At 45.9% G+C, this 70000-nt stretch overlaps 5 protein-coding genes across 5 annotated transcripts; 4 read left to right on the top strand and 1 right to left on the bottom strand.

Moving 5' to 3' along the window:
- The first annotated feature begins 12800 nt into the window (after positions 1-12800).
- LOC138369173 (thrombospondin-related anonymous protein-like) lies at positions 12801-13361 on the top strand. The gene has a single exon (XM_069332109.1). The coding sequence runs from the start codon at positions 12801-12803 to the stop codon at positions 13359-13361; it is 561 nt and encodes a 186-aa protein (XP_069188210.1).
- Positions 13362-15956: 2595 nt separating this feature from the next.
- LOC138369171 (streptococcal hemagglutinin-like) lies at positions 15957-17300 on the top strand. The gene has a single exon (XM_069332108.1). The coding sequence runs from the start codon at positions 15957-15959 to the stop codon at positions 17298-17300; it is 1344 nt and encodes a 447-aa protein (XP_069188209.1).
- A 188-nt stretch (positions 17301-17488) lies between these two features.
- Positions 17489-22141, bottom strand: LOC138369170 (uncharacterized). Its single transcript, XM_069332107.1, has 2 exons — positions 21308-22141; positions 17489-17545 (listed from the first exon to the last, which is right to left on the bottom strand). Exons 1-2 carry the CDS (start codon positions 22139-22141, stop codon positions 17489-17491), a joined length of 891 nt encoding a protein of 296 aa, XP_069188208.1.
- Positions 22142-27573: 5432 nt separating this feature from the next.
- Positions 27574-28572, top strand: LOC123762796 (mucin-13-like). The gene has a single exon (XM_045749556.2). The coding sequence runs from the start codon at positions 27574-27576 to the stop codon at positions 28570-28572; it is 999 nt and encodes a 332-aa protein (XP_045605512.2).
- A 634-nt stretch (positions 28573-29206) lies between these two features.
- LOC123762795 (polysialoglycoprotein-like) lies at positions 29207-67120 on the top strand. The gene is made up of 3 exons (XM_069332106.1): positions 29207-29325; positions 65815-66355; positions 66863-67120. The coding sequence occupies exons 1-3, from the start codon at positions 29207-29209 to the stop codon at positions 67118-67120; spliced, it is 918 nt and encodes a 305-aa protein (XP_069188207.1).
- Positions 67121-70000: the final 2880 nt, after the last annotated feature.

The following is a 70000-nucleotide window of genomic DNA, read 5'->3' as shown; positions in this document are numbered from 1 at the left end:
CGTAGCTCATACCTCTCAGCTCGGGTACTAGTCTGGTGGCAAACCTTTGAACCTTTCCAGTTTAGTCTTATGCTTGAATAGATATGGACTCCATGCTGGAGCCACATACTCCAGAACTGGTCTGACAAATGTGGTATACAATGTTCTGAAAGATTTCTTACACAAGTTTCTAAAGGCCGTTCTTATGTTAGCCAACCTGGCATATGCCGCTGATGTTATCCTCTTGATTTGAGCTTTAGGGGACAGGTCTGGCGTGATATTAACCCCTAGGTGTTTCTCTCTCTCTGGCTCTCGAAGTATTTCATCTCCCAAATGATATCTTGTATCTGATCTCCTGCTCCCTACACCTATCTTCATTGCATTACATTTGCTTGGGTTAAACTCTAACAACCATTTGTTCGACCATTTGTTGTGTGTGTGTGTTTATTATTTACGCCTGCAGGATCGAGCTGTCAGCTCTTGGACCACCTCTTGTGAGTGTGTGCTTTTATCTGTGTTTACTTGTGTGCGTGTTTGTGTATATTAAATGGTTAATTTCCTTATAGAACACAAATTTAAATATATTTATAACATCAGACATGAACAAACTAGGAAAATTAGCAGTACACTAAAAATATAAATGCTGAAGGCGTGTTCAGAGTAACATATAAAAAAACCTTTGTATTCCATAAGGAAATTAACCCTTCAATAATCCCTTTTTTTGAGATCTCGAGGATCTAATGACAATGAACTTGCTCATTTGCATGTAAATCAGGATTTTTGCTAAACTTTGGTGATTAACCTTCGAGCAGGAAAGGACTTTTTTTTTTTAAAGGATAATATGTGTCTGTGCGTGTAGTAACATATTTGTATTCAATTATTTATGTCTGCCGGATCGAGATTTTAGCTCTTGGACCCCCACCTTTTATTGTTTAATGTATTGACCCCCGATGGCCAAAGCACATATATGAGAAAGTGAGGAAATGTCGACGATTCGGTCCGTCCTGGACACGGTCGTGTGATTACACGGTTTGATAATGGTCCAGCACGGTCTGAATGATTGTACACTTTATGATGTGTGGTTTGGTCACCATATCTTCAGTCACGTTATTGTGTCTCTTCGTCTGCATATTGACTACCGAGCTATATATATATATATATATATATATATATATATATATATATATATATATATATATATATATATATATATATATATATATATATATATATATATATATGTATATATATTATTAAATATGACCGAAAAAGTAAGATTAATAATTCTAACACGAATTTTCTCAATCTTTCGTACATTACGCTTCACTGTTGGAGGTAAATCAAAAATTAATTCTCCAAAATTCATTTTTATTTCTAGTCTGACGCGACACGGGCGCGTTTCGTAAAACTTATTACATTTTCAAAGACTTTTGTTCACAAATACACAACTGAATAGAACTTACGTATCTCTGATTTTATATCTACATTTGAGTGAGGTGGGAGGGGTGATGTGGCATTAACACAAGACAGAACAAGAGGGGATATTAATATGGTATTAAAAGTATCAACACAAGACAGAACCCAAACAATGGGTATTGAATAGAAGTGTTTGTAGAAAGCCTATTGGTCCATATTTCTTGATGCTTCTATATTGGAGCGGAGTCTTGAGGTGGGTAGAATATAGTTGTGCAATAATTGGCTGTTGATTGCTGGTGTTGACTTCTTGATGTGTAGTGCCTCGCAAACGTCAAGCCGCCTGCTATCGCTGTATCTATCGATGATTTCTGTGTTGTTTACTAGGATTTCTCTGGCGATGGTTTGGTTGTGGGAAGAGATTATATGTTCCTTAATGGAGCCCTGTTGCTTATGCATCGTTAAACGCCTAGAAAGAGATGTTGTTGTCTTGCCTATATACTGGGTTTTTTGGAGCTTACAGTCCCCAAGTGGGCATTTGAAGGCATAGACAACGTTAGTCTCTTTTAAAGCGTTCTGTTTTGTGTCTGGAGAGTTTCTCATGAGTAGGCTGGCCGTTTTTCTGGTTTTATAGTAAATCGTCAGTTGTATCCTCTGATTTTTGTCTGTAGGGATAACGTTTCTATTAACAATATCTTTCAGGACCCTTTCCTCCGTTTTATGAGCTGTGGAAAAGAAGTTCCTGTAAAATAGTCTAATAGGGGGTATAGGTGTTGTGTTAGTTGTCTCTTCAGAGGTTGCATGGCTTTTCACTTTCCTTCTTATGATGTCTTCGACGAAACCATTGGAGAAGCCGTTATTGACTAGGACCTGCCTTACTCTACAGAGTTCTTCGTCGACTTGCTTCCATTCTGAGCTGTGGCTGAGAGCACGGTCGACATATGCGTTAACAACACTCCTCTTGTACCTGTCAGGGCAGTCGCTGTTGGCATTTAGGCACATTCCTATGTTTCCTTAGTGTAGACTGCAGTGTGGAAACCTCCGCCCTTTTCCATGACTGTTACATCTAGAAAGGGCAGCTTCCCATCCTTTTCCATCTCGTAAGTGAAACGCAGCACGGAACTCTGCTCAAATGCCTCCTTCAGCTTCTGCAGATGTCTGACATCAGGTACCTGTGTAAAAATGTCGTCAACATACCTGCAGTATATGGCCGGTTTCAAGTTCATGTCGACTAAGACTTTTTGCTCGATGGTACCCATATAGAAGTTTGCAAACAGGACACCTAGGGGAGAACCCATGGCGACCCCATCTACTTGCTTATACATGTGCCCATCCGGGCTCAAGAAGGGTGCCTCTTTAGTACAAGCTTGGAGTAGTTTCCTCAGAATATTTTCTGGTATGTCAAGAGGAGTACAGGCTGGATCACGATACACTCTGTCGGCTATCATTCCGATTGTCTCGTCCACAGGTACGTTGGTAAACAGCGATTCTACGTCCAACGAGGCTCTTATCCCTGTGGCCCGTGTGCCCCGCAGTAAGTCAACAAATTCCTTTGGAGACTTCAGGCTGAAGGCGCAAGGAACATAAGGAGTCAGCAGGCCGTTGAGTCGCTTCGCCAGTCTGTACGTGGGTGTGGGTATCTGGCTAATGATTGGCCGAAGTGGGTTTCCAGGCTTGTGCGTCTTGACATTTCCATACGCATATCCAGGTTTATATTTCCCAATGATCTTTGGCAGGTGGAGTCCGGATTTCTTGGCGTTCACAGTTTCGATCAGTTTGTTGACCTTTGCTTTTAATTCGGCTGTAGTGTCCTTCGTTACCCTTTGGAACTTAGTTTGGTCAGAGAGTATGATGTTCATTTTCGCCAGATATTCGTCTTTTTTAAGAATGACATATATTGGCGACTTGTCACCTCTCCTGACAACTATCTCCTTGTTCTCACGAAGGCTTTTAGCTGCCGCTTTAAGCTCGGGGGACAGTATGGTGCTTCTGTAGTTGCCTCGATTCTTTCCTCCTTCTGCAAAAAAGGAGGAAAAATTCGTCTCCTCTGAATACTTTTTATTTTCTTCTCCGAGGCTATGGGTCCCCACATTGGCACCAGAGGTGGTACCCTCACAAACTTTATATATATATATATATATATATATATATATATATATATATATATATATATATATATATATATAACTGAAAACTCCACACCCCAGAAGTAACTCGGACCCATACTGCCAGGAGCACAATGCAACTGATGTACAGGAGACCTTAACCACTCGACCATCACGACCGGACAAAAGATAATGGTAGTTGAGGTTATTAGCCCATCATCCCGCCGGCGCTCTGATGGTTATCTTGGGCATGGTATTTTATTAAATCACCTCATTTTTTGGGGCCACGTGAGCAACACAAATGCGAACAAGCCTGAATGGCCCCCAGGAGTGACTCGAACCCATACAACAACAACAACTGTGTTGTTGTTGTTGTTGCTGTGGTTGTTATTGTTGATGTTTCTGCTGATCTTGTTTTTGTGAGTCATCCTGACGATGTTATTGTTGTTGATGAGGTTGTTGCTGTTTTTTGTTGTTGCTAGGGAACTGAAGCTAGGTGTGTAAGGGCTTATAATAACTTACACGTCGAGGCATAAAGTGCATGACACACAGCCTACAGGGCTGGTGAGGTCTACGATGATCAAACATGGCCACAGGCTCGTTAATCCGGCCGCCAAACCTCCTTCTGTTTGACTTTAAACATGAAGAACAACTTTAACCACCATGAAGAACAACAATAACCACCACGAAGAACAACAATAACCACCACGAAGAACAACCACCACGAAGAACAACAATAACCACCACGAAGAACAACCACCACGAAGAACAACAATAACCACCACGAAGAACAACCACCACGAAGAACAACCACCACGAAGAACAACCACCACGAAGAACAACAATAACCACCACGAAGAACAACAATAACCACCACGAAGAACAACAATAACCACCACGAAGAGCAACAATAACCACCACGAAGAACAACAATAACCACCACGAAGAGCAACAATAACCACCACGAAGAACAACAATAACCACCACGAAGAGCAACAATAACCACCACGAAGAGCAACAATAACCACCACGAAGAACAACAATAACCACCACGAAGAACAACAATAACCACCACGAAGAGCAACAATAACCACCACGAAGAACAACAATAACCACCACGAAGAACAACCACCACGAAGAACAACCACCACGAAGAACAACAATAACCACCACGAAGAGCAACAATAACCACCACGAAGAACAACAATAACCACCACGAAGAGCAACAATAACCACCACGAAGAACAACCACCACGAAGAACAACCACCACGAAGAACAACCACCACGAAGAACAACAATAACCACCACGAAGAACAACAATAACCACCACGAAGAACAACAATAACCACCACGAAGAGCAACAATAACCACCACGAAGAACAACAATAACCACCACGAAGAACAACCACCACGAAGAACAACCACCACGAAGAACAACAATAACCACCACGAAGAGCAACAATAACCACCACGAAGAGCAACAATAACCACCACGAAGAACAACCACCACGAAGAACAACAATAACCACCACGAAGAGCAACAATAACCACCACGAAGAGCAACAATAACCACCACGAAGAACAACCACCACGAAGAACAACAATAACCACCACGAAGAGCAACAATAACCACCACGAAGAACAACAATAACCACCACGAAGAACAACCACCACGAAGAACAACCACCACGAAGAACAACAATAACCACCACGAAGAACAACCACCACGAAGAACAACAATAACCACCACGAAGAACAACAATAACCACCACGAAGAACAACCACCACGAAGAACAACAATAACCACCACGAAGAGCAACAATAACCACCACGAAGAACAACAATAACCACCACGAAGAACAACCACCACGAAGAACAACCACCACGAAGAACAACAATAACCACCACGAAGAACAACCACCACGAAGAACAACAATAACCACCACGAAGAACAACAATAACCACCACGAAGAACAACCACCACGAAGAACAACCACCACGAAGAACAACCACCACGAAGAACAACAGTAACCACCACGAAGAGCAACAATAACCACCACGAAGAACAACAATAACCACCACGAAGAACAACCACCACGAAGAACAACAATAACCACCACGAAGAACAACCACCACGAAGAACAACAATAACCACCACGAAGAACAACCACCACGAAGAACAACAATAACCACCACGAAGAACAACCACCACGAAGAACAACAATAACCACCACGAAGAACAACAATAACCACCACGAAGAACAACCACCACGAAGAACAACCACCACGAAGAACAACCACCACGAAGAACAACAGTAACCACCACGAAGAGCAACAATAACCACCACGAAGAACAACAATAACCACCACGAAGAACAACCACCACGAAGAACAACAATAACCACCACGAAGAACAACAATAACCACCACGAAGAGCAACAATAACCACCACGAAGAACAACAATAACCACCACGAAGAACAACAATAACCACCACGAAGAACAACCACCACGAAGAACAACAATAACCACCACGAAGAACAACAATAACCACCACGAAGAACAACAATAACCACCACGAAGAACAACAATAACCACCACGAAGAACAACAATAACCACCACGAAGAACAACAATAACCACCACGAAGAACAACAATAACCACCACGAAGAACAACAATAACTACCACGAAGAACAACAATAACCACCACGAAGAACAACAATAACCACCACGAAGAACAACAATAACCACCACGAAGAACAACAATAACCACCACGAAGAACAACAATAACTACCACGAAGAACAACAATAACCACCACGAAGAACAACAATAACCACCACGAAGAACAACCACCACGAAGAACAACAATAACCACCACGAAGAACAACCACCACGAAGAACAACAATAACCACCACGAAGAACAACAATAACCACCACGAAGAACAACAATAACCACCACGAAGAACAACAATAACCACCACGAAGAACAACCACCACGAAGAACAACAATAACCACCACGAAGAACAACCACCACGAAGAACAACAATAACCACCACGAAGAACAACCACCACGAAGAACAACAATAACCACCACGAAGAACAACAATAACCACCACGAAGAACAACAATAACCACCACGAAGAACAACAATAACCACCACGAAGAACAACAATAACCACCACGAAGAACAACCACCATGAACCACTTCTCAACCACACTGAAGACCATTAACTAATCTCTCAGCATTAATTCCAAGTGAAAATATTGTTTCTAATATCTGTGCCATTTAAGCGAGCTGCCAGGCACGCGCTCAAACCACACACACTAATTCCGGCATGCACTGAGTTGGCTCAAGCTGGCTGAAGCTGGCTGAAGCTGGCTGAAGTTGGCTGCAGCTGGCTGAAGTTGGCTGCAACTGGCTGAAGCTGGCTGAAGCAGGCTGAAGTTGGCTGAAGCTGGCTGAAGCTGGCTGGTCCAAGTTAAGGCTTGGTGGAGCTAGATGACGCTGGCTCGAGTTGGCTGAAGCTTTTTGGGAGCTGTCTGAAGCGAACTAGAGCTTACTGGAACTGGTCTGTAGCTATCTGAAGCTCGTTGGAATTGGTTGGAGGTGGCTGGAGGTGGCTGGAGGTGGCTGGAGGTGGTTGGAGGTGGCTGGAGGTGGCTGGAGGTGGCTGGAGGTAGCTGGAGGTGGCTGGAGGTGGCTGGAGGTGGCTGGAGGTGACTGGAGGCGGCTGGAGGCGGCTGGAGGCGGCTGGAGGCGGCTGGAGGTGACTGGAGGTGGCTGGAGGTGGCTGGAGGTGACTGGAGGTGGCTGGAGGTGGCTGGAGGTGGCTGGAGGTGGCTGGAGGTGGCTGGAGGCGGCTGGAGGTGGCTGGAGAACTGTGATTACATTGTTAGTACCGCGGTGACCAATAACTGTGATGAAAAGTGCTGCCTTCTCTCTCTCTCTTCTCATAATGGGAATTGCCAGACATATATAGTATATCGAGCGATAATGTGCGTTTAATTGCGTGTGTGAGGGTGTACTCATCTAGTTGTGCTTGCGGGGGATGTGCTCTGGCTCTTTGGTCCCGCCTCTCAACTGTCAATCAACTGGTATACAGATTCCTGAGCCTACTATCATATCTACATTTAAAACTGTGTATGAAGTCAGCCTCTACCACATCACTGTCTAATGCATTCCATCCGTTAACTACTTTGACACTGAAAAAGTTCCTTCTAACGTCCCTGTGGCTCATGTGGGTACTCAGTTTCCACCTGTGTCCCCTTGTTCGCGTCCCACCAGTGTTGAATAGTTCATCCTTGTTTACCCGGTCGATTCCTCTGAGGATTTTGTAGGTTGTGATCATGTCTCCCCTTACTCTTCTGTCTTCCAGTGTCGTAAGGTGAATTTCCCGCATGTGTGTGTGTGTTTGTGTGTGTGTCTGTGTGTGTGTGTGTGTGTGTGTGTGTGTGTGTGTGTGTGTGTGTGTGTGTGTGTGTGTGTGTGTGTGTGTGTGTGTGTGTGTGTGTGTGTGTATGTGTGTGTACTCACCTAGTTGTACTCACCTAGTTGTGTTTGCGGGGGTTGAGCTCTGGCTCTTTGGTCCCGCCTCTCAACCGTCAATCAACAGGTGTACAGATTCCTGAGCCTATCGGGCTCTGTCATATCTACACTTGAAACTGTGTATGGAGTGAGCCTCCACCACATCACCCCCTAATGCATTCCATTTGTCAACCACTCTGACACTAAAAAAGTTCTTTCTAATATCTCTGTGGCTCATTTGGGCACTCAGTTTCCACCTGTGTCCCCTTGTGCGTGTTCCCCTTGTGTTAAATAGACTGTCTTTATCTACCCTATCAATCCCCTTCAGAATCTTGAATGTGGTGATCATGTCCCCCCTAACTCTTCTGTCTTCCAGCGAAGTGAGGTTTAATTCCCGTAGTCTCTCCTCGTAGCTCATACCTCTCAGCTCGGGTACTAGTCTGGTGGCAAACCTTTGAACCTTTTCCAGTTTAGTCTTATCCTTGACTAGATATGGACTCCATGCTGGGGCTGCATACTCCAGGATTGGCCTGACATATGTGGTATACAAAGTTCTGAATGATTCTTTACACAAGTTTCTGAATGCCGTTCGTATGTTGGCCAGCCTGGCATATGCCGCTGATGTTATCCGCTTGATATGTGCTGCAGGAGACAGGTCTGGCGTGATATCAACCCCCAAGTCTTTTTCCTTCTCTGACTCCTGAAGAATTTCCTCTCCCAGATGATACCTTGTATCTGGCCTCCTGCTCCCTACACCTATCTTCATTACATTACATTTGGTTGGGTTAAACTCTAACAACCATTTGTTCGACCATTCCTTCAGCTTGTCTAGGTCTTCTTGAAGCCTCAAACAGTCCTCTTCTGTTTTAATCCTTCTCATAATTTTAGCATCGTCCGCAAACATTGAGAGAAATGAATCGATACCCTCCGGGAGATCATTTACATATATCAGAAACAAGATAGGACCGAGTACAGAGCCCTGTGGGACTCCACTGGTGACTTCACGCCAATCGGAGGTCTCACCCCTCACCGTAACTCTCTGCTTCCTATCGCTTAGATACTCCCTTATCCACTGGAGCACCTTACCAGCTACACCTGCCTGTTTCTCCAGCTTATGTACCAGCCTCTTATGCGGTACTGTGTCAAAGGCTTTCCGACAATCCAAGAAAATGCAGTCCGCCCAGCCCTCTCTTTCTTGCTTAATCTGTGTCACCTGATCGTAGAATTCTATCAAGCCTGTAAGGCAAGATTTACCCTCCCTGAATCCATGTTGGCGATTTGTCACGAAGTCCCTTCTCTCTAGATGTGTTACCAGGTTTTTTCTCACGATCTTCTCCATCACCTTGCATGGTATACAAGTCAAGGACACTGGCCTGTAGTTCAGTGCCTCTTGTCTGTCGCCCTTTTTGTATGTTGGGACCACATTCGCCGTCTTCCATATTTCTGGTAGGTCTCCCGTCTCTAGTGATTTACTATACACTATGGAGAGTGGCAAGCAAAGTGCCTCTGCACACTCTTTCAGTACCCATGGTGAGATCCCATCTGGACCAACCGCCTTTCTAACATCCAGATCCAGCAGGTGTCTCTTGACCTCCTCTCTCGTAATTTCGAACTCCTCCAAGGCCGCCTGGTTTACCTCCCTTTCTCCTAGCACAGTGACCTCACCCTGTTCTATTGTGAAGACCTCCTGGAACCTCTTGTTGAGTTCCTCACACACCTCTCTGTTATTCTCTGTATACCTGTCCTCGCCTGTTCTAAGTTTCAATACCTGTTCTTTCACTGTTGTTTTCCTTCTGATGTGACTGTGGAGTAGCTTTGGTTCGGTCTTGGCTTTGTTTGCTATATCATTTTCAAAATTTTTCTCTGCTTCTCTTCTCACCCTGACGTACTCATTCCTGGTTCTCTGGTATCTCTCTCTGCTTTCTGGTGTTCTGTTATTCCGGAAGTTCCTCCACGCCTTTTTGTTCAGTTTCTTCGCTTCCATACATGCCCTATTATACCATGGATTCTTCTGTTGCTTCTCGGATTTTTCCCTTTGGGCCGGGATGAACCTGTTTACTGCCTCCTGACACTTTTGGGTAACATAGTCCATCATACCCTGTACAGACTTGTCTCTGAGGTCTGTGTCCCAAGGTATTTCACTTAGGAAACTTCTCATCTGTTCATAATTCCCCTTTCGGTATGCCAGCCTTTTGATTCCTAGTTCTTTTTTGGGGGAGATAAGTCCTAGCTCTACCAGGTACTCAAAGTTCAATACACTGTGGTCACTCATTCCCAAGGGCGCTTCCATCTTGACTTCCCTTATATCCCATTCATTTAGGGTAAATATCAAATCAAGCATTGCTTGTTCATCTTCTCCTCTCATTCTTGTTGGCTCTTTGGTATGCTGGCTTAGAAAGTTTCTTGTTGCCACGTCCAGCAGCTTAGCTCTCCATGTTTCTGGTCCTCCATGCGGGTCTCTGTTCTTCCAATCTATCTTCCCATGGTTGAAGTCTCCCATAATTAGTAGTCCAGATCCATTCCTGCTAGCAACAGAAGCTGCTCTTTCTATTATGTTAATGGTGGCCATGTTGTTTCTATCATATTCCTGTCTAGGTCTTCTGTCATTTGGTGGTGGATTATATATGACTGCGACTATAATTTTTTTCCCTCCATTTGTTACAGTACCTGCTATGTAGTCACTGAAACCTTCACAGCCCTGAATATCCATCTCCTCAAAATCCCAGCCTTTTCTTACCAGCAGAGCTACACCACCCCCACCTCTTCCTTCCCTCTCTTTCCGCATAACATAATAGTCCTGTGGAAACACTGCATTTGTTATTGTTTTCGTGATCTTATGTGTATGTGTATGTATGTGTGTGTGTGTGTGTGTGTGTGTGTGTGTGTGTGTGTGTGTGTGTGTGTGTGTGTGTGTGTGTGTGTGTGTGTCTGCCTGCCTTCCCGTGTCTAAAATAATTGTCTTCACTTGTGCCCTCACCTAATTGTGTTACCACTTGTGTCCACTTGTATGAGTACCACCCGTGCCTAAATACTCTCATTTTACCTACCCTGTCATGCCTCCTTTGACTCTTGCATGTCAAGATCATGTCTCTCCCAACGCTTCTGTGTCTTCTAGCGACGGGAGGTTCAGTTCATGTAACCTTTCCTCATTGGTCTGGGACTAGTCTGGTGGCATTCCTTCCAACCTTCTCAAACGTGGATTTGTGCTTGAATGGAGTCTCTCTCCAGTGTGGAGTCTCTCTCTAGTGTGGAGTCTCTCACTCTAGTGTGGAGTCTCTCTCCAGTGTGGAGTCTCTCTCCAGTGTGGAGTCTCTCTCTCTCCAGTGTAGAGTCTCTCTCTCTCTAGTGTGGAGTCTCTCTCTCTCTCTCTAGTGTGGAGTCTCTCTCCAGTGTGGAGTCTCTCTCTCCAGTGTGGAGTCTCTCTCCAGTGTGGAGTCTCTCTCCAGTGTGGAGTCTCTCTCTCCAGTGTGGAGTCTCTCTCTCCAGTGTGGAGTCTCTCTCCAGTGTGGAGTCTCTCTCTAGTGTGGAGTCTCTCACTCTAGTGTGGAGTCTCTCTCCAGTGTGGAGTCTCTCTCCAGTGTGGAGTCTCTCTCTCCAGTGTGGAGTCTCTCTCCAGTGTGGAGTCTCTCTCTCCAGTGTGGAGTCTCTCTCTCCAGTGTGGAGTCTCTCTCTCCAGTGTGGAGTCTCTCTCCAGTGTGGAGTCTCTCTCCAGTGTGGAGTCTCTCTCTCCAGTGTGGAGTCTCTCTCTCCAGTGTGGAGTCTCTCTCTCCAGTGTGGAGTCTCTCTCTCCAGTGTGGAGTCTCTCTCTCCAGTGTGGAGTCTCTCTCCAGTGTGGAGTCTCTCTCCAGTGTGGAGTCTCTCTCTCCAGTGTGGAGTCTCTCTCTCCAGTGTGGAGTCTCTTTCCAGTGTGGAGTCTCTCTCCAGTGTGGAGTCTCTCTCTCCAGTGTGGAGTCTCTCTCTCTCCACTGGAGCCTGTGTGAGAAAGTCAGCCTGCATGCAAGTTATTGCGTCTCTGAATGTGAAAATATATGTACCATGCTTTATGTCAACGTTAATGAATGAATTTCTAAAATTACGCCCAAGCGGAAATTCTATTAATTTAGCTCTGCAATCATATTTAAGCGACTATAAGTCAATGAAGAAAACTCTAATTAAATCTCCTCAATCACATAATTAATTCCAACACAATCAGGACTGGTGGGCCGTAGGAATTATTCCTTCAGTAATACTAGATGCTGCTAGAGATCACTTCTTGTAATATTATCCTGATAAGCCGTTAGGAATATACACCGCAGTGTTTGGGTCAAAACCTATTTTAATGCAATTTGTGACGAGAGCTCAAACGCTTGTGAAACATTTAATATAATTTGTGCTCCATACGACGTCGCTGAGAGGTGATGTCGAGATGTCGATCATTACGTGACTTTTAGAGAGAGAGAGAGAGAGAGAGAGAGAGAGAGAGAGAGAGAGAGAGAGAGAGAGAGAGAGAGAGAGAGAGAGAGAGAGAGAGAGAGAGAGAGAGAGAGACACAGACAGAAAGACAGAGAGAGAGAGACAGATCCCTGACGAGGCGTAGTCTCCGTCAATATTGAGAAACCAACCCGCAGCCTTAAAAGTATCAAAGATATTCGATACAGAGACTCACGAGGAACCATTTGAGATGCAGGCAGAGCCGACAACGACAGTCAGTGGCCTGAAACTCAGACGGATCAGAACCAGGCCAAACACGGGATGGGGATTCTTAGCCTACGCAGCTCAAGAACACTAAAAAATATGTCGCCATTTCATTTCGTAGTTGATAATTCAATATGGCCCATAGCGACACGGCTGGATAGGTATTTGGAAAATATTTATACAGTATTAAACACATGTTTTAACACTTTACGCATAACCCTGGGTGATAAACTGCTAGAACCAGTAGAACCGGTTAAACCAGTAGAACCGGTTAAACCAGTAGAACCGGTTAAACCAGTAGAACCGGTTAAACCAGTAGAACCGGTTAAACCAGTGGAACCGGTTAAACCAGTAGAACCGGTTAAACCAGTAGAACCGGTTAAACCAGTAGAACCTTTAAAACAAGTAGAACCGTTAAAACCAGTAGAACCGTTAACAGCAGTAGAACCGTTAAAACCAGTAGAACCGTTAAAACCAGTAGAACCGTTAACAGCAGTAGAACCGTTAAAACCAGTAGAACCGTTAAAACCAGTAGAACCGGTAAAACCAGTAGAACCGTTAAAACCAGTAGAACCGGTAAAACCAGTAGAACCGGTAAAACCAGTAGAACCGGTCAAACCAGTAGAACCGGTTGAGATAGTTACAGCATTTCAATTTTAAGTTGAATTATTACTCATAGTAATATTATTGTTGCACAAAGACATCACATTAAAGTGACGTATCAAGTCGAAAATCAATAAAAGCCATGGCGAGGATTCGAACCTGGCCACTGGGTACACCCAAGCCTACGCCCTAAACAACTGGGCCACGACATGCTCAACAGCAATGCAACTTGAAATTCCTCAGGATCCCTCTTGGGGGAGTCAATTGCATCCCAGGTAAAATGTTGAGCCTTCTTTCTGACTTTCCTGAGCGGTTGGGCAGTCTTTGCCTCTTTTCCCCCAGCAGGAGACTGTATCAGTAGATGAGTGGGGTCTTTTCTATGCTCTCCTTCCCTATATCTCCATTCCTCTTTCTCAGTCTGTATATACTTACGACACCTCTTTTATCTCTTTCTTTTTCTTTATATCTTTGTTGTGTTTTCGTTTCAATCTCTATTTACTTTTCTCTTTCTTTTCTATATCTTGAATTTTTCTTTGTTTTTTCCCTTTCTTCCTTTCATCTTTTTCTCTCTCATTCACTCTTTTTCTCTCATAGTAAGCGGCGACTTTCTGACGTTATGAGGAGTTGAACTAAGAGCCACGAAGTCACACAACAGTAAGAATAAAATTGTTTAAAACTTTATCAATTAATTGATTAAATAATAAATACAAATACACAACTCTCGGTTAAAACTTTAATATATATATATATATATATATATATATATATATATATATATATATATATATATATATATATATATATATATATATATATTGATATATATGTATATTATAGGATATCTTTCTGGTAGCAAATGCACAATATTTTTGAACTTGAATTGTCAAGCCAACATGGTCTGTATAGGACTTGCGAAGTTGTTTTCATTCACCTTCGCCCCATTGAAGGCGAACGCTCGTTGGCTCGTTATCGTGCATCACGCACTGACGTGTTCAATCTGTTCTAAGGCTAGGCTCGTCCAAGCTGCGGCCGAACCCTAAAGACGCATTCACCCATTTTAAGGTCATGTTCGCTCAAAATTGTTTTATTTCTCCAATATAAATTGATAATGAGTTTTGTCTAACAGTACTTACTAACCTACTTAGATGTAGGTTGGGTATGTAGGTACTTAGATGTAGGTTGGGTATTTAGGTTCTGTTGGCACTCATTTGTATATGCAACCTGTCCTTGGGCCAGGATCGTTAAAGCAGCGGCAGACCCCCCCCCCCCCCCCCCAAGACGCATTCACATAGTTTAACGTATTGTGTATTAATAAAAACAGGTTTGTTCTCACATATAAATTAATATTATTATACATTAAAGTTCTATATATATAGTTAGGTTCAGGCGAAGTGTTTTGGTTCTGTTGACGATTGTGTCTGAAGTACGTGGGTGAAACATTTACAACGTCATGGTTCGAACAGAGGTCCTCAACGAAGCACTGTTCGAAACAATATTCGAGCGTCATCAGTTGTGAGTCGCGTGTAATATTTTTTCATTCATAAACAGGAGGGGGGGGGGGGGGGGGCAGTCGAAATGACGAGCATTTGACGTGGCTGAATGGCAACAGGCTTGAGACACGAGTTTCTCTCCCGCTCATTAATGAGAACCCACTTTACACAAGCCTCGCAGCTGACGACGGTCGAACAACTCTCGAACACTGCTTCGGTCAATTCCTGCGTTCGAATTGCACCTCTCGGCTAAATGCTTCAGCCACATACTACAAACATATATATATATATATATACAATTACCAACATAACATAAATATGTAACCTAACCCGTGGCTAACTATATACACACTATTCGAATTGACAATAATATAGTTTTTAATTCAGAAAATATCGATTGTGAATACAATGGTGAGATATGGTAACGAGGCTGTGTGAGTCAGCCGCAGTTTGGACCAAGCGTTCTGCTGGCTCACATGTGTATGTGTGTCCGTGTGCACATTGTGTATGTGTGTCCGTGTCCACATTGTGTTTGTGTGTCCGTGTCCTCATTGTGTATGTGTGTCCGTGTCCACATTGTGTATGTGTGTCCGTGTCCACATTGTGTATGTGTGTCCGTGTCCACATTGTGTATGTGTGTCCGTGTCCACATTGTGTATGTGTGTCCGTGTCCACATTGTGTATGTGTGTCCGTGTCCACATTGTGTATGTGTGTCCGTGTCCACATTGTGTATGTGTGTCCGTGTCCACATTGTGTATGTGTGTCCGTGTCCACATTGTGTATGTGTGTCCGTGTCCACATTGTGTATGTGTGTCCGTGTCCACATTGTGTATGTGTGTCCGTGTCCACATTGTGTATGTGTGTCCGTGTCCACATTGTGTATGTGTGTCCGTGTCCACATTGTGTATGTGTGTCCGTGTCCACATTGTGTATGTGTGGCCGTGTCCACATTGTGTATGTGTGTCCGTGTCCACATTGTGTATGTGTGTCCGTGTCCACATTGTGTATGTGTGTCCGTGTCCACATTGTGTATGTGTGTCCGTACCCAGTGTTGCCAACGTGTCCGTGTCCAGTGTTGCGAGCGTGTCCGTGTCCAGTGTTACCAGCGTGTCCGTGCTCACTGTTGCGAGCGTGTCCGTGCTCACTGTTGCCAGCGTGTCCATGCCCACTGTTGCGAGCGTGTCCGTGCCCACTGTTGCGAGCGTGTCCGTGCCCACTGTTGCGAGCGTGTCCGTTCTCAGTGTTGCCAGCGTGTCCGTGCCCACTGTTGCGAGCGTGTCCGTGCCCACTGTTGCGAGCGTGTCCGTGCTCACTGTTGCGAGCGTGTCCGTGCCCACTGTTGCCAGCGTGTCCGTGCCCACTGTTGCGAGCGTGTCCGTTCTCAGTGTTGCGAGCGTGTCCGTGCTCAGTGTTGCCAGCGTGTCCGTGCTCAGTGTTGCCAGCGTGTCCGTGCCCACTGTTGCGAGCGTGTCCGTGCCCACTGTTGCGAGCGTGTCCGTGCCCACTGTTGCGAGCGTGTCCGTGCTCAGTGTTGCCAGCGTGTCCGTGCTCAGTGTTGCCAGCGTGTCCGTGCTCAGTGTTGCCAGCGTGTCCGTGCCCACTGTTGCCAGCGTGTCCGTGCCCGGTGTTGCCAGCGTGTCCGTGCTCAGTGTTGCCAGCGTGTCCGTGCTCAGTGTTGCCAGCGTGTCCGTGCTCAGTGTTGCCAGCGTGTCCGTGCTCAGTGTTGCCAGCGTGTCCGTGCTCAGTGTTGCCAGCGTGTCCGTGCCCACTGTTGCGAGCGTGTCCGTGCTCAGTGTTGCCAGCGTGTCCGTGCCCACTGTTGCGAGCGTGTCCGTGCTCAGTGTTGCGAGCGTGTCCGTGCCCACTGTTGCGAGCGTGTCCGTGCTCACTGTTGCGAGCGTGTCCGTGCCCACTGTTGCGAGCGTGTCCGTGCCCACTGTTGCCAGCGTGTCCGTGCCCACTGTTGCCAGCGTGTCCGTGCCCACTGTTGCCAGCGTGTCCGTGCCCACTGTTGCGAGCGTGTCCGTTCTCAGTGTTGCGAGCGTGTCCGTGCCCACTGTTGCCAGCGTGTCCGTGCTCAGTGTTGCCAGCGTTGCCGTGCTCAGTGTTACCAGCGTGTCCGTGCTCAGTGTTGCCAGCGTGTCCGTGCTCAGTGTTGCGAGCGTGTCCGTTCCCACTGTTGCCAGCGTGTCCGTGCTCAGTGTTGCCAGCGTGTCCGTGCCCACTGTTGCCAGCGTGTCCGTGCCCACTGTTGGGAGCGTGTCCGTGCTCAGTGTTGCGAGCGTGTCCGTGCCCACTGTTGCGAGCGTGTCCGTGCCCACTGTTGCCAGCGTGTCCGTGCTCAGTGTTGCCAGCGTTGCCGTGCTCAGTGTTACCAGCGTGTCCGTGCTCAGTGTTGCCAGCGTGTCCGTGCCGGTATGGAACACAGGAACGAAGCCAAAACAGTGTTGCAACCTTCTAGTGAAGGAGCTAAGTCTGGCGTCGTGGAAAGAACTCCTCAGGTGAGTCAACATTGTGTATCAGTAGTTGTTTGGTAGTTAAGAGGGCGCTGGCTCTATTGGCTGGCCTGCAGAGGTCTCTATACCCCCCTTGTTCCTATAGAGTGTCTCGTTATCATTGAACATTATTGAACGGCTTGGCAAAGCACATCACAATATTAGCTTTAGGAGGCACTTACCACTTAATACTTTGAACTAAATGACTGTAGAGGGACATTTTATCTCTACAAATGCATTGCAGTCTTTAAATAGCTGTGAAGTAAGGTAATAGTTAACGAAATGTGAGTGATATAGCAACTTTTTATAAATTGTGTGGATTCCCTCTCGCGTTGAAGTTGGAAACCCTAATTTTTGTAGTAGGCTTGCAAGAAAGAAAATTCCTACAGTTGGAATTTCTAATGCAGTTATTAATTAGCGTGCTAATTTAAATACATTATAGAGGTTAGGGTCAACTAATAAATTCCCGAAGAGCTGAAAGCTGCAGTATTAATAGCTATGGATAATTTGGTAATAATAGGTATGTGTATGGATACTGTAATCAAACCCGACAATGGTATGTAGTGAGTCCATATATCTTCCTACAATGAAAGTACTTATAATAATGATGAGGTCGAGAGGACAAGTCGTGATGGACCATCAGTAGAGTACACTTTCGTACTCATCTATTTGGTTTACCCATTGTTTTTTATAATTTGGACAAAGAGGAAAAGTTTGGCATCCTAGGCGTAATGTACGCTATCTGAGGCCTAATATAGTACATATATGTGCTATACTAGGCCTAGGGATATTTAAGTTTGGTTTTAACTTAATATTTTCCCCGGACTCTGTAGAGAAGTAGTACCAAAAATGTCTTACTGAGGCTCCATTACTATATATTGCAACTTTCGATTACATAGATACAAATAATACTAATGTTTTCAGAAGGATGGGATGACGTAGTTGTCTGAGCAACCCCTCGGGGGTTGGCAGATCTGGAAAGTTCCAGAACTGAGGCTAATATCCCGCCAAACACAGACCGAAACTACGACGTTGGCACAACGTTCGAAAAAGTTTTAGCACTTCCTAACTAGTTATAATAACCAATATAGCAAGTTGTAACAACGTTCTAATACGTCATAAACACGTTAAGCCAAGATGTAACAATTTTATTACAAGTTGTAACAAGTGGAAAATAGAGACAGTTTGGGTTTGTGTTTCCAGGGTTAAGCCACTATCAAAATATTCAACCAGTTAACACAAACAGGTTGAACATCACTTGAACGCTATTCAACGTGGGAACTGTGAAAGATTTGTTACTGTCTGACCTACTAGACAATTAACTATATATCATTTAAACTGTACTATAAGAGAAAAGTTCCATCTGTCGGGACAAAGTTGGAGGCCGGGTGCTTAAGGACTATCCTCAACCGAATTTGCAGAGGGAATGGTCTAGGGTATGGGACGAACATAGGCTGGAGGGGGGGGGGGGAGATGGGCCAAAGTTCAATGTTTTAAAAATATTTGTATTTAAAGACACCCCGGAAGTGATTTTCGTGCAGTCCGGCGTGACATGTCTTGTGTGAGCTCCTAGAGTTAGTTGGTAGCGGTCGTAGTAATATATTTTCTGAGACCCATAGAGTGGTTTCAGGTGTTGATACATTTTCAGAGAAAGGGGGGGGGGGAGAGGGGGTTATAGCAGGGTTGGGGGGGGGGTGGGTTCCCTCCCAGTACATTTTCTCGTAGTTTGGAGTTCCTTCCTGCCTGACTTTCCTCCCTCAGTTCTTTCCTTGGCTAAAATTCCTTTACACTCAGATTTTAAATACCTCCCCGGGGAGGTATTTAAAAGGTATTTAGGTAATACCACTAAAGGAGGTATTTAATGCCTCCTCCTGAGAATCACTGTTCAAGACTGAAGTCACATGAGGAGTCTTCTTAGAACATGTCCTAAACAACAGTCAGGCGACAGCAACACGATGAAAATGGAACGTGATAAGATAAAATGAACTAGCATTAGGATTGAGAAAACGAGGAGGTTCCAGTTGGTCTCGCAAGGAATAAGGGAGGCGGTAAATCCCAGCGGATATTTTTATCCCTGTCAAGACAAGGACTTAGCCAACTGAATCTGAAAGAAGCGAGAGAAAGGAAAAATATTAGGAACGGGAAAAATAAAAGAGGGAGATAAAGAAGAAAGGAAAGGAGATGAGCAAATAGAAGAAATAAATGATGAACTTGGAATTAACTTCACAAAGGAAACACAGAGGAGGAGAAGGAGGAGGAGGAAAAAGAACTGTGTTCTGTGCAGGCGATGAGTCACAATAACGTGGCTGAAGTATGTTGACCAGACCACACACTAGAAAGTGAAGGGACGACGACGACGGTTCGGTCCGTCCTGGACCATTCTCAAGTCGATGTGTGGTCTGGTCAACAACTGTTTTCCATCTTACAATTCTAGTAAATTATATTCTTATTGAAAATACATTTATGATGGCATAAAAGAAGTGAACAAATACTAATTTCCGAACCAAAATATTAACCGATTTGAAGGATTTTGTAAGTAACAGTTTGGTTGACCAATCCAGCAACCAGGAGGCCTGGTTAGAGACCGGGCCTCGGGCACGTTCATCTCTGAAATCAACGCCAGGCAAGATAACCGTCGTGAGAAACATGTGGTGGTCGTGGGAAACATGTGGTGGTCGTGAGAAACATGTGGTGGTCGTGGGAAACATGTGGTGGTCGTGGGAAACATGTGGTGGTCGTGGGAAACATGTGGTGGTCGTGAGAAACATGTGGTGGTCGTGGGAAACATGTGGTGGTCGTGGGAAACATGTGGTGGCCGTGGGAAACATGTGGTGGCCGTGGGAAACATGTGGTGGTCGTGGGAAACATGTGGTGGTCGTGAGAAACATGTGGTGGTCGTGGGAAACATGTGGTGGTCGTGGGAAACATGTGGTGGTCGTGGGAAACATGTGGTGGTCGTGGGAAACATGTGGTGGTCGTGGGAAACATGTGGTGGTCGTGAGAAACATGTGGTGGTCGTGGGAAACATGTGGTGGTCGTGGGAAACATGTGGTGGCCGTGGGAAACATGTGGTGGCCGTGGGAAACATGTGGTGGTCGTGGGAAACATGTGGTGGTCGTGAGAAACATGTGGTGGTCGTGGGAAACATGTGGTGGTCGTGGGAAACATGTGGTGGTCGTGGGAAACATGTGGTGGTCGTGGGAAACATGTGGTGGTCGTGGGAAACATGTGGTGGTCGTGGGAAACATGTGGTGGTCGTGGGAAACATGTGGTGGTCGTGGGAAACATGTGGTGGTCGTGGGAAACATGTGGTGGTCGTGAGAAACATGTGGTGGTCGTGGGAAACATGTGGTGGTCGTGGGAAACATGTGGTGGTCGTGGGAAACATGTGGTGGCCGTGGGAAACATGTGGTGGTCGTGGGAAACATGTGGTGGCCGTGGGAAACATGTGGTGGTCGTGGGAAACATGTGGTGGTCGTGAGAAACATGTGGTGGTCGTGGGAAACATGTGGTGGTCGTGGGAAACATGTGGTGGTCGTGGGAAACATGTGGTGGTCGTGGGAAACATGTGGTGGTCGTGGGAAACATGTGGTGGTCGTGAGAAACATGTGGTGGCCGTAGGAAACATGTGGTCGTGGGAAACATGTGGCGGCCGTGAGAAACATGTGGTGGCCGTGGGAAACATGTGGTGGTCGTGGGAAACATGTGGTGGCCGTAGGAAACATGTGGTCGTGGGAAACATGTGGCGGCCGTGAGAAACATGTGGTGGCCGTGGGAAACATGTGGCGGCCGTACGAAACATGTGGTCGTGGGAAACATGTGGCGGCCGTGAGAAACATGTGGTGGCCGTGGGAAACATGTGGCGGCCGTGAGAAACATGTGGTGGTCGTGGGAAACATGTGGCGGCCGTGAGAAACATGTGGTGGCCGTGAGAAACATGTGGTGGCCGTGGGAAACATGTGGTCGTTGTGGGAAACATGTGGCGGCCGTGAGAAACATGTGGCGGCCGTGGGAAACCTGAGGCGGCCGTGGGAAACCTGAGGCGGCCGTGGGAAACATGTGGCGGCCGTGGGAAACATGTGGCGGCCGTGGGAAACATGTGGCGGCCATGGGAAACATGTGGCGGCCGTGGGAAACATGTGGCGGCCGTGGGAAACCTGAGGCGGCCGTGGGAAACATGTGGCGGCCGTGGGAAACATGTGGCGGCCGTGGGAAACATGTGGCGGCCGTGGGAAACCTGAGGCGGCCGTGGGAAACCTGAGGCGGCCGTGGGAAACAGGTGGTGGTCGTGGGAAACAGGTGGTGGTCGTGGGAAACAGGTGGTGGTCGTGGGAAACATGTGGCGGCCGTGGGAAACATGTGGCGGCCGTGGGAAACATGTGGCGGCCGTGGGAAACCTGAGGCGGCCGTGGGAAACCTGAGGCGGCCGTGGGAAACCTGAGGCGGCCGTGGGAAACATGTGGCGGCCGTGGGAAACATGTGGCGGCCGTGGGAAACATGTGGCGGCCGTGGGAAACCTGAGGCGGCCGTGGGAAACCTGAGGCGGCCGTGGGAAACAGGTGGTGGTCGTGGGAAACAGGTGGTGGTCGTGGGAAACATGTGGTGGCCGTGGGAAACATGTGGCGGCCGTGGGAAACATGTGGCAGCCGTGGGAAACATTTGGCGGCCGTGGGAAACCTGAGGCGGCCGTGGGAAACCTGAGGCGGCCGTGGGAAACCTGAGGCGGCCGTGGGAAACCTGAGGCGGCCGTGGGAAACATGTGGCGGCCGTGGGAAAGCAACATCGCGTGAGTGAATTATTTTTTTCGGAGGTTACAATTATTTCTTTGCTCATCCCAGTTGCTTTGCGCATCATGCCTTGGACCTAATGATGATGCTCAACCTCTGTAATTTAATATGCTAAAAAAACCACCGAGTATTTTATTTAATTAAAATACCAGTGTTGCAGCTCGTTCAGTAATTGCCGTATTTTGACGACGATATTACCATTTCCAGGCTGAGAGGGTGGGGGGGGGGGGGGGGTATGGCATGTGGAAAAGGGGTGGGGGGGGTATGGCATGTGGAAAAGGGGTGGGGGGGGGGTATGGCATGTGGAAAAGGGGTGGGGGGGGGTATGGCATGTGGAAAAGGGGTGGGGGGGGGTGAGCGCCTGGTTCCTGCAATATAAAAAACCTGTTGATTTTCCTTGGGGTCTGAATTTCACCAAATGACTGATGAGTTTTTCAAGGTATTTTGGTTATTTCTGGCTCACGCTCGTGGGGGGAGGGGGGGGGAGGGGGGTGTATTGACTACTTGTGCATGCTGGATCGAGGTGTTAGCTCTTGGACCCCGTCTTTGTAATTGCCGGGTATGAAATGTACTGACTCCCGACCTGTTTTTCTCAGTAATATCTACTATAGATATATATATTTTTCTCTCTCTTACACTGACACACTAGCACACTCACACACACACACACACACACACACACACACACACACACACACACACACACACACACACACACACACACACACACTCAATCACGGAAAGATTGACTGGGAGAACAAGGAACCGCATGGAGGCGAGGATACGTGGAGAGCCAAACTATTGGAGGTGGTGACAAGCAACTTTTTAACCCAGCATGTCGGAGAACCCACAAGGATGAGAGGAAATGACGAACCAGCGAGACTCGACCTAGTCTTCACTCTGAACGACTCCGACATAAGAGAAATCGGTTTTGAGGACCCAGTAGGAATGAGCGACCACAGTGTACTGGTGTTTGAGTACTTGATTGAAGAAGGGTTATTGAACTCGAGGAGGGATACCGAAACCAAAAGGTTAGCATACCGAAAGGGAAACTATGAGGGGATAAGAAAATTCCTAACAGATATAGCATGGGAAACAGAGCTCAGGGGAAAGGCGGCCCAAGATATGATGGATTACATCACGCAGAAGTGCAAGGACGCAGCAAACAAGTTTGTCCCAGTCCAAAAGGAAAACAGAGAAATGAAGATGAGAAACCCATGGTTTAATCAGAGATGTAGGCTAGCTAAGCAGCAAAGTAAAAGGGCATGGAGAAACTATAGGAATAACAGGACTCTGGAGAGCAGAGAAAGATACCAGAATGCCAGGAATGAATACGTCAGGATGAGAAGAGAGGCAGAAAGACAATACGAAAATGACATCGCAAGCAAGGCAAAGACTCAGCCTAAATTGTTGCATAGCCACATTAGGAGGAAAACAACAGTAAAGGAACAGGTTGTGAGATTAAGGATAGGGGCGGAAGGATTCACTACAAATGACAAGGAAGTGTGTGAGGAATTGAATAAGAAATTCCAGGAGGTCTTCACCTTAGAGCAAGGAGAAATTCCAGAGGTAAGTGAGGGAATAGCTAACCAGGAACCACTGGAAGAGTTTGAGATTACCAGTGGGGAAGTAAGGAAGTGTTTACTAGAGTTGGACGTGACGAAGGCTATAGGCCCAGATGGAATATCCCCTTGGGTTCTAAAGGAAGGAGCAAGAGAACTGTGCCTACCACTCTCCATAGTGTATAACAAATCACTGGCAACAGGGGAACTGCCAGATATTTGGAAAGCAGCTAACGTAGTCCCGATAAACAAGAAAGGGGATAGACAGGAGGCACTGAACTACAGGCCAGTGTCCCTAACCTGCATGCCATGCAAGCTGATGGAGAAGATTGTGCGAAAAAAACTAGTGGAGCATCTGGAGCGAAGGAACTTTGTAACACAGCATCAACATGGGTTCAGGGATGGCAGGTCCTGCCTCACAGGGTTACTTGAATTCTACGACCAGGCAACAAAAATAAGGCAAGAAAGAGAAGGGTGGGCAGACTGCATATTTTTGGATTGTCAGAAAGCCTTTGATACAGTGCCACACAAGAGGCTAGTGCGAAAGTTGGAGATGCAGGCTGGAGTGAGAGGGAAGGTACTCCGGTGGATAGAGGAGTACCTAAGCAACAGGAGACAACGAGTCTGTGTGAGGGGTGAGGTCTCAGATTGGCGAGACGTCACAAGTGGAGTCCCGCAGGGGTCAGTCCTTGGACCTATACTGTTTCTGGTATATGTAAATGATCTCCCAGAGGGTATAGATTCGTTCCTCTCAATGTTTGCCGACGATGCAAAAATTATGAGGAGGATTGAAACAGAGGATGATAGTAGGAGGCTACAAGATGACCTGGATAGACTGAGTGAATGGTCCAACAAATGGCTGTTGAAGTTCAACCCGAGTAAATGCAAAGTAATGAAACTAGGCAGTGGAAACAGGAGGCCAGGCACAGGATACAGAATAGGAGATGAAGTACTTAATGAAACAGACAGAGAGAAAGATCTAGGAGTTGATATCACACCAAACCTGTCTCCTGAAGCCCACATAAAGAGAATAACGTCTGCGGCATATGCGAGGCTGGCTAACATCAGAACGGCGTTCAGGAACCTGTGTAAGGAATCATTCAGAATCTTGTACACCACATATGTAAGACCAATCCTGGAGTATGCGGCCCCAGCATGGAGCCCGTACCTTGTCAAGCACAAGACAAAGCTGGAAAAAGTCCAAAGGTATGCTACTAGACTAGTCCCAGAACTAAGAGGCATGAGTTATGAGGAAAGGCTGCGGGAAATGCACCTTACGACACTGGAAGACAGAAGAGTAAGGGAGGACATGATCACAACCTACAAAATCCTCAGGGGAATCGATCGGGTAAACAAGGATGAACTATTCAACACTGGTGGGACGCGAACAAGGGGACACAGGTGGAAGCTGAGTACCCAAATGAGCCACAGAGACGTTAGAAAGAACTTTTTCAGTGTCAGAGTAGTTAGTAAATGGAATGCACTAGGAAGTGATGTGGTGGAGGCTGACTCCATACAAAGTTTCAAATGTAGATATGATAGAGCCCAGTAGTCTCAAGAATCCGTACACCATTTGATTGACAGTTGAGAGGCGGGACCACAGAGCCAAAGCTCAATCCCCGTAATGACATGTAGATGAGTACAACTAGGTGAGTACACATACATCCCCATGATGTAACCCGCAATCCGCAACTCTCAGGTACCTGTTTACTGCTAGGTGAACAGAGGCATCAGGTGAAAGAAATTCTTCCCATTCGTCTTGATTGGTAATCGAACCGGGAAAAAAGACTATGAATCCCGAACGCTGTCCTCTGGGCCACTAGACGGACATTAATGTGCGCGCGTGCATGCGGGCGCGGGACCGCACGTGTTTCCTTATAATTATCATTAGTATCTTGAGAATTGGTATAGTGTAGGGCTTAACGCCTGTCAACCTCTGGAGGGTTGTTAAGGCGGCGACATTACTTGACTGACCAACCAGCAAGTGTGCCTTAGTCGTGAACGCAGTCGGGGACTAAAAGTAAACTCCTAGTAAATTATCATACAGCAGTGAGAAGCGGAGTATACACCTCTCAGTGTATATATATATATATATATATATATATATATATATATATATATATATATATATATATATATATATATATATATATATATATATATATGTCGTACCTAGTAGCCAGAATGCACTTCTCAGCCTACTATGCAAGACCCGATTTGCCTATTAAGCCAAGTTTTTCTGAATTAATATATTTTCTCTAATTTTTTTCCTATGAAATGATAAAGCTACCCATTTCATTATGTATGAGGTAATTTTTTTTTATTGGAGTTAAAATTAACGTAGATATGTGACCGAACCTAACCAACCCTACCTAACCTAATCTAACCTATCTTTATAGGTTAGGTCAGGTTAGGTATCTGAAAAAGTTAGGTTAGGTTAGGTTAGGTAAGTTAGGTAGTCGAAAAACAATTAATTCATGAAAACTTGGCTTATTAGGCAAATCAGGCCTTGCATAGTAGGCTGAGAAGTGCGTTCTGGCTACTAGGTACGACATATATATATATATATATATATATATATATATATATATATATATATATATATATATATATATATATATTTATATATATATATATATATATATATATTTATATTTATCGAGAAACGAAGTAACATTCTTGTAAAGTTGTCGCTGCCCATTTACATTTCCATTTTCAGAATGAATGAATACACAAATGGGATGTTTTATGTTCATAATGGCTGGAGAGATTGTAAACCAAAAAAACTTTAGGTTGCAGGCTTTGTTTTGTTTCTCATTACGGAAATGTTTAACTATGGAAAGATAGTGATAGAGAGAGTGAGAGAGAGACAGAGAGAGAGAGAGTGAAAAAGAGAAAGATAGTGATAGAGAGAGAGAGTGAAAAAGAGAAAGATAGTGATAGAGAGAGAGAGAGAGAGAGAGAGAGAGAGAGAGAGAGAGAGAGAGAGAGAGAGAGAGACAGAGAGAGAGAGAGTGAAAAAGAGAAAGATAGTGATAGAGAGAGAGAGTGAAAAAGAGAAAGATAGTGATAGAGAGAGAGAGAGAGAGAGAGAGAGAGACAGAGAGACAGAGAGAGTGAAAAAGAGAAAGATAGTGATAGAGAGATAGAGAGAGAGAGAGAGAGCGAGAGAGAGAGAGTGAAAAAGAGAAAGATAGTGATAGAGAGAGAGAGTGAAAAAGAGAAAGAGAGTGATAGAGAGAGAGAGAGAGAGAGAGAGAGAGAGAGAGAGAGAGAGAGAGAGAGAGTGAAAAAGAGACAGATAGTGATAGAGAGAAAGAGAGAGAGAGAGAGTGAGAGAGAGTGAGAGAGAGAGAGAGAGAGAGAGAGAGAGAGAGAGAGAGAGAGAGAGAAAAAAAAAAGAGAAAGATACTGATAGAGAGAGAGCGAGAGCGAGAGCGAGCGAGCAGATAAAGCATGTTTCAGTCGTCTCTACTGGAGTGGCATAAAGTTTAACTGGGCCTCGCGCGGTATCAACATTCATCAACAATGAACGATAAAAAGCCCGGGTTTATCTCTGTGCTGGAGGACTGATTAATCTACGCACACACCAATACACTCGTTACCCAAATATACTGACCGAAAAAAACGTTGGTCTTTTGGCGTTAATACTTGGCTGTAATGAAAACGGGAAGAGAACGCCTGAAGAACTGAGAGTTGGCAAACTCATGAAATCCTGATTTATAATCTTTTTATCCTTCGTTTCTAAAGGGAAAGTTGTTGGTGTGAATTTTTGTTTAGGGTTTCAATAGTTGATTAATGCAGGAGGGGGAAAGGTTCACGTTTTAAGTTAATAAAATCATTAGGCCAAAAATTCTGAAAATAATCTGGAAAGCAATGTATTGACAACCGTTGGTGCGGAGTGTGGGAGGCTGGCCGTAATCCGGGTTAGAACATGTCGTCTGCAACCTCCAAGATGCCGTCTGGAACCTCCAAGATGCCGGCTGGAACCTCCAAGATGCTGTCTGGAACCTCCAAGATGCTGTCTGGAACCTCCAAGATGCTGTCTGGAACCTCCAAGATGCTGTCTGGAACCTCCAAGATGCCGTCTGCAACTTTCAAGGTGCCGTCTGGACCCTCCAAGATGCTGTCTGGAACCTCCAAGAAGTCGTCTGGAACCTCCAAGATGCCGTCAGGAACCTCCAAGAAGTCGTCTGGAACCTCCAAGCTGCCGCCAGGAACCTCCAAGATACCGCCAGGAACCTCCAAGATGCCGCCAGGAACCTCCAAGATGCCTCTAGGAACCTCCAAGATGCCACCAGGAACTTCCAAGATGCCGCCAGGAACCTCCAAGATGCCGGCAGGAACCTCCAAGATGCCTCCAGGTACCTCCAAGATGCCGCCAGGAACCTCCAAGATGCCTCCAGGAACCTCCAAGATGCCACCAGGAACCTCCAAGATGCCGCCAGGAACCTCCAAGATGCCGGCAGGAACCTCCAAGATGCCTCCAGGTACCTCCAAGATGCCGCCAGGAACCTCCAAGATGCCTCCAGGAACCTCCAAGATGCCGGCAGGAACCTCCAAGATGCCTCCAGGAACCTCCAAGATGCCACCAGGAACCTCCAAGATGCCGGCAGGAACCTCCAAGATGCCGGCAGGAACCTCCAAGATGCCGCCAGGAACCTCCAAAATGCCGCCAGGAACCTCCAAGATGCCGGCAGGAACCTCCAAGATGCCGGCAGGAACCTCCAAGATGCCGGCAGGAACCTCCAAGATGCCTCTAGGAACCTCCAAGATGCCGCCAGGAACCTCCAAAATGCCGCCAGGAACCTCCAAAATGCCGCCAGGAACCTCCAAAATGCCGCCAGGAACCTCCAAGATGCCGCCAGGAACCTCCAAGATTAAGTTTACACTCGTGTCTCCTAACTCCGTGTCAACCGGCTTGGTGTCGTAATCATATTGTCGGAGTGAGGCCTATAGTGCTCCCTTCACCGTGAGGTGGACGGTGAACTGTGTAGCAAAAGATATAAGAGTCTCGGGTTGTAGACGCAGTACTAGGGCGGAAAACAAGTTGAAAAAGAGGGTAATGGAACGTGTGGAGAGGATAACTGACTCACAGGTAGTGTGGGTGTCGAGTGGGCAGGTCACGTCTGACGAGTCTATCACCGAGTCGCCAAGACAAGACAGAAGAAGACTGGGTGGATTGTATATTCTTAGACATTCAAAATGCCTTTGACACTGTCTTCCGGGTGGATTGCATATTCTTAGACTTTCTGAATGACTATGACACTGTCCTCCGGGTGGATTGCATATTCTTAGACTTTCTGAATGCCTTTGACACTGTCCTCCGGGTGGATTGCATATTCTTAGACTTTCTGAATGCCTTTGACACTGTCCTCCTACAATAAACTGATGCTGAAAATAATGAGGAAGCAGGATTGTCTAACTGGGAAGGTTTAAGACTTGGTATTGAGGGTACCTAATAGATAGGAAACTTCAAGGTACAGTGAAAGATGGACTGTCAGGGTGTTGTGGGGGGGATAACCGGGTTCACCAGGACTCGGTTCTTGGGCTCCCTTCAAGTCATCATGAACGTGAGTGGCCTCCTCGAGGATATAAGATGTCATATGGACAATGGTGAACAAAAGAACGAAATTGAGAATATTCAGAGATTTTCCGAGACGAGTACCAGAGATGGAAAAATCGAGTTATGAAACCAAGTTAAATGAACCTTAACCACACCACACTTGAAAAATGACGGGTAATATGACCGCAACGTATGAAATACTGAGAGGAAAAGAAAAATATATATATAATTCCAGATTAGGGAAGGCAGGTTGATGGGATGCAGTTGGAAACTTTAAAAAAACAAATCAGTCGTAGAAACGTCAACAAATGAACACGCTTGAAGCAGAAATCAAAGAAACTCTCTCTCGGTTTACAGTTTCAAGACACAGAAGAGCCTTGGAAAATTAAGAAGTCCCGGAACACCAGCTACAATATCTAGGAAGCGCGGAGGGTGTAGGCCTAAAACTAGCCCTGGCTTCTCTTAAACACATTAAAGACACACTTGCGCACGTATTCACTCACACAGATCTTGCATGTGTTACCACGAATGCATTACACGCTCTTACATGTATCCTTCCAACCCGTGTACATGTTCACTCGAGAGTTACTCGCTTGGCCTCTCGCCTTCCTCACACATTAAGGCTGTAGCGAGACGTTCTGTTGAGTCTCTATATGACAGTATGTAAATATATACGAGTAAATAACAATAAATATATTTAAATATGCATATATTTATATAAATATAGATGGTACCACTCTGGTTGTGTTTATATACAACATGCAATACAATATTTCTCACGCCGGTGAGGTAATTATGAGGAGAATGATCTAAGCTGGTATGACTACGGAGTGCTTGGGATATGAGGACGAGGAACTGTGGTAAGAGAACGAAGTGAGAGAACTTCTCACCAACAAGTTTATTAAGTGGAATGTGTGTGAAGAGACACGTGGTAGGATGTGTCGATGGCGAGAGGGAATGTGTCATGCGTTTGCCCTCCAGCTTTAGACAGACAGACAGACAGACAGACAGACAGACAGACAGACAGACAGACAGGCCTGGGCCTGGAAACCCTCTGCTGCACATCTTATAAAGTATCCTTGCGTGACCTTGTTCCCTGGAGGCCCTTGATAATGAGTGATACAGTAAGCACATTAACACCGTGTGCCCCCCCTGGCCTCTCCACCTCCCCCCCTTTCCTCCCTTCCTCAAGAACTGATAAGAAAAACATCACCACACAGTTTCTCATTGCGAAGTTAGAGCTCTCGCCTCCCACCAAGACTAACAAACTAATTGGGAAAGTGTTAGGAATTTCTAGCCGTGCGGCCTCGGCTCCCACGCCTCGTATGTTGATCAACCAAGTGGTAGACAAAGACGATTTAAAGTGGGGTATTTTTAGGTGTTAAGGTTGTATGTTAGTGGGTGGTGGGTGGGCTCTTAAGCCGTCTTGGGTTACCTTACTCTCAAATATGTGGTGTAACTGGATCTATATAACGTCACGCGTCGATTGTTGAGTTGCTAAATGGGAACTATGCACACCAACCGTGAAGGTGAATGTGCGTGAGTCTCATACTGTACTGTTTACTTTACTGGTAACGGTAATGAAAATATGATATGGTTATTGATAATGGAACTATTAACAGGAATATTACTAATTTAATATTACAATGATTGCACGATGTAATTGTTGTTCCTGGGTAGTAAGTGTTATTTTCTGATTTGCTTATATCGCCAAAGTGTAGAAAATGCCTATTGTTCCCCTTCAATCTTTGCTTTGCCCCCCCCCACCCCCAAGACAGCTTAGGGAAGACATCTTGAAGGCAGTTGAAGCCTGCCGACTCCTTATCTAGAGCTGAGACACATTGTTTCATAATTCGGCGGCCTCCACGTACCTCCCAAGACATCTTCCCTCACTTGTCTTAGGGCAAGGCCATAGTAAACTTTGAGAGGAGTAATAGCTAATTTCTATACTTTGAAGGTATAAGCAATCAAAAAACAACATTACCCAGAAAACTGGTGGTATTATTATTCTTGTAAAAACAACAGCATCATAGATAACATGAAAGCATTCCATGCGCCGCGAGTGTTCACTTGTCTGGGAAGTCAATAACCATTCTTCTAGATATGTAGCTTTTATCGACGAGTGTGGATACTGGCAACCAGGTTCACTGTGCCAGGGATAGACCCCATGCATCCTATCTCCACCCCACCACCCGACCCTCGCGCCCCTGTAAGTCATTAAGAGACGATAGTCACTGTTAGGCTGACAGGGTGCCTAGAACAGGGGTAGATTTGTCATGAAATGTCTTTTGTGGGCTTAATAGGAGTTGTTCTGCCGGGGACAGCCATTTTAGGTTCAAATACTTCATCTGTAACACATTTGTCTCCATGTAACACCTTTTCAGTATCTTCGATTTGGAAATGGTCCATGACAGCTTGAAAATGTGAGCCAGCGAAACATGTCTTTGAGCAGGGATATGCATTTTTATTGCATAGTTTATCTTTAATCGCTTGACCCAAGTTCGAGTGAAATGCAATCTGTCTGTCTCTCTCTCTCTCTCTCTCTCTCCTTTCCTCACGAGGAAAGCATACCACAGTATAGTGTCTTTACCATTACTTTATTCTACAGTGCATGGCACAACATTATAGACGAGTGGGGCGCATCTATACATGAAGCGTCTATACGTACATGAAGTGAAGCATCATGTACGTGGCTGACATGCGATTTCATGCGTACCTTCAGGTATGTCAGTTGCCGATGCAAGGTTGCACATGTCGTCGGTGTTCACCTGGACCCAGACCTGTTTCTTAATTGGGAAAAGAAATCTTTGTAAGGACGAGTAACGTTTTCTTGGACTGAGCTTTAAAAGTGTCTAACAATGTGTAAGACATCCCTGCTCCCTCATCCCTGCTCCTTTATCTCTACGTGGCACAGATCTTCTAGACTCTGGAGACTAGACTCAAGAGTGTTGTTCTTTACCACATAAGGTGCGGACGGACTTACTCGTCTCTTGTACAAGGTCTTGGTGTTGTTGAATCTGAAGTATGTATGTGTGGCGGGTATTCGTCGGCAACTGCAGCTAGGTTGAGAACCATAGATTTTGTCTATCATGCTGACATTTGTCCAGCCATTGGTGCTTTCTGATCCTCAGTAATTCCTAGCCTGTGGGTGGATGCCTCCTGTTTTGCGACGCTAATAGGTGATTGTTGTAAAAACACGATAATCACCTTGTATGTTTGAGTGATCAGTAACTCACTGCATTATATATTGTCTAACAGATCTTTAATCGCATCCATGAAGGACAGAAGAAAATGTATATATTTTGGTTACTATTGTAAATGAATGGCCACGTCTGTGGTAGAAAATAAACTGAAAACTAACATCTGTTGGGGCCATGAGTTAATACCTTCCAATTAATTATTCAATGGCAGTCATCCAAGTCTCTCTCAGCCCTTTAGATGTAGGCATTATATAAATTGAAATATTTTCTCCTGTACACTCCTGTTAGATCAATAAGAGACTGTGGAGGATACTTGCTGGGGTGTTGTTCGAAACATCGCACATTTCGCTCTTAGCTGATGCTAAGGTCAACTCTCTTGACCAAGTTCTTTGGCTATTGTGTTTAGATCCTGTGTTTAGATCCTATCTCCATGAGGGTTCCGATCCTGTTTTTACTCACTGTTTTAAATCTCGTGCTGGAGCCGATAGTTAAGCTGTCTCTTTCCTCGTTTTGTTCCTTGTTTTGTCTCTTGATTTGTCCCTTGTTTTGTCCCTATTTTGTCTCTTGTTTTGTCCTCGTTTTGTCCCTTGTGGCAGATTCTCTGATACATTGTACAATCCTATTGCTGTACTATCTGGTATACAACTTTTTATTTGTTATTTTTTGCAATTTTATCAATTCCAGAATCCTTAGGCCTCCTTCTAAAGAGGCCTTCTCCTTCCTCTTCATCACTCTAAGGCATGAAATGTTTTAATATGATTCATCATTTTTTTAAGACATTTCAGAAAGCTTGTCTTTAGCCAAGAGTGGATGCCATATAGACTTGTGATAGTGTCCAAGACATTGTTGTGTGTGGTAACGAGGGAGGTAACGAAAATATTGCCGGAACAACCGTGGACATTTTCAAGAGGAAACTAGATTTATTCCTCCAAGGAGTGCCGGACCAACCGGGCTGTGGTGGGTATGTGGGCCTGCAGGCCGCTCCAAGCAACAGCCTGGTGGACCAAACTCTCACAAGTCGAGCCTGGCCTCGGGCCGGGCTTGGGGAGTAGAAGAACTCCCAGAACCCCATCAACCAGGTATCAACCAGGTATCAACCAGGAGCTTACATGGTCCACCAAGAATGCCTCAGCCAACGTAATCCCTTCAAGGCTCCTCCCTCCCATTTGGTGATGTCCAAAAAAGGGAATTATGACAGAAGGTGAAGGAAAAAAAGAATAAAAAGAAGAGGAGAGGAAGTCAGAAGGAGAAAAAAAAAGGAAGAAGACGAGGAGGAGCTGTGAAGAAGAGAAGTTTGAATTTGAAGAAAGGTCAAGCAGACACTAAATGGAAAACTAATTTCCTTCAGACGCGATAACCACTTCAAAAATTATCTTTCTTGTCTCGTACATGGGTATATTAAGCAAACTATCAACAAAACCAGAGTGGATTCGAACCCCCGGTGTTCTCATTAGGTAGCTGCGTTGCGTTTTGATTATATTAAACCAGCAAAAATGTAAAGACATTCCCACTAGCAGGGGAGGATGTGAAGCGAAGGGTGACCAGAAGAGCCTAAACCAATCCCGTCTCTGGCCACAAGTGTGGCCAGGGTAAAGGGCTTCATTCCAATCCTAGTTCAATACCATCCCCAACTGCAAGCAAAATCGCAAACCAATCCCATCAGGAAGAGAAGCTGGTCGGACTGAGCTCGGGCGTGCTTGCAGGTGGAGGTGTGGGAGGCAGTGTGATGGTGGTGGTGGTGGTGTGGGAGGCAGTGTGGTGGTGGTGGTGGTGTGGGAGGACAGTGTGATGGTGGTGGTGGTGTGGGAGGACAGTGTGATGGTGGTGGTGGTGTGGGAGGACAGTGTGATGGTGGTGGTGGTGTGGGAGGACAGTGTGATGGTGGTGGTGGTGTGGGAGGCAGTGTGCTGGTGGTGGTGGTGGTGTGGGAGGACAGTGTGATGGTGGTGGAGGTGTGGGAGGACAGTGCGATGGTGGTGGTGGTGTGGGAGAACAGTGTGATGGTGGTGGTGGTGTGGGAGGCAGTGTGATGGTGGTGGTGGTGTGGGAGGCAGTGTGATGGTGGTGGTGGTGGTGTGGGAGGCAGTGTGCTGGTGGTGGTGGTGGTGTAGGAGGACAGTGTGATGGTGGTGGTGGTGGTGTGGGAGGACAGTGTGATGGAGGTGGTGGTGTGGGAGGCAGTGTGATGGTGGTGGTGGTGTGGGAGGCAGTGTGATGGTGGTGGTGGTGTGGGAGGACAGTGTGATGGTGGTGGTGGTGTGGGAGGCAGTGTGCTGGTGGTGGTGGTAGTGTGGGAGGACAGTGTGATGGTGGTGGAGGTGTGGGAGGACAGTGTGATGGTGGTGGTGGTGTGGGAGAACAGTGTGATGGTGGTGGTGGTGTGGGAGGCAGTGTGATGATGGTGGTGGTGTGGGAGGCAGTGTGATGGTGGTGGTGGTGGTGTGGGAGGCAGTGTGCTGGTGGTGGTGGTGGTGTTGGAGGACAGTGTGATGGTGGTGGTGGTGTGGGAGGCAGTGTGATGGTGGTGGTGGTGTGGGAGGCAGTGTGATGGTGGTGGTGTGGGAGGCAGTGTGATGGTGGTGGTGGTGGTGTGGGAGGACAGTGTGATGGTGGTGGTGGTGTGGGAGGCAGTGTGATGGTGGTGGTGGTGTGGGAGGCAGTGTGATGGTGGTGGTGTGGGAGGCAGTGTGATGGTGGTGGTGGGGGTGTGGGAGGACAGTGTGATGGTGGTGGTGGTGTGGGAGGACAGTGTGATGGTGGTGGTGGTGTGGGAGGCAGTGTGATGGTGGTGGTGGTGTGGGAGGCAGTGTGGTGTTGGTGGTGGTGGTGTTGGACGACAGTGTGATGGTGGTGGTGGCGTGGGAGGACAGTGTGATGGTGGTGGTGGTGGTGTGGGAGGACAGTGTGATGGTGGTGGTGGTGTGGGAGGACAGTGTGATGGTGGTGGTGGTGTGGGAGGCAGTGTGATGGTGGTGGTGGTGTGGGAGGCAGTGTGGTGATGGTGGTGGTGGTGTTGGAGGACAGTGTGATGGTGGTGGTGGTGTGGGAGGACAGTGTGGTGGTGGTGGTGGTGTGGGAGGACAGTGTGATGGTGGTGGTGGTGTGGGGGGACAGTGTGATGGTGGTGGTGGTGTGGGAGGCAGTGTGCTGGTGGTGGTGGTGTGGGAGGACAGTGTGATGGTGGTGGTGGTGTGGGAGGCAGTGTGATGGTGGTGGTGGTGTGGGAGGACAGTGTGATGGTGGTGGTGGTGGTGTGGGAGGCAATGTGCTGGTGGTGGTGTGGGAGGCAGTGTGATGGTGGTGGTGGTGTGGGAGGCAGTGTGATGGTGGTGGTGGTGTGGGAGGCAGTGTGATGGTGGTGGTGTGGGAGGCAGTGTGATGGTGGTGGTGGTGTGGGAGGACAGTGTGATGGTGGTGGTGGTGTGGGAGGCAGTGTGCTGGTGGTGGTGGTGGTGTGGGAGGACAGTGTGATGGTGGTGGAGGTGTGGGAGGACAGTGTGATGGTGGTGGTGGTGTGGGAGAACAGTGTGATGGTGGTGGTGGTGTGGGAGGCAGTGTGATGGTGGTGGTGGTGTGGGAGGCAGTGTGATGGTGGTGGTGGTGGTGTGGGAGGCAGTGTGCTGGTGGTGGTGGTGGTGTAGGAGGACAGTGTGATGGTGGTGGTGGTGGTGTGGGAGGACAGTGTGATGGTGGTGGTGGTGTGGGAGGCAGTGTGATGGTGGTGGTGGTGTGGGAGGCAGTGTGGTGATGGTGGTGGTGGTGTTGGAGGACAGTGTGATGGTGGTGGTGGTGTGGGAGGACAGTGTGGTGGTGGTGGTGGTGTGGGAGGACAGTGTGATGGTGGTGGTGGTGTGGGGGGACAGTGTGATGGTGGTGGTGGTGTGGGAGGCAGTGTGCTGGTGGTGGTGGTGTGGGAGGACAGTGTGATGGTGGTGGTGGTGTGGGAGGCAGTGTGATGGTGGTGGTGGTGTGGGAGGACAGTGTGATGGTGGTGGTGGTGGTGTGGGAGGCAATGTGCTGGTGGTGGTGTGGGAGGCAGTGTGATGGTGGTGGTGGTGTGGGAGGCAGTGTGATGGTGGTGGTGTGGGAGGCAGTGTGATGGTGGTGGTGGGGGTGTGGGAGGCAGTGTGATGGTGGTGGTGGTGTGGGAGGCAGTGTGATGGTGGTGGTGTGGGAGGCAGTGTGCTGGTGGTGTGGGAGGCAGTGTGATGGTGGTGGTGGTGTGGGAGGCAGTGTGATGGTGGTGGTGGTGTGGGAGGACAGTGTGATGGTGGTGGTGGTGTGGGGGGCAGTGTGATGGTGGTGGTGGTGTGGGAGGCAGTGTGATGGTGGTGGTGGTGGTGTTGGAGGACAGTGTGATGGTGGTGGTGGTGTTGGAGGACAGTGTGATGGTGGTGGTGGTGTGGGAGGACAGTGTGATGGTGGTGGTGTGGGAGGACAATGAGCTGGTGGTGGAGTGGGAGGCAGTGTGGTGGTGGTGGTGGTGGTGTGGGAGGCACTGTGATGGTGGTGGTGGTGTGGGAGGCAGTGTGATGGTGGTGGTGGTGTGGGAGGCAGTGTGGTGGTGGTGGTGTGGGAGGCAGTGTGCTGGTGGTGGTGGTGTGGGAGGACAGTGTGATGGTGGTGGTGGTGGTGTGGGAGGCAGTGTGATGGTGGTGGTGGTGTGGGAGGACAGTGTGATGGTGGTGGTGGTGGTGTGGGAGGACAGTGTGCTGGTGGTGGTGGTGGTGGTGTGGGAGGACAGTGTGATGGTGGTGGTGGTGGTGTGGGAGGCAGTGTGATGGTGGTGGTGGTGGTGTGGGAGGACAGTGTGATGGTGGTGGTGGTGTGGGAGGCAGTGTGATGGTGGTGGTGGTGTGGGAGGCAGTGTGATGGTAGTGGTGGTGTGGGAGGCAGTGTGATGGTGGTGGTGGTGTCGGAGGCAGTGTGGTGGTGGTGGTGTGGGAGGCAGTGTGCTGGTGGTGGTGGTGGTGGTGTGGGAGGACAGTGTGATGGTGGTGGTGGTGTGGGAGGACAGTGTGCTGGTGGTGGTGGTGGTGGTGTGGGAGGACATTGTGATGGTGGTGGTGGTGTAGGAGGACAGTGTGATGGTGGTGGTGGTGTGGGAGGCAGTGTGATGGTGGTGGTGGTGGTGTGGGAGGCAATGTGATGGTGGTGGTGGTGGAGTGGGAGGACAGTGTGATGGTGGTGGTGGTGTGGGAGGCAGTGTGATGGTGGTGGTGGTGTGGGAGGCAGTGTGATGGTGGTGGTGGTGTGGGAGGCAGTGTGGTGGTGGTGGTGTGGGAGGCAGTGTGCTGGTGGTGGTAGTGGTGGTGTGGGAGGACAGTATGATGGTGGTGGTGTGGGAGGCATTGTGATGGTGGTGGTGGTGTGGGAGGACAGTGTGATGGTGGTGGTGGTGGTGTGGGAGGCAGTGTGATGTTGGTGGTGGTGTGGGAGGCAGTGTGATGGTGGTGGTGGTGGTGTCGGAGGACAGTGTGATGGTGGTGGTGGTGGTGTGGGAGGCAGTGTGATGGTGGTGGTTGTGGTGTGGGAGGCAGTGTGATGTTGGTGGTGGTATGGGAGGACAGTGTGATGTGGTGGTGGTGGTGTGGGAGGACAGTGTGATGGTGGTGGTGTGGGAGGACAATGTGATGGTGGTGGTGGTGGTGTGGGAGGACAGTGTGATGGTGGTGGTGGTGGTGTGGGAGGCAGTGTGATGTTGGTGGTGGTGTGGGAGGCAGTGTGATGGTGGTGGTGGTGTGGGAGGCAGTGTGATGGCGGTGGTGTTGGTGTGGGAGGCAGTGTGGTGGTGGTGGTGGTGGTGGTGTGGGAGGCAGTGTGGTGGTGGTGGTGGTGGTGTGGGAAAACAGTGTGATGGCGGTGGTGTTGGTGTGGGAGGCAGTGTGGTGGTGGTGGTGGTGGTGTGGGAGGACAGTGTGATGGCGGTGGTGTTGGTGTGGGAGGCAGTGTGGTGGTGGTGGTGGTGGTGTGGGAGGCAGTGTGGTGGTGGTGGTGGTGGTGTGGGAGGACAGTGTGGTGGTGGTGGTGTGGGAGGACAGTGTGGTGGCGGTGGTGTTGGTGTGGGAGGCAGTGTGGTGGTGGTGGTGGTGGTGTGGGAGGCAGTGTGATGGCGGTGGTGTTGGTGTGGGAGGCAGTGTGGTGGTGGTGGTGGTGGTGTGGGAGGCAGTGTGGTGGTGGTGGTGTGGGAGGACAGTGTGATGGCGGTGGTGTTGGTGTGGGAGGCAGTGTGGTGGTGGTGGTGGTGGTGTGGGAGGCAGTGTGATGGCAATGGTGTTGGTGTGGGAGGCAGTGTGGTGGTGGTGGTGGTGGTGTGGGAGGCAGTGTGGTGGTGGTGGTGGTGGTGTGGGAGGACAGTGTGATGGCGGTGGTGTTGGTGTGGGAGGCAGTGTGGTGGTGGTGGTGGTGGTGTGGGAGGACAGTGTGATGGCGGTGGTGTTGGTGTGGGAGGCAGTGTGGTGGTGGTGGTGGTGGTGTGGGAGGCAGTGTGGTGGTGGTGGTGGTGGTGTGGGAGGACAATGTGGTGGTGGTGGTGTGGGAGGACAGTGTGGTGGTGGTGGTGGTGGTGTGGGAGGGAGTGTGATGATAGCGGTATGGGAGGCAGTGTGATGATAATAACGAGGTGAGGAGTGAAATGGCAGTAGTGAGGGTGGAGGCAGCGAGACGCAGGTTTGAAACAACTCCAGTTGGTGTGGCGCCCTCGCCGCTCGCGGACGGAGGACTGGTCGTGGCAGAGTGAACCACAGGCGGCAGAGAGAGAGAGAGAGAGTGAGGGTCGTGGTCCTCAGTGGAGCTCCGTCAGCGTGGCGTGCTGGGTGCGTTGAGCCCTAGGCCTCTGTGGTGTCCAGCTTCTCTCTCGTTCTCTGAAATTATTGGCGATTTGAGGAGAATGTTGTTGAGGGCACGACGGTAATTACTATTGGGTTGTTGAGGCTTCTAATGCCTTCTATGTATCACTTTTACCATATTTACGGGTTGGTGATTATGGTGTTTTTTGTAAATTGGTGTTTGGACATAATGGTTGGAGGAAAGAGATGTTCAACAAGCAGTGATTGAGCTTTACGTTGGCGCTCAGACAAGCGTGAGTTGTTGGTGGTGTACAAAATCGTCGTCTTTGTTGACAGTCGGGTTGAGTTACACTGCGGTGGTGCTAACTGGCGCTGGTTACCTGCTGACGTGATGGTTCACCAGTAACGACCCGGACATCAAAGCCAATCGCAGGCGGTAGCTTACGAGTGTGTCTTAACTAGTGGCCACGTCAACCAGATTTATGGATGGCAAGAATGACGTAAGTGGTAGTAACTCAACCTTGGTTGCCAGTGTTTGGTGATGAACCACCGAGTGTAAATTATATATGATAAGGCGAGCCAGAACAGTTATCTTGCCAAGAAAGCTATTATGAGAAATACTAGTTAGTGTGAAAGCCATTTGGAGTGCGGTGCTTAGAGCAATATTTACAAGAAATCAACAACTTTTTTGGAAATAAGTGGCCAATATTCGATGAAAACCCTTTGTTGACTCAAGCTTGTGAGGAAAAGTTACTCGAGAACCATGTAATGCTTAAGCTCGAACGGCAGCTGAGGTTCAGGTGAAGCTGGCAGTGTGATACACCCAGATGCTCAAGGGGGCATTGCCCCCCTCCCCCCCCCTCTACAGAGAATAGGGGCATCTTCAGTCTTAAAACAGCAAGAGGAAACACCAAAGGCATCAATCATATAGCAAACGCCCCTTTTCCACAAGGTAAGACTGTCTCAAACATCATAGAATTTCAACCTTACGGTTGCGTTATTTTTTATATAAACATTGGAAGGATTATATTGCATTTACGATGAGATAAGGAGGTACTTATTCTTCCTGAGCCGTATTGAAGGGATCATTAAATGTATCATTGTTCAGTTGCGTATTATGTCATCAGTGGTCAGTTATGTCACATTGATATATATCATGTCACTACTGGTCATTGATGCATATTAAGTCATCAGTGGTCAGTTATGTCATTGATGTATATCATGTCACTAGTGGTCATTGATGCATATTATGTCATCAGTGGTCAGTTATGTCATTGATGTATATCATGTCACTAGTGGTCATTGATGCATATTATGTCATCAGTGGTCAGTTATGTCATTGATGCATATCATGTCATCAGTGGTCAGTTATGTCACATTGATATATATCATGTCACTACTGGTCATTGATGCATATTAAGTCATCAGTGGTCAGTTATGTCATTGATGTATATCATGTCACTAGTGGTCATTGATGCATATTATGTCATCAGTGGTCAGTCATGTCATTGATGTATATCATGTCACCAGTAGTCAGAATGTCATTGATGCATATTAAGTCATCAGTGGTCAACGTTCATGTTATTTTAGTGTTTGGGTTTCTCATGGCCAGACATGCTGGTCGTATGTAATGGAGGTTTATTTATTCATATTATTAGTATTCAAATTATTGTTTGTTATTTCAAGAATAGTACAATTTCTTCGTTATTAATGATTGTTTATTTATTTATTTTGTTTACATGTAGCTGTTGGTTATAACTCCATAAGGTCATATTTCCTGTCCGTTTATTCCGCTAATCTTCTTGGTTTTCAATAGCTTAAAAACCATTGCAAAATTTGTTAAGCATTCGCCAACGAAATTATTAAACTGTCCAAGAAAACTCCCCAAATGTATTAAAATACAAAAAAAATATAACAGAACTATCCGCTACGGCAGTCTCCGTAGCGTAGTGGTAAGACACTCGTTTGGCGTTCCGCGAGCGCTTTGTCATGGGTTCGTATCCTGGCCGGGGAGGATTTACTGGACGCAAATCCTTAACTGTAGCCTCTGTTTAACTCAACAGTAAAAAGGGAACCTGGTTGTAAAAACGATTCTTCGCGGGGTCGTATTCCAGGGAACATAGGATTAAGGACTTGCCCGAAACGCTACGCGTACTAGTGGCTGTACAAGAATATAAGAACTCTTGTATATATATATATATATATATATATATATATATATATATATATATATATATATATATATATATATGTCGTACCTAATAGCCAGAATGCACTTCTCGGCCTACTATGCAAGGCCCGATTTGCCTAATAAGCCAAGTTTTCCGGAATTAATATATTTTCTCTAATTTTTTTCTTATGAAATGATAAAGCTACCCATTTCATTATGTATGAGGTCAATTTTTATTTATTGGAGTTAAAATTAACGTAGATATATGACCGAACCTAACCAACCCTACCTAACCTAACCTAACCTAACCTAACCTATCTTAATAGGTTAGGTTAGGTGGCCGAAAAAGTTAGGTTAGGTTAGGGTAGGTAGGTTAGGTAGTCGAAAAACAATTAATTCATGAAAACTTGACTTATTAGGCAAATTGGGCCTTGCATAGTAGGCTGAGAAGTGCGTTCTGGCTACTAGGTACGACATATATATATATATATATATATATATATATATATATATATATATATATATATATATATATATATATATATATATATATATATATATATATTATATATTATTAAATATGACCGAAAAAGTAAGATTAATAATTCTGACACGAATTTTCTCAATCTTTCGTACATTTCGCTTCACTGTTGGAGGTAAATCAAAAATCAATTCTCCAAAAATTCATTTTTATTTCTAGTCTGACGCGACACGAGCGCGTTTCGTAAAACTTATTACATTTTCAAAGACTTTAGTTCACAAATACACAACTGAATAGAACTTACGCATCTCCGATTTTATATCTACATTTGAGTGAGGTGGAAGGGGTGATGTGGCATTAACACAAGACAGAACAAGAGTATTAATAGGGTATTAATTTCATCAACACAAGACAGAACACGAAACAATGGATATTGAATAGAAGTGTTTGTAGAAAGCCTATTGGTCCATATTTCTTGATGCTTCTATATTGGAGCGGAGTCTTGAGGTGGGTAGAATATAGTTGTGCAATAATTGGCTGTTGATTGCTGGTGTTGACTTCTTGATGTGTAGTGCCTCGCAAACGTCAAGCCGCCTGCTATCGCTGTATCTATCGATGATTTCTGTGTTGTTTACTAGGATTTCTCTGGCGATGGTTTGGTTGTGGGAAGAGATTATATGTTCCTTAATGGAGCCCTGTTGCTTATGCATCGTTAAACGCCTAGAAAGAGATGTTGTTGTCTTGCCTATATACTGGGTTTTTTGGAGCTTACAGTCCCCAAGAGGGCATTTGAAGGCATAGACGACGTTAGTCTCTTTTAAAGCGTTCTGTTTTGTGTGTGGAGAGTTTCTCATGAGTAGGCTGGCCGTTTTTCTGGTTTTATAGTAAATCGTCAGTTGTATCCTCTGATTTTTGTCTGTAGGGATAACGTTTCTATTAACAATATCTTTCAGGACCCTTTCCTATGTTTTATGAGCTGTGGAAAAGAAGTTCCTGTAAAATAGTCTAATAGGGGGTATAGGTGTTGTGTTAGTTGTCTCTTCAGAGGTTGCATGGCTTTTCACTTTCCTTCTTATGATGTCTTCGACGAAACCATTGGAGAAGCCGTTATTGACTAGGACCTGCCTTACCCTACAGAGTTCTTCGTCGACTTGCTTCCATTCTGAGCTGTGGCTGAGAGCACGGTCGACATATGCGTTAACAACAGACGCATATGTTATGAAGAGACAACTAACACAACACCTATACCCCCTATTAGACTATTTTACAGGAACTTCTTTTCCACAGCTCATAAAACGGAGGAAAGAGTCCTGAAAGATATTGTTAATAGAAACGTTATCCCTACAGACAAAAATCAGAGGATACAACTGACGATTTACTATAAAACCAGAAAAACGGCCAGCCTACTCATGAGAAACTCTCCAGACACAAAACAGAACGCTTTAAAAGAGACTAACGTCGTCTATGCCTTCAAATGCCCTCTTGGGGACTGTAAGCTCCAAAAAACCCAGTATATAGGCAAGACAACAACATCTCTTTCTAGGCGTTTAACGATGCATAAGCAACAGGGCTCCATTAAGGAACATTTAATCTCTTCCCACAACCAAACCATCGCCAGAGAAATCCTAGTAAACAACACAGAAATCATCGATAGATACAGCGATAGCAGGCGGCTTGACGTTTGCGAGGCACTACACATCAAGAAGTCAACACCAGCAATCAACAGCCAATTATTGCACAACTATATTCTACCCACCTCAAGACTCCGCTCCAATATAGAAGCATCAAGAAATATGGACCAATAGGCTTTCTACAAACACTTCTATTCAATATCCATTGTTTCGTGTTCTGTCTTGTGTTGATGAAATTAATACCCTATTAATACTCTTGTTCTGTCTTGTGTTGATGAAATTAATACCCTATTAATACCACATCTTGTTCTGTCTTGTGTTAATGCCACATCACCCCTTCCACCTCACTCAAATGTAGATATAAAATCGGAGATGCGTAAGTTCTATTCAGTTGTGTATTTGTGAACTAAAGTCTTTGAAAATGTAATAAGTTTTACGAAACGCGCTCGTGTCGCGTCAGACTAGAAATAAAAATGATTTTTGGAGAATTGATTTTTGATTTACCTCCAACAGTGAAGCGAAATGTACGAAAGATTGAGAAAATTCGTGTCAGAATTATTAATCTTACTTTTTCGGTCATATTTAATAATATATGTCTACAGGAAAGACTGCTACCAAAATATACTAATATATATGTATTATATATATATATATATATATATATATATATATATATATATATATATATATATATATATATATATATATATATATATATATATATATATATGTCGTACCTAGTAGCCAGAACTCACTTCTCAGCCTACTATTCAAGGCCCGATTTGCCTAATAAGCCAAGTTTTCCTGAATTAATATATTTACTATAATTTTTTTCTTATGAAATGATAAAGCAACCCTTTTCTCTATGTATGAGGTCTTTTTTTTTTATTGGAGTTAAAATTAACGTAGATATATGACCGAACCTAACCAACCCTACCTAACCTAACCTAACCTATATTTATAGGTAAGGTTAGGTTAGGTAGCCAAAAAAAGCTAGGTTAGGTTAGGTTAGGTAGGTAAGGTAGACGAAAAAACATTAATTCATGAAAACTTGGGTTATTAGGCAAATCGGGCCTTGAATAGTTGGCTGAGAAGTGCGTTCTGGCTATTAGGTACGACATATATATATATATATATATATATATATATATATATATATAATATATAATATATATATATATATATAATATATATAAAACTAAATCTTTTCGGTTGGGTTCTGCTCCTTTTTCTTAGTCAAACGCTTGATAACGCCGTAAATCACCCAAAACTGTAATTATTTCATAGTGCTCTTTAAAAACATTTTAAAATACAATCGGCACTTAATTTAGCTTAATTTAAATCACTTAATTTTCACTCTTGATTTAACTTATCAATGGTTTCTCTATATTACCGCTATTCTAACGGTATACACCTCGCCCTCTCTATACTCCAGCCTACTGGGCATGCCTATCACGCCCTACACTTGCCGATGCTTACCCACGCTAATCACTCTAGCCATTAGCTATAATTCATGCTAAGAACACTACGCTTTACTATCCAACACCGCATATTGTAAATAAAAATATATTTTGGGGAATCTCTCGTTGGTGATATCCTGTAAAGAAATAAAAAACGTATATACGCAAAATTGCCCCTAATGACCTAACCACTATACCTCACTCTTCCTCTGACCTGGTTTTACTCTGACCTAACATTCCTCTCATCTGAAACTATCTCTCTCAACACCACTAAACTTACGTCAAAACGTCTATCATTGTCCCACAAAATGGAACTGATGACATGGTTCCTTTTTTGTACCTTCTAATACCGGTTTTCCTTCTAATGTACCTTCTAATACCGGTTTTCCTTCTAATGTACCTTCTAATACCGGTTTTCCTTCTAATGTACCTTCTAATACCGGTTTTCCTTCTAATGTACCTTCTAATACCGGTTTTCCTTCTAATGTACCTTCTAATACCGCTTTTCCTTCTAATGTACCTTCTAATACCGGTTTTCCTACTAATGTACCTTCTAATACTGGTTTTCCTTCTAATGTACCTTCTAATACCGGTTTTCCTTCTAATGTACCTTCTAATACCGGTTTTCCTTCTAATGTACCTTCTAATACCGGTTTTCGTTGCCACCAATTTTCGTGTTCTTAATTACGCCACCATTTGTTGTGATCTTATTTGTTGTGGTATTAATGTAAATATATCAACATCTCTACTTATCCCTTAAGACGTGCCGCGCGGCTGGTGACACACGTGTGACGTGCAGACAAAGGTAACACAAGCTCTGATACATTTTCGATTACATTAAATAGACTATGAACAATTTCGTAAGCATCTCATTTTTTTCTCACTTCCCAGATTACTATCAACAAAGTTACTCTAGCTATGCCTGCCCTCACTACCCACGTTGGCCACGAATCTCATTTCTGGTCCACCCTGGACCACGCCCGTTCACATCCTTCACATATTTTGAAATATTTGTATTATAAGTATATAACAATCTTCATGAAATATTTGACAATCCTCAAGTGTCCCGCTGTCTTAATTTTGCTTAGATCAATAACATAACAAAATAACTAGATTGGGTGTCTACATTAAGTGTGACTCTAGCCCCTCTCACTGTGACGTGCTGACTCCTGTCTGGTTGGTATTCTCATGTTCTTCCAGTCACTACTGCCTCTTTTCTGAGTTGATGTAGATGTCTTTTATGCGAAACTGTGTTAACAACTATCTTAGTCTATACATACACAGTCTGTCCGTCCTGTTGGGCCTTTTATAACTTTCGTTAATTTTTTGTATAGCTCAAGTAGGTTCGTTAGGTATCATTTACTTCTCACATACTGAGTTGAAAGTTGGTTTAAATACGTCGTTATCTCTTAAATGTTTTATAAATCGTATAATTAAAATTATTTCCAGTACTTTGCATGGAAATATTGTCAGTGGCACTGGCTATATGGTTATCTGCAACCTCCTTGTTTCCTGTGTAATGTTGTGGCACCACATTTCTCATCTTACACCTGCTGGGAAACGCCTGTCCTCCCCCTTCCCCAGTGAAACATTGAGAACAAAGGTAGAAGTATGCTTATGTCTGTGCACCTTCTTTCAACATCCATGGGGATGCATTTTGCTCAACAACGTTCCCTTCCTCTGGTGACGCAAGTTGCCTTATTGCTTCCTCTGGTGACGCAAGTTGCCTTATTGCTTCCTCTAGTGACGCAAGTTGCCTTATTGCTTCCTCTGGTGTTACGTCAGTGTCTGCCCCTTGTCTTGGGTTACTTCCTCTCCAAGCACAAGGAGCAGCTGCTCCGACTCAATCACCTGTCGTGTAGTCTGGCCACTTTGTTGTCCTTCACTGTTATTTTGTTTCTTATATGGCTATGGAATAGCTTCGGTTGTCTCTTGACTTTGGATACAACGAAACTTTCTTAGTTTTCTTGTTGTTCTTTTTTTATTTTGTAAGTTTTATGAATTTGTGTTAGCTCCTATATCGCCTCTGTTCCGGTGCTTTCATGCCTTTTGTATTTTCCTCTCCTTTATGAGCTTTATGGTTTTGAGCAGTGTTAAAGTTGCTATTTAATCCCCACTTAGGTGTGTGTGTACTCACCTAGTTGTACTCACCTAGTTGTGCTTGCGGGGGTTGAGCTCTGGCTCTTTGGTCCCGCCTCTCAACCGTCAATCAACAGGTGCACAGATTCCTGAGCCTATCGGGCTCTGTCATATCTACATTTGAAACTGTGTATGGTGTCAGCCTCCACCACATCACCCCCTAATGCATTCCATTTGTCAACCACTCTGACACTAAAAAAGTTCTTTCTAATATCTCTGTGGCTCATTTGGGCACTCAGTTTCCACCTGTGTCCCCTTGTGCGTGTTCCCCTTGTGTTAAATAGACTGTCTTTATCTACCCTATCAATTCCCTTCAGAATCTTGAATGTGGTGATCATGTCCCCCCTAACTCTTCTGTCTTCCAGCGAAGTGAGGTTTAATTCCCGTAGTCTCTCCTCGTAGCTCATACCTCTCAGCTCGGGTACTAGTCTGGTGGCAAACCTTTGAACCTTTTCCAGTTTAGTCTTATCCTTGACTAGATATGGACTCCATGCTGGGGCTGCATACTCCAGGATTGGCCTGACATATGTGCTATACAAAGTTCTGAATGATTCTTTACACAAGTTTCTGAATGCCGTTCGTATGCTGGCCAGCCTGGCATATGCCGCTGATGTTATCCGCTTGATATGTGCTGCAGGAGACAGGTCTGGCGTGATATCAACCCCCAAGTCTTTTTCCTTCTCTGACTCCTGAAGAATTTCCTCTCCCAGATGATACCTTGTATCTGGCCTCCTGCTCCCTACACCTATCTTCATTACATTACATTTGGTTGGGTTAAACTCTAACAACCATTTGTTCGACCATTCCTTCAGCTTGTCTAGGTCTTCTTGAAGCCTCAAATAGTCCTCTTCTGTTTTAATCCTTCTCATAATTTTAGCATCGTCCGCAAACATTGAGAGAAATGAATCGATACCCTCCGGGAGATCATTTACATATATCAGAAACAAGATAGGACCGAGTACAGAGCCCTGTGGGACTCCACTGGTGACTTCACGCCAATCGGAGGTCTCACCCCTCACCGTAACTCTCTGCTTCCTATTGCTTAGATACTCCCTTATCCACTGGAGCACCTTACCAGCTACACCTGCCTGTCTCTCCAGCTTATGTACCAGCCTCTTATGCGGTACTGTGTCAAAGGCTTTCCGACAATCCAAGAAAATGCAGTCCGCCCAGCCCTCTCTTTCTTGCTTAATCTGTGTCACCTGATCGTAGAATTCTATCAAGCCTGTAAGGCAAGATTTACCCTCCCTGAACCCATGTTGGCGATTTGTCACGAAGTCCCTTCTCTCCAGATGTGTTACCAGGTTTTTTCTCACGATCTTCTCCATCACCTTGCATGGTATACAAGTCAAGGACACTGGCCTGTAGTTCAGTGCCTCTTGTCTGTCGCCCTTTTTGTATATTGGGTCCACATTCGCCGTCTTCCATATTTCTGGTAGGTCTCCCGTCTCTAGTGACTTACTATACACTATGGAGAGTGGCAAGCAAAGTGCCTCTGCACACTCTTTCAGTACCCATGGTGAGATCCCATCTGGACCAACAGCCTTTCTAACATCCAGATCCAGCAGGTGTCTCTTGACATCCTCTCTCGTAATTTCGAACTCCTCCAAGGCCGCCTGGTTTACCTCCCTTTCTCCTAGCACAGTGACCTCACCCTGTTCTATTGTGAAGACCTCCTGGAACCTCTTGTTGAGTTCCTCGCACACCTCTCTTGTCATTCTCTGTATACCTGTCCTCGCCTGTTCGAAGTTTCAATAACTGTTCTTTCACTGTGTGTGTGTGTGTGTGTGTGTGTGTGTGTGTGTGTGTGTGTGTGTGTGTGTGTGTGTGTGTGTGTGTGCGTGTGTGTGCGTGTACTCACCTAATTGTACTCACCTAATTGTGCTTGCGGGGGTTGAGCTCTGGCTCTTTGGTCCCGCCTCTCAACCGTCAATCAACTGGTGTACAGATTCCTGAGCCTATTGGGCTCTATCATATCTACATTTGAAACTGTGAATGGAGTCAGCCTCCACCACATCACTTCCTAATGCATTCCATTTGCTAACTACTCTGACACTGAAAAAATTCTTTCTAACGTCTCTGTGGCTCATTTGGGTACTCAGCTTCCACCTGTGTCCCCTTGTTCGCGTCCCACCAGTGTTGAAAAGTTCGTCCTTGTTTACCCGGTCGATTCCCCTGAGGATTTTGTAGGTTGTGATCATGTCCCCCCTTACTCTTCTGTCTTCCAGTGTCGTGAGGTGCATTTCCCGCAGCCTTTCCTCATAACTCATGCCTCTTAGTTCTGGGACTAGTCTAGTAGCATACCTTTGGACTTTTTCCAGCTTCGTCTTGTGCTTGACAAGGTACGGGCTCCATGCTGGGGCCGCATACTCCAGGATTGGTCTTACATATGTGGTGTACAAGATTCTGAATGATTCCTTACACAGGTTCCTGAACGCCGTTCTGATGTTAGCCAGCCTCGCATATGCCGCAGACGTTATTCTCTTTATGTGGGCTTCAGGAGACAGGTTTGGTGTGATATCAACTCCTAGATCTTTCTCTCTGTCTGTTTCATTAAGTACTTCATCTCCTATTCTGTATCCTGTGCCTGGCCTCCTGTTTCCACTGCCTAGTTTCATTACTTTGCATTTACTCGGGTTGAACTTCAACAGCCATTTGTTGGACCATTCACTCAGTCTATCCAGGTCATCTTGTAGCCTCCTACTATCATCCTCTGTTTCAATCCTCCTCATAATTTTTGCATCGTCGGCAAACATTGAGAGGAACGAATCTATACCCTCTGGGAGATCATTTACGTATACCAGAAACAGTATAGGTCCAAGGACTGACCCCTGCGGGACTCCACTTGTGACGTCTCGCCAATCTGAGACGTGCGTGTGCGTGCGCGCGTGTGTGTGTGTGTGTGTGTGTGTGTGTATGTGTGTGTGTGTGTGTGTGTGTGTGTGTACTCATCTGTTTGTACTCACCTATTTGTGGCTGTAGGATCGAGCATTGACTCTTGGATCCCGCCTTTCGAGCCATCGGTTATTTACAGCAGTGACTCTGGTCCTATTTCCCTATCATACCTAGTTTTAAAAGTATGAATCATCGAATTTGTTGCCACAACCTGCTCCTTAAGTGCATTCCATTTTTCCACTACTCTCACGCTAAAAGAAAATTTCCTAAGATTTTTGTGACTCATCTGAGTTTCCAGCTTCCACCCATGTCCCCTCGTTCTATTATTATTCCGTGTGAACATTTCGTCTATTTCCACTCGGTCAATCCCGCTAAATATTTTATACGTTCCTATCATATCCCCCCCTCCCTCTCCTTTTTTTTTTCTAGTGTCGTAAGGCTCAGTTCTTTCAGGCGTTCTTCATACCCCGTCCCTCGTAACGCTGGGACGAGTCTTGTTGCAAACTTCCGAACCTTTTCAGATTTCCTTTTGTGTTTCTTCAAGTGGGGACTCCATGATGGCGCGGCATACTCTAAGACTGGTCTCACGTAGGCAGTGTAAAGCGCCCTAAAAGCCTCCTCACTTAGGTTTCTGAATGATATTCTAATTTTTGCCAGTGTAGAGTACGCTGCTGTTGATATCCTATTTATATGTGCCTCAGGAGATAGATTAGGTGTTACGTCCACCCCCAGGTCTCTTTCACGCGTCGACACAGGTAGACAGTTCCCTTTCATTGTGTACTGTCCCTTTGGTCTCCTATCACCTAATCCCTTTTCCATAACTTTACATTTGCTCGTCTTGAACTCCAGTAGCTTTTTCTCTGACCATCTCTGCAATCTGTTCAAGTCCTCTTGGAGGATCCTACAATCCTCATCCGTCACAACTCTTATCATCAACTTTGCGTCATCCGCGAACATCGACATGTAGGATTTTACTCCTGTAAACATGGCGTTAACATATATTAAAAATAGAATTGGTCCCAGCACCGATCCTTGAGGTACTCCACTCGTTACTGTTCGCCAGTCCGACTTCTCGCCCCTTACCGTAACTCTCTGGCTCCTTCCTGTTAGGTAGTTCCTTACCCATGCTAGGGCCTTTCCGCTTACTCCCGCCTGCCTCTCAAGTTTGAATAGCAGTCTCATGTGTGGCACTATATCAAAGGCTTTGTGGCAGTCCAGAAATATGCAGTCTGCCCAACCTTCTCTGTCCTGCCTTATCCTCGTTATTTTATCATAGAATTCCAAAAGGTTTGTTAGGCAAGATTTCCCTTTCCAGAACCCATGTTGATGTTTGTTTACAAACCTAATGTTCTCCAGGTGTGCAACCAGTCTTAGCCTTATTATTCTTTCCAGTATTTTACAGGGGATGCTTGTCAGTGATACAAGTCTATAGTTAAGTGCCTCCTCCCTATCACCTTTCTTGAAAATTGGTACAACATTTGCCCTCTTCCAGCAATTGGGCAATTCTCCCGACATAAGTGATTCATTAAAGATCCTTGCCAGAGGCACACTGAGGGCCTGCGCTGCCTCTTTTAGTATCCACGGTGATACTTTGTCTGGTCCAACCGCTTTAGTTGCATCCAGTGTTGTCAACTGTTTCATTATCTCCTCTGCTGTCACCTCTATATCTGATAGTCTTTCATCTAGGGGGAATCTCTTCTAACAATGGGAGTTACTCAGGCTCGGTGGTGAACACTCCATGGAAACTGGCATTCAGTACCTCGCTGAATACCTTCAAGGTATACCTTCAAGGAATACCTTCAAGACAAGGTACCTTCAGTACCTTGTCATTTTATGTTTATACCTCCTCTGTATTCCTTAGTCTTGTCACTTGTTCGTTCACCGACATTTTTCTTCTTATATGGCTGTGTAGTAATTTAGGTTGCTTTTTCGCTTTGATCGCAATATCGTTCTCATAATTTCTTTCCGATGCTCTTCTTATGTAAATGTAATCGTTCCTAGCTCTGTTGCATCTGATCCTGTTGTCCTCTGTCCTTTGTCTTCTGTACTTCCTCCACTCCCGCCTGCTTCTCCTTTTTGCTTTCTGACACTGTCTATTAAACCGTGGGTTATTATATTCTCTCTTACTTTTTCCCTTTACTATTGGTATAAATCTCTCTTCGGCCTCCTGGCATTTCCGTATGACTAGGTCCATCATATCTTGGACTGTTTTTCCTCTGATTTCTTCCTCCCACTGCACTTCTCCCAGATAGTCCCTTATCCTCTTGTAGTCCTCTTTCCTGTAGTCAACTCTCCTTTCCCAGACCTCTTGTCCCATGGTCACAAATTTGTGTGTTTTCACCTAGTTGTTTCCACCTAGTTGTGTTTGCGGGGGTTGAGCTTTGCTCTTTCGGCCCGCCTCTCAACTGTCAATCAACTACTACTTTTTTTTTCCACACCACACACACACACACACCCCAGGAAGCAGCCCGTGACAGCTGACTAACTCCCAGGTACCTGTTTACTGCTAGGTAGGTAACAGGGGCATTCAGGGTAAAAGAAACTTTGCCCATTTGTTTCTGCCTCGTGCGGGAATCGAACCCGCGCCACAGAATTACGAGTCCTGCTCGCTATCCAGCAGGCTACGAGGCCCCCTAAGTGAGTGCGTGTGGGTGTGTGTGTGTGTGTGAGTGTGAGTGTGTTTTGTTTTTTTCTTCATGCGAAAAATGAGTAAAAAGTTTATTACAGAGAAACGTTTGCTTTTCTAAAATATGACTATGGAGTAAAAAATATATCTATATCTTGGAATGACCAACAAGACTTGTCGTTCTTTAACTAACCTGGTTCCTGAACGACAACACCACTCTGTATTTCATACAGATATTCTCGAAAAGACATGTGAATCTGCATATCTGTTTCCACTGTTTGTCAGAAAATCCTATACCTCAGCATTTTCACTTATATGGGGAAAGACTTACATTCTATAAGTGATATTCTATAATAAGTTATATTCTATAACTTATATTCATTTCACTTATATTCTAGCCATGTGATCACCACAAATACCGAGCTTCCCCGCTGGGTAGCCACTGCCTCATTAGCTCATATTCACAGAGATCTCCAAACTGGGTTATTTTGAGCATAATCACAAACGCTCACTATATTTGATAAGATTCTTAAGCTGACGAAGCTCAGATAACTCCTTGGACGGCAACCGGTCTTCTTGGACGGCAGCCGGTCTTCTTGGACGGCAGCCGGTCTTCTTAGACGGCAGCCGGTCTTCTTGGACGGCAGCCGGTCTTCTTGGACGGCAGCCGGTCTTCTTGGACGGCAGCCGGTCTTCTTAGACTGCAGCCGGTCTTCTTAGACGGCAGCCGGTCTTCTTAGACGGCAGCCGGTCTTCTCAGACGGCAGCCGGTCTTCTTGGACGGCAGTCGGTCTTCTTGGACGGCAGCCGGTCTTCTTGGACGGCAGCCGGTCTTCTTGGACGGCAGTCGGTCTTCTCAGACGGCAGCCGGTCTTCTCGGACGGCAGCCGGTCTTCTTAGACGGCAGACGGTCTTCTTGGACGGCAGTCGGTCTTCCTGGACGGCAGTCGGTCTTCTTAGACGGCAGCCGGTCTTCTTAGACGGCAGCCAGTCTTCTTGGACGGCAGCCGGTCTTCTTAGACGGCAGACGGTCTTCTTGGACGGCAGCCGGTCTTCTTAGACGGCAGCCGGTCTTCTTAGACAGCAGCCGTCCCAGGAGTTACTAGTGCTTAGCAAGTTTAAGTATCTTATCATCCATATCAAGCGTTTGGATGGCTGCCATCCAAGCCGTTGGATGGAAGGTATGATCGTTTGTTGTGTTTGTACATAGGACTGTGGTAGACACTGTAATGTGTTGACCAGACCACACACTAGAAGGTGAAGGGACGACGACGTTTCGGTCCGTCCTGGACCATTCTCAAGTTGAAATCGACTTGAGAATGGTCCAGGACGGACCGAAACGTCGTCGTCCTTTCACCTTCTAGTGTGTGGTCTGGTCAACATACTTTAGCCATGTTATTGTGACTCATCGACTGCAGTATGTTTATGTTAGGCTAACGGGTAGATGGATGTGTGTGTTGCGTTTTCTGTATGAAAGTCATGGGATGATTGTTAAGATAGGTATGCGACGAACTAGAAAATGGAAGCGGCTGGCTAATAGTTGACGTACTGTCCCGTTTTCTGTTTTGGGTCCTCTAGCTTTGTTAGGTTAGGAGGGGATATTTTAAATTAACAGTTTTCATGACGTTTTGAAACCGCAGGGAGAACTTGCTGTCCTCCTAACCTACCAGAGGACCCAAAACTTACGGTCCTGGGTCCATTTCATTTGGAAAATGAGTTTCCATTTTCTAGTACAGCAATTTGTGGCCGTGGCGCATACGAGCGAAAAGCGACATTATTTTTAAGAGGGCAGGTTCGACAGTGAACGATGAGTTTCATGTTTAAAGAGAGGTTTGAAAATGGAAGTGATACGTTTCTTTACGCTACGAACACTGGTATGAATGTGTGTGTATAAATAACACACCGACGAACGAAACATTTGGCTGTCGGATGACGGGTGGGTGTAAGGTACACTCATCCACGTCACATAACATACCAGGGAGCTTACGGTTACCAATACCAGCTCCTTAAGGCTGTAGAACCCTCGCCCGAGCCGGAGGGTAGCTGTGTGGGTGTGTGTGTACTGACTTAGTTGTACTGACGTAGATGTGTTTGCCGGGGTTGAGCTCTGGCTCTTTGGTCCCGCCTCTCAACTGTCAATCAACTGGTGTACAGGTTCCTGAGCCTACTGGGCTCTATCATATCTACATTTGAAACTGTGTATGGAGTCAGCCTCCACCACATCACTGCCTAATGCATTCCATCTGTTAACTACTCTGACATGAAAAAGTTCTTTCTAACGTCGCTGTGGCTCATTTGGGTACTCAGTTTCCACCTGTGTCCTCTTGTTCGCGTACCACCCGTGTTAAACAGTTTATCTTTATCTACTCTGTCAATTCCTCTTGAGAATTTTGTAGGTAGTGATCATGTCTCCAGCTTGAGCACTAGCCTCTTGTGTGGTACTGTATCAAAGGGTTTCTGGTTATCCAAAAATATTCAGTTTCCCACCCCTCTCTGCCTTGCCTAACTGTTGTTGCCTGGTCGTAGAATTCAATTAATCCTGTGAGGCAGGATTTGCCCTCCCTGAATTTATGCTGAGGTTGTGTAACAAAGTTCTTTCGCTCCAGATGTTCCACTAGTTTTTTCGCACAATATTCTTCATCAACTTGCATGAGTAGGCAAGTTAGGGACACTGGCCTGTAGTTCAGTCTCTCCTGTCTATCTCCTTTGTATATCGGGAGTACATTAACCGTCTTCCAAATTTTGGACAGTTCACCTGTTACCAGTGATTTGTAATACACCATGGTGAGAGGCAAGCACAGTGCTTCTGCTCCTTCCTTTAGTATCCATGTTGAGATTCCATCCGGGCCTATAACCTTTGCACATCCAACTCAAGCAAAAGATTCCTTACTTCCCCGCTGGTAATCTTGAACTTCTCTAGTGGTACCTGGTTAACTAATCCCTGTCTTATCACTGGGACTTCTTGCTCTAGTGTGAATACCTCCTGGAATGTCTTATTGAGTTCCTCGCAAACTTCCTTGTCGTTTGTTGTGAATCTGTCTGCTCCTATCTTTAGTTTCGTTACCTGTTCCTTCACTGTTGTGATTCTCCTGATGTGCTTGAGCAGCAATTTAGGTTGAGTCTTTGCCTTGCTTGCTATGCCATTTTCGTATTGTCCTTCTACTTCTCTTTTCAGAAAGATTGTCTCAGAAGGCAGGCATTCTGTGTATGTGTATTCACCTAGTTGTGTTTGCGGGGGTTGAGCTTTGCTCTTCCGGCCCGTCTCTCAACTGTCAATCAACTGTTTACTAACTACTTTTTTTTTCCACCACACCACACACACACACACACACACACACACACACACACACACACACACACACACACACACCAGGAAGCAGCCCGTGACAGCTGACTAACTCCCAGGTACCTATTTACTGCTAGGTAACAGGGGCATTCAGGGTGAAAGAAACTTTGCCCATTTGTTTCTGCCTGGTGCGGGAATCGAACCCGCGCCACAGAATTACGAGGCCTGCGCGCTGTTCACCAGGCTACTAGGCCCCCACCGTTGTGTGTGTGCGTGTGTGTGTGTGTGTGTGTGTGTGTGTGTGTGTGTGTGTGTGTGTGTGTGTGTGTGTGTGTGTATGTGTGTGTGTGTGTCTGTGTGAGTGTGTGTGTGTGTGTGTGAGTGTGTGTGTGAGTGTGTGAGTGTGTGTGTGTGAGTGTGTGTGTGTCTGTGTATGTATGTGTGTGAGTGTGTGTGTGTGTGTGGAGCTCACAGAGAACAGAATAGTCACATCTAAACATTTACCATCAAAGAGTGACATAGTCATCGTGGCTTAGCGACGTCTCCTCATAATAACGTGACCTCATCAAGGCGACGGACACAACGCGTGGAGTTGTTCATCAGTGTTCACAGTGTTCAACATCAGTGTTCACAGTGTTCAACATCAGCGTTCACAGTGTTCAACATCAGTGTTCACAGTGTTCAACATCAGTGTTCACAGTGTTCAACATCAGTGTTCACAGTGTTCAACATCAGCGTTCACAGTGTTCAACATCAGTGTTCACAGTGTTCAACATCAGTGTTCACAGTGTTCAACATCAGTGTTCACAGTGTTCAACATCAGTGTTCACAAGTGCCCAGCGGGATGACTGACGGTGTAAATAACTCCAGAAGCTCGAGGCTGCACGCTCTTCATTCTCGCCAGGTGTCGCTTGACTTCGTGTGGTGTTAGCAGTGGGTTATTAAGGCCGCCACGATCGCTGACCAATCAGCAGTTACAGTTGAGTCCTGAATATAGTCCAGGACTAAATTAACCTCGGTGTATACACTGAGGGAAGCTGGGTACTCCGCCTCGGTGCATGTGTACCTCCGCCAGTGGCCCTGCACAAGACATATATGGAATATGAGCGAAATTGTAATACTAAACGTTCAGTGTCTTTACTTTAACTTAATACAAAGTCAGCAGGTCATGATGAAGCCTTGATGTTGGGTCCTTGGGATGGGGTATGGGAGTTGGTGTGGGGTGTAGGAAGAGATGTGTGGTGGTGTAGGAAATGGGTGTGGGGGGGGGGGGTGTAGGAAGAGGTGTGTGTGTGTGTGTGCGGGGAGTGGGGGGAGGGGTGTGAGAGGTGTGTGGGGTTGGAGGTGAGTATGGAGATGTATTAAGGGCTGAAGGATATGCTAATATATAATGCTTGGCGTGCCGGAAGTCTATCACTGATGGGACCTTCAAGCAGAGTTTACTGCAAGCACTGCTAACGTCCCGGATGTTTGTGTAAATAAAGGCACAAACAACCCTATTTTAGGCCCGTGCGTGTTAAGGAATCTCGCTGTCTATTTTGTTTTCATTTTATTATATCAGATTTTTTTTTTATAAAAAATATATTATTATTACTTTGAATACAAGTGGTAATGTAATATATTGATTACTAATTGCCTTTCTTGAAGTCATTAAATTCCAATGATCAATTTGCCTTTACAGAATATCCACAGTACCTTTGAGCAGTTTTGCAGCCTAAGACGCTCTTCAGTGATACTTTTTTATAATTTGTTGGGAGTTTCAAATTCAAATTCAAATAAGTTTATTGAGGTATAAAAACACACAAGGGATGAGGTAGCTCAAGTTATTCTCACCCCCATTCTGTACAACGTGTCCATATACAGTATATTTATATATAGACACATCATACTCAACATATTACGGGACAAACACACAGCGAAACTACGACGTTGGCACAACGTTCGGACAAATTTAACACCTAACAAGTTATATCAACCAATATAGCATGTTGTAACAACGTTCTAATACGTCATAAACACGTTAAGCCAAGATGTATCAACTTTATTACAAGTTGTAACAAGCAGAAATTAGGGACAGTTACGGTTTCTGTTTCCAGGGTTATGAGTGAAAAATATATACATTTCCTTGTGGGGTGGGGGTGGTGGCTACGTTGTAATGGGTGGTGGTGTGTTGGGAGGGTGGGTAGTGGGTGGACACTGGGCATATTCAGGTGGTGTAGTGGGATAACAGAGGACATAAAGTAGTGGAGGTGTAGTGAAGGATGTTCATCCGGTGGTGGTGGTGGCTGACGCCCGGACAAATTATTTTGAGTTATTAAACTTTCACTTGTGCACTAATTTCGAGATCATTGGCGCTGTAAAAATATGATTAAACAGCACATTAAACAAATATATAGCGACGCCTGTGTGTGTCTGTGCAGATTATGATTATATGAATCTGGAGGGATTAAATTGGAGGGGACAGAGCTCTGTGGCACATTAGGACCACAGAGCCCATACTCCGGACTTCCAGGAAGTCATTATAGCTTCGAAATAATCTCCTTTTCACCTATTCTTTAACAAGTTAGGAATCAGAGAATCCTATACACCATAGACCCACCAGAAAGTCTTTTCACTACATTCAATGCTGCTTTTTTTCCCACCCCCTCCCCCCCCCCGACACACATGTGGAATAAAAGGTGTTTTCATGAAAAATGGGAAACTGAGGGACATGTGTCGGCGATGACAGGTCAGGTGAAAGGATAGGTGAGAGAGAGAGCGAGAGGGAGAGGGAGAGAGAGAACAGGGAAAGAGTATATCAAATTAATATGCACAGTTTTCAGAAGTTGACTCAAAAAATCATTTTCTTTTTCAACCGTAGTATTGTTTATTGGGGCCGCAGACGCGCGCGTACCGTGCTGTGCATATTGCTATGTAGTCATGCATGAATACTTGCGTATGTGTATTTTACATGTGTTTGTGCGTTGGTGTGTGTATGTGAATGTATAGCTCAGTATGTCTCCGTTGTCAACACAGCCGTGTCTGTCTGATTGTGGAATGTTTGGGAACATTAATTACTTTTCATGTTCTCAGTAAATTAAACGGCCTAATACCGCCGAACAAGTTGTGGGAATTATGCCTTATATGTGCGCAGTGTGGCATAGGCTTCTGTGGCATAGGCTCCTGTGGCATAGGCTTCTGTGGCATAGGCTTCTGTGGCATAGGCTCCTGTGGCATAGGCTTCTGTAGCATAGGCTTCTGTGGCATAGGCTTCTGTGGCATAGGCTTCTGTGGCATAGGCTTTTCGGAGGAGACAAAAATATATAGCATTTTGACATTTTGACAATTGTAAAGTTTCAAATATGTATTTTATTGCAACATTATATTGCTAACAGTATAGACGTATTTCAAATTCCACGTGTCTATTACCCTGACTTCTCGTCGCAACATTGAAGGGTTAAGAACAACGTCTTGGGTTGTGGCCCAAGTAAGATAGGATCGTCGGACAAGGAAAACTTGGGGCAAATTAGATTGAAATTAGACAGAAACAGTTGGGCACGCTTCTTACGATGCCCCTATTCACCTAGCAATAATACAGGTACCTGGGAGTTAGACAGTTGCTGTGGGTCGCATCCTGGGGAAAAGTCAGTTGCTTGACAATGGGAATTATTTGAGGGGGAAGAAAAGCTTTCCAACGTCGTATCCCAAGTTATGGTCTTTAGGGGATTTTATCAGTAAGATTTTTGTTTCCTTTCTTGTCTCCTGAGACAGTCAGTGTTCAATTATGTGCATTGGTTCCAGCCTCTGGCGCTAAGTTCAGGATGTTATCAAAGTTGATGTTCAGCTTAAGCGGTCCGATCATAACCATGGGGAGTACAGTCGACCCTATGGTACGCTCTATAGCAGCTGTCCGACTTCGCTACACCCACCTGAGGTACACTTGCTTATATGACAGCTTCCATGGAATACTGATTGATGACGAACCTGGAATAGTTGTTTATCTAACAGCTTCCAGTCGGATGTAGAAGATTCCCATTAAATCCAAATATCTTAATAAGCTTTGTACGCCACTCCTTTATGGCAGATGCTAGCCAAGGCCTCAGCAACATCCAGGGGTATCTTGAGATTATCTTGAGATGATTTCGGGGCTTTAGTGTCCCCGCGGCCCGGTCCTCGACCAGGCCTCCACCCCCAGGAAGCAGCCCGTGACAGCTGACTAACTCCCAGGTACCTATTTACTGCTAGGTAACAGGGGCATTCAGGGTGAAAGAAACTTTGCCCATTTGTTTCTGCCTCGTGCGGGAATCGAACCCGCGCCACAGAATTACGAGTCCTGCGCGCTATCCACCAGGCTACGAGGCCCCCATTATGTTATGGGGTATAGGGGTATGTTATGCATTCTCCCCACTGACGAAACTCTTGTTCCATTTAGCGGCCAAAGGTAGTAGAAGCGCTGAGGATTACCAGTTTGGCAGAGTTTTCCATGAAATCATTGTTTTTTTTAGATATGGTGAATTTTGACCAACTCTTTGGTTTTAATCAAATCAGGTCCCCCCGAATCTCTGACCTGTATCTGGGTTCAAATCAGATTTTTAGCTCGATTTACACATAATTATGAGAACATTTTACAACTGGATTACAATATAATTGTCGCTTGAGATGTGCGGTAACTTATGTTTTACGAATTTCCATTATTTTAACCCCAAATGACCATTTTCGTCTTAGTGCTGTAGCTTGCGTTATTATTGATAGTTTTTTATTTGTCTCAGAACTTGAGTTAGAACTCATCTTCTGGCGCTGGTCACGCTGCATAATTTGTCCATCCACTTAGACAGGTCAGTTCAGCACCAGCCTTGCTTCTAGTGTGTAAGCGTACATTTGCTTGCGTGTAAGTATGTATATTGCGCGTGTGTTTGCGTGTATGCAGGGGGTTTGCGTGTGTGAGTATATGCACGATTCTTGTATACAAAAGCTTACGGTGTTGAGCGCCAGTTTATCACTTGGAACTTATTTCGTATCTAAATAACCAAATTTCTTGCTATCATCCAAGGCTTCCAACTGTTGCTAGCAGCTTGGATACTCGTTGCGTCTGAACACTAGTTTGTAACCATTTAACTTTGTTATCTAGATCCGTAATTCTATATATCTTAACACAAATGTGAACGGGATCACGTACTGTAGTCAGTGTAGTGTTTTAAGGTCTCCACACGGTCTTTGGTCACCTTGACGTTCATATACATGGCAAGAAGTGACATTCCATTGTTTACGCTTGTAAACAATGAGACCTGCAGCTTGTTGGGTAGAATGGCAGAGGGTGACAATTAAACACCACGGTTATCAAATATTACAAGAGAGAGAGAGAGCAGGAAGCAGAGAGGGAGGGAGAGAGAGAGAGAGAGACTCTTTCGAGAGAGAGACTCTTTCGATAGAGAGAGAGACTCTTTCAAGAGAGAGAGACTCTCTCTGACGACTGATCCAGAGTCAGTCTTCAGGTAAATGAAGTTGTTCGTTTCAAAATGATTTCTAAAAGTTAGTTATATTCTCTAGAAACTGTTACAGTAATTATTAGGCCTAGAAGTATACCTCTCTTAACTGTTAGTGTAATGTTGAATGCCTAATTACACTTTAAAACATACAGTTCAAGAACTGTTTAGCTGTAGAGTTAATCAGCACTTGCTGTTTGATACCGTAATTCAAAGCTGAAATTTTATTTCTCGCACATATTCTTTGACTAATTTTCCATAGCCCAGTGATAAATCAGGAAGTGGAATATTTAAATGATGTGGGGAAAAAAGTAATTGTGGGGAACCCAGCAGACCATAATTTTTAGCCCGACCCAAAATATTTTACGTCCAAAATTCTCAGAGTCCATAAATCTGTCAATGAAAAGTCCTGTATAACGCAGGAGGGAATTCTTGCCTTTTTTAAATAAATATTTGTACCCGATAACATTAAGATAATCTGTCAAGAGTTAGTCCGGTGATCTGCCGCTAGTCTTTATGAGGAGTCTTCAAGTCTTTTAAGAGGAGATAACGTGGCTGAAACTTTCCACAAGAGTGAGCCATCTAGACTCACTCCTGTGAAATGATAGCGATGACGTTTCGGTCCATCACCACCGACCGAAACATCGTCCACTTTCATATATTTGGGTGGGGGTTATATTATACAGATATCTCTCTATATCAAGGCAAACCGTAATGTAATGTACCTTGCATAGCATTAGCCATGATCCGGTTGTGGGGATTAATCTCGCTCATTAATTACAGCGAATGATGACATACCTGATCATATCATTCGTGTTTCTCGCTCTCATTAATTTTCCCCCTCAATATTTTCTATTTTTCTACCCTTCTCTTACTGCTCATGTACGCTCTCGGTTATTCTTCTCTGTTATGTTTCGAACCAACTTGCCGGTGTCTACTATTCCATCTGCCTCCTGCTCCATCTACTTACCTTTCTCCTTCTTTTCTTATTTCCTCTTCCTCCCTCTCTTCTCCTCATGCTTCCTGGCACACACAACAGCTCGCTACCCTGCAGGTGCCGGCACCAAGGTGTGGCACTGAAGACGATGATTCAGGGGACACCCAATTAGGTTTAAACACACCTGTCCTGATTCAAGTGGTGGATGTGTGGATGTCCTCGTGAGGTGAGGCGGGGGGTGGGGGGGGTGGGGGGAGGGACTCTATGATGAAAGTGGTTAATGGGGCTGAGGCACTTAAGAGGAAGGTTGATGAAGGGGGGGATGGTTGGTGGGTGAGTTAGAATGTCTGTCTGTCTGAAGTAGGATGCTATAGCCTCCACCAATTTTCCCACGTGATAAAAGGGGCGTATGGAGTTTCACAGGCCAGTCGGGGTCAACCCACGTGCCACGTTTTAAGAAATATCGGCACCTATGTTGCTGCTCACCACCGCCTTTCCCAATTGCTATTTTTATCATCAGAAATGAAATCAGGGTTGTGTTTTCCATAGAGAAATGATGCTTGCTCGTGACATTTGCCAGCGCAGACTATTGATCACATGCCTCTGTATGACTAACCATCCTGTGTGATGGGGATTTTTAGCACCACGTAGCTAGCTTTGTGACACACTGTACTCCCCTTCATATAGCCTAGAGTAGCTGCACAAATGCAGATGTACCTAAATGTGTTAATACAACAAAATTCATCCACGTTCATGGTTTGCTTGAAAACGCTGAACGTGAAATCAACCGGATTACAGTATTACATTTTATGAGACAAAGACAGATACAGAAAAATAAAAAGGGATTGCAGAGGGACAAAGAAGGAGGGAGAGAGAGAGAGACCAGGTGGGAAGGGGGAAGACAAAAAGGAGAGGAAAGAGGGAAAGAGAGGAAGGGAAATAGAGGGGGGATATTAGAAGAGAGGGCAGGAAAGAAGGGAAAATAAGGAAGTATAAAGATGGAGAGGGTGCGAGTGAGGGAGGCGTGAAGGAGGGGTGGAGAGGAGGAGAAAGGTGGAGAGAGTGGATGAAGGGGAAGGGAAGAGAGGGGGGGTGATGTAGGAGAGTGGAAAAAACGAGACGGGAAGGGAGAGGGGAAGGGCATAGGGGAGAGAGAGAGAGAGAGAGAGAGAGAGAGAGAGAGAGAGAGAGAGAGAGAGAGAGAGAGAGAGAGAGAGAGAGAGAGAGAGAGAGACCCGTTCCTAGCCGGTACCCCACCCAGGGGCGAATAAATTAGAGTGGGTTTAAGCAAGGGATGATGGGGGAGAGAGATCGCAGATTAGCTGCAGCTTAAAGTTGGGATGTGTGTGTAAATGCTGTGAGAGTTGGAGCTTTATCAGAGATAAGCGTGAGGATTATATCTGATATATATATGTATTAGTGCTTGGATGTGATATCCTACAAGGGGGTAGAACGTTTGAACCACCTTTAAGGTGAGTTAAGACTTTGAAGACGTACATACAAAATATATATATTTACAATTTAAGCACTTCTAATTATTTGTGTACAATTGTTGAGTCATTTGCAAAAAAAGGGGATTTAAGAGCCATAATCAGTAATGATCCAAAACCAGAAAGGTCATCTTGAGGTTATCTAGAGTTTGTATTTTATCATATAAGTTTGAAATAAGGTCAAATCAGATGCTAACATTCATATCCATAAGCGTTAACAATGAAAAACTCTAATTATATCCTTAACTTCAACTTGACCTTTGTCCAGTGGTTGTGCGTGTTCCACGGACGCAGGTTCGAGCCCCATTGTAATCCCCAGTATTTTCTCTTACGAATCTTTTCTTAGAAGGGGTCCCTAAAACGACTTTCCTTCCCAGAAATGACTAACAATAGACGTAAAGGCTTACAAATAGGCAGACAACTTGCGCTCCACAAGTATCGCCTCCACCGCCTCCACAGGGGAGCCGGTCGGCCGAGCGGACAGCACGCGGGACTTGTGATCCTGTGGTCCTGGGTTCGATCCCAGGCGCCGGCGAGAAACAATGGGCAGAGTTTCTTTCACCCTATGCCCCTGTTACCTAGCAGTAAAATAGGTACCTGGGTGTTAGTCAGCTGTCACGGGCTGCTTCCTGGGGGTGGAGGCCTGGTCGAGGACCGGGCCGCGGGGACACTAAAAAGCCCCGAAATCATCTCAAGATAACCTCAAGATAACCTCCAGAACGACACGAAACATTAGACCAGAATTAGATAAACACTTTTTTGAAAATTGGGATAGGTGGTCTGTGGAACAACTTGTCAAGTAACATAAGGAAACCAACGGGAAAGTTGGGATTTTCAACAAGGAAACCAAGTTTCCTTGTTTCGACATAGTTTCGACAAGGAAACCAACGGCAGTGTTTCGAAGAAAGAATTTGTCCAGCCGATGCTGGACAAATTCATAATAGGAACCGCCTCGCATGGGACAATAGTCGTTGTTGTTGTTTTAGATTCAACTACTCAGAACGAAATGTCCATGTAGCACGGGCTATGGTGAGCCCGTAGGGACAATATTCCAATATTCACAAATTTCATGTTCATGCGGTCTTTGTGAACACGAAATATAAAAACACTATAATTGACCTGCCATATACCTAGCGTCGACTTTTTAAAATCGGATTACTATAATTTCTTAAAGTGTGAGATTCTAACCCCTGATGCTGGAGTCGGCGACCTTCCTGATATCCTTCGGATCGATCGAATTTGTAACTCACTCCATGGAATGTTAAATTTCATTTTCTTTTTTTTTTTAACTTGGCATTAACTTGGCCAGAAGGGCAAGTTTATTGGGCAGCGTCACTCTGTGAGTGAACACTGTGATGGAGTGACAGTATTGGGCAGCGTCACTCTGTGAGTGAACACTGTGATGGAGTGATAGTATTGGGCAGCGTCACTCATCCTGTGAGCGAACACACTGATGGAGTGACAGTATTGGGCAGCGTCACTCTGTGAGTGAACACTGTGATGGAGTGACAGTATTGGGCAGCGTCACTCTGTGAGTGAACACTGTGATGGAGTGACAGTATTGGGCAGCGTCACTCTGTGAGTGAACACACTGATGGAATGACAGTATTGGGCAGCGTCACTCATCCTGTGAGCGAACACACTGATGGAGTGACAGTATTGGGCAGCGTCACTCATCCTGTGAGCGAACACACTGATGGAGTGACAGTATTGGGCAGCGTCACTCATCCTGTGAGCGAACACACTGATGGAGTAACAGTATTGGGCAGCGTCACTCATCCTGTGAGCGAACACACTGATGGAGTGACAGTATTGGGCAGCGTCACTCATCCTGTGAGTGAACACTGTGATGGAGTGATAGTATTGGGCAGCGTCACTCATCCTGTGAGCGAACACACTGATGGAGTGACAGTATTAGGCAGCGTCACTCATCCTGTGAGCGAACACACTGATGGAGTGACAGTATTGGGCAGCGTCACTCATCCTGTGAGTGAACACTGTGATGGAGTGACAGTATTGAGTGAAAGTACTGCCACTGTCTCAGATGGGAGGGGTGTAAGTACCCTTCACAGGATGCTGCTTCACAGGATGCTACTTCAGAGGATGCTACTTCAGAGGATGCTACTTCAGAGGATGCTACTTCAGAGGATGCTACTTCAGAGGATGCTACTTCACTGAATGTTACTTCACAGGATGCTACTTCAGAGGATGCTACTTCACTGGATGTTACTTCACAGGATGCTGCTTCACAGGATGCTACTTCAGAGGATGCTACTTCAGAGGATGCTGCTTCAGAGGATGCTACTTCAGAGGATGCTACTTCACAGGATGCTACTTCACTGGATGTTACTTCACAGGATGCTACTTCACAGGATGCTACTTCACAGGATGCTACTTCACAGGATGCTACTTCACTGGATGCTACTTCAGAGGATGCTACTTCAGACGATGCTACTTCAGAGAATGCTACTTCAGAGGATGCTACTTCAGAGGATGCTACTTCACAGGATGCTACTTCACAGGATGCTACTTCACTGGATGCTACTTCACAGGATGCTACTTCACTGGATGCTCCTTCACAGGATGCTACTTGACAGGATGCTGCTTCACAGGATGCTACTTCACAGGATGCTCCTTCACAGGATGCTACTTGACAGGATGCTACTTGACAGGATGCTGCTTCACAGGATGCTACTTCATAGGATGCTACTTCACAGGATGCTACTTCACAGGATGCTGCTTCACAGGATGCTACTTCACAGGATGCTCCTTCACAGGATGCTCCTTCACAGGATGCTCCTTTACAGGATGCTGCTTCACAGGATGCTACTTCACAGGATGCTCCTTCACAGGATGCTACTTGACAGGATGCTAATTCACAGGATGCTGCTTCACAGGATGCTACTTCACAGGATGCTACTTGACAGGATGCTACTTCACAGGATGCTCCTTCACAGGATGCTACTTCACAGGATGCTACTTCACAGGATGCTGCTTCACAGGATGCTACATCACAGGATGCTACTTCACAGGATGCTGCTTCACAGGATGCTACATCACAGGATGCTACTTCACAGGATGCTACTTGACAGGATGCTACTTCACAGGATGCTCCTTCACAGGATGCTACTTCACAGGATGCTACTTCACAGGATGCTGCTTCACAGGATGCTACATCACAGGATGCTACTTCACAGGATGCTGCTTCACAGGATGCTACATCACAGGATGCTACTTCACAGGATGCTACTTCACAGGATGCTACTTCACAGGATGCTCCTTCACAGGATGCTGCTTCACTGGATGCTACTTCACAAGATGTTCATCAGCCTCCAGGGAAGTACTACTGACAGGGATGCAGTCCTCTCATCTGCATCCTGGCCGTCGGCGCCGACAAGTTAATTTCAACTTAAAAATAAAAGTTTATTAAATACGGCACAGCAATGTGAAGAATGGAGGGGGGGAATTGAAGGGGGGGGGGGTTGTGTGTCGGGGGAGGGGGGGGTGATGGGGTGGTGGATGTTGGTGGTAGAGGGAACAGACAAACAAGAATGATATATGGAAAATGATTGCAATTTGCTGGCTCTACGCTATAAGTGGTTCGCAGACTGGAGATGTCTGACAAATTGCTTGACAAACTCTTCGGCTAACACATTGTGCATGAACCCTCCCGGCAAAGTTGCCAGGGTGAGAAGGGAAGGCTGTGACGGGAGCATTTGTGCGCCTTTACCCTCCCCCCCCCCTTTTTTTTAGTACCATTCCTTTCCCGTCGTCCCATCCCAAATCCTTATCCTGACCCCTTCCAAGTGCTATATTTTGGTGATGGCTTGGGGCTTTCTCCTCATAATGCCCTTCCCTTCATTTCATTTATTATGCAGTCCATACCCCTTCTCTCTTGTGTGGTAGTGGACCCCATACCCCTTCTCTCTTGTGTGGTAGTGGACCCCATACCCTTCACATGAGCGGTAGTGGACCCCATACCCTTCACATGAACGGTAGTGGACCCCATACCCTTCACATGAGCGGTAGTGGATTCCATACCCATCACATGAGCGGTAGTGGACCCCATACCCTTCACATGAGCGGTAGTGGATTCCATACCCATCACATGAGCGGTAGTGGACCCCATACCCTTCACATGAGCGGTAGTGGACCCCCCATACCCTTCACATGAGCGGTAGTGGACCCCATACCCTTCACATGAGCGGTAGTGGACCCCCCATACCCTTCACATGAGCGGTAGTGGACCCCATACCCTTCACATGAGCGGCAGTGGACCCCATACCCTTCACATGAGCGGCAGTGGACCCCATACCCTTCACATGAGCGGTAGTGGACCCCATACCCTTCACATGAGCGGTAATGGACCCCATACCCTTCACATGAGCGGTAGTGGACCCCATACCCTTCACATGAGCGGTAATGGACCCCATACCCTTCACATGAGCGGTAGTGGTCCCCATACCCTTCACATGAGCGGTAGTGGACCCCCCATACCCTTCACATGAGCGGTAGTGGACCCCATACCCTTCACATGAGCGGTAGTGGACCCCATACCCTTCACATGAGCGGTAGTGGACCCCATACCCTTCACATGAGCGGTAGTGGACCCCATACCCTTCACATGAGCGGTAGTGGACCCCCCATACCCTTCACATGAGCGGTAGTGGACCCCATACCCTTCACATGAGCGGTAGTGGACCCCATACCCTTCACATGATCGGTAGTGGACCCCATACCCTTCACATGAGAGGTAGTGGACCCCCCATACCCTTCACATGAGCGGTAGTGGACCCCATACCCTTCACATGAGCGGTAGTGGACCCCATACCCTTCACATGATCGGTAGTGGACCCCATACCCTTCACATGAGAGGTAGTGGACCCCCATACCCTTCACATGAGAGGTAGTGAAGAACGACCAGATACGCACAGTGGGTTCAGGAACTGAACCCACCCAAAAATGATTTAGTTCATCAAGGTACAACAACAACAGATGAACTAGCTTACTAAATGAGCGCCAACAAACCAACAGTACCTTCACAGTGGGTCACACTAGCCTCACCGTGACGTCAAGAGGCACTGTACATCGTCAAGTGTGTTGAGGACCACCTCGGGGCCGACTTAGGCTCGTCACGACGCCTCGAGATTATCGGGAGGAAAGCCAGGGGCCCCACCGCGAGATATGAGGCTCGCTTTTATGGTGTGGTGGTGGGCTCAAGGCCTATACCAGCCTCCAGGGAGTTGCTATATCTGTGGTCTTATATGCTTCCTGAACAGTCAACAAGTATACTCTAGTCCTGAACACAGTGAGGTCAAGTCTCAGTATACACACATATATATATATATGTATATATAAGCGGGTTTCATCTCTCGGTGTGAATATATGTTCTCGCTCGCTCATTGGGTCTCTCATATAAGGCCGTGGTAAATGGATGTGATTTATAAATGGGTTATGCACCACGTGTGTGTGTGTGTGTGTGTGTGTGTGTGTGTGTGTGTGTGTGTGTGTGTGTGTGTGTGTGTACTCACCTAGTTGTACTCACCTAGTTGTGCTTGCGGGGGTTGAGCTCTGGTTCTTTGGTCCCGCCTCTCAACTGTCAATCAACAGGTGTAATGGTTCCTGAGCCTATTAGGCTCTGTCATATCTACACTTGAAACTGTGTATGGAGTCAGCCTCCACCACATCACTTCCTAATGCATTCCATTTGTCAACCACTCTGACACTAAAAAAGTTCTTTCTAATATCTCTGTGGCTCATTTGGGCACTCAGTTTCCACCTATGTCCCCTAGTGCGTGTGCCCCTTGTGTTAAACAGCCTGTTTTTATCATCCCTGTCAATTCCCTTGAGGATCTTGAATGTGGTGATCATGTCCCCTCTGTGTGTGTGTTTGTGTGTGTTTGTGTGTGTGTGTGTGTGTGTGTGTGTGTGTGTGTGTGTGTGTGTGTGTGTGTGTGGAAGTAAGGGGGTGGGTGGCGGAGTGACTGTTGTCATATTGTAACGTGTTAATTGTGTATATACACGTGTGAATACTTATATAGTCATGCTTAGTTTTGAGGCATTCGCACACACGCACGCACACACACACACACACACACACACACACACACACACACACACACACACACACACACACACACACACACACACCTGATCACCGAGCAGTAACTAAGAACCCGAGAGTTAGACAGCTGCTACGGGCTGCATCTTGTGCATGGGTTTATGAGTGT

The sequence above is a fragment of the Procambarus clarkii genome, chromosome 27 (assembly GCF_040958095.1).
Source record: "Procambarus clarkii isolate CNS0578487 chromosome 27, FALCON_Pclarkii_2.0, whole genome shotgun sequence".
Lineage (NCBI taxonomy): Eukaryota > Metazoa > Arthropoda > Malacostraca > Decapoda > Cambaridae > Procambarus > Procambarus clarkii.
Note: the sequence above shows the minus strand (reverse complement) of the source record. Positions and strands in the feature narration are given on the sequence as shown.

Bases quoted from the DNA above. Each gene is read 5' to 3' on its own strand.
- LOC138369171 (XM_069332108.1), top strand. From the start codon at position 15,957: ATGCCCACTGTTGCGAGCGTGTCCGTGCCCACTGTTGCGAGCGTGTCC.
- LOC123762795 (XM_069332106.1), top strand. From the start codon at position 29,207: ATGAACGTGAGTGGCCTCCTCGAGGATATAAGATGTCATATGGACAAT. The intron at 29,326-65,814 runs GTTATGAAACCA...CCACTGTCTCAG, and splicing joins ACCAGAGATGGAAAAATCGA to ATGGGAGGGGTGTAAGTACC. The intron at 66,356-66,862 runs GCTACTTGACAG...GCTACTTGACAG, and splicing joins TGGATGCTCCTTCACAGGAT to GATGCTACTTCACAGGATGC.
- LOC123762796 (XM_045749556.2), top strand. From the start codon at position 27,574: ATGTCGTCTGCAACCTCCAAGATGCCGTCTGGAACCTCCAAGATGCCG.
- LOC138369170 (XM_069332107.1), bottom strand. From the start codon at position 22,141: ATGCGCAAAGCAACTGGGATGAGCAAAGAAATAATTGTAACCTCCGAA. The intron at 17,546-21,307 runs GTTTCCCACGGC...CTTACTTCACAG, and splicing joins GTTTCCCACGGCCGCCTCAG to CTATTTAAAGACTGCAATGC.
- LOC138369173 (XM_069332109.1), top strand. From the start codon at position 12,801: ATGTCGCCATTTCATTTCGTAGTTGATAATTCAATATGGCCCATAGCG.